General features: G+C 41.5%; 2 protein-coding genes across 2 annotated transcripts; one reads left to right on the top strand and one right to left on the bottom strand.

Annotated features, from left to right (window-relative positions):
- The first annotated feature begins 19435 nt into the window (after positions 1-19435).
- LRRC31 (leucine rich repeat containing 31) lies at positions 19436-50641 on the top strand. The gene is given in 12 exon segments (XM_007197534.2): positions 19436-19531; positions 19533-19619; positions 25099-25105; positions 25299-25442; positions 27188-27355; positions 30001-30165; positions 30385-30502; positions 30808-30875; positions 31670-31834; positions 34501-34668; positions 45133-45300; positions 50310-50641. Coding segments are annotated over 12 exon segments (1686 nt in total).
- Positions 50642-53071: 2430 nt separating this feature from the next.
- Positions 53072-70061, bottom strand: LRRIQ4 (leucine rich repeats and IQ motif containing 4). The gene is given in 9 exon segments (XM_007197558.2): positions 53072-53264; positions 58250-58446; positions 59478-59616; positions 61057-61230; positions 66673-66825; positions 66827-67069; positions 67071-67166; positions 67168-67723; positions 69994-70061. Coding segments are annotated over 8 exon segments (1680 nt in total). The 5' UTR covers positions 67693-67723; positions 69994-70061; the 3' UTR covers positions 53072-53111.
- Positions 70062-72089: the final 2028 nt, after the last annotated feature.

The raw sequence follows: 72089 nt of genomic DNA, 5'->3' as shown, positions 1-72089 counted from the left end.
CTGGACTAACTGCCCAGACTCCACTGAGTGACCCCAAGTCCCCACCGAGGGATAACAAGCCAAGGAAACTAGGACCTAATCAGTGCCCGTGTGCCACGTGTAAACAAGAGGGACACGAAGGAGAATGCACTTGCCACTCCCAAAGGGAGACAGAAATGGCAGATCCTGGCCACTACCCTTGAAGGCAGATGGTCCAAACAGATGAAGAATGATGGGGCCATGGGGCTCCTAAGCTGGGGCTCCACCTGGCCCCCGAGGAGCCCTGGCTAACATTGGACATAAGGGGAAAGCCTGTCAAATTCTTAGTCGACACCAGTGCCACTTACTTGGTTCTGAAGACCAGATCAGGCAAACTCGATTGCCAAGAGTTGTAAACTTCTAAGTGAAATAAGTCAAACGGAGATAGACAAATATCATATGATATCACTTATATATGGAATCTTAAAAAATGATACAAATGAACTTATTTACAAAACAGAAAGAGACTCACTGACAAAGCAGACTCACTGACAGAAAACAAACTCACTGACTCACTACCAAAGGGGAAGGGGAAAGGATAAATTAGGGCTTTGGGATTAATATATACACACTGCTATATATAAAACAGACAAACAACAAGGACCTACTATATGGCCTTGTATATAATATATATACTTGAATATATACTATATTCAATATCTTGTAATAACCTATAATGGAAACGAATCTGAACGAGAATACGTATACATATGCATAACTGAATAACTTTTCTGTACACCTGAAACATTGTAAATCAACTATACTTTAAAAAAAATTGTTCCTCTGGATGTAGAATTCTAGGCCAACAGTTATTTTCCCTCAAAATTAATAAAATATAATAAAATTAGTTTTAAAAAGAGTTGTAAAATTATGGGGGTAACAGGGAAGGCCCAAGACCAGGCATTCATAGAGCCATTAGACAACCCAGTGGTTACTATAAAAACCTGTCACACACTAAATCCTGCCACTTTACTACCTACAGAAACAGGGTCCTTGGAACGTGATTGTGTAGAAACAATAGATACAGTCTATACCAGTTCCCCCAACCTACGAAGCGAGCCTCCCCAAACCCTAAAGAGGAATGGTTCATGGACAGGAGTCGTTTTATGAGGGAGGGAAAAAGGCTGGCAGGCTACACAGTAACCTCTCAGACTCCAGTAACAAAAAGGATTACAGAAGATGGACAAGCGTCCCTGAAAAATGACGGGCAGGACAAAAGACAGAGGAGGGATTTGTCACTGCCAAAGCCCGTTAACAATTCCCAGAAAATAAAAACAGCATCTGGGTAATAAAATAAAGTCTCACCTTTTTCTTTTCCTTTGTGTTTAGTCTAGTTCCACTTGTTCATAGGGAGCCGCGAGCAGAGACCTCGCACCCAGCACTTCAGACCAGAGTTCCCATCGCAAAACGGCAGCACCCGACACCGCAGCCCCAGCCGTGTACAGAGACGCTGCGCACGACACCTTAATCCAAGATGGCGGTGGTGGGCTGTGCGCAGAGGGGCTGCACCTGGCACAGATACGAGTGAATGCCAGAGCAGCACATCTGCGCCTGCCCAGTGAGAACTCCGCCCCCCCACCCCGCCCCGCCCCACCCCGCCCCCTCCACGAGATCCCTATAAAGCAGCCATGCCCAAGGCCTATCGGCCTGTTGGGGAGAGTAAGTGCTGCAGGGCCGAGCTCACATCTCTCCATTCTCTAATCAAAGAATAAAGCTTCCCTTTGCTTCTAAACCGAACTCGGTCTCCTACTGGCACTGGCGACACTGGGCAGGAGGGCCCTTGTTGGGGCTTGACTGGGGAGGGTTGGTAACACAAGGACTTGTACACAAGTGGACATAGCAGCTTTGTTTTCAATTGCTAAAACCTGGAAACAACCCAGTGTCCATCAATGAGTGAGTAGAATAAACAGGTTTTGGTGAATCTATACAGTAGAATACTACTCAGCAATAAAAATGGACAAACTAATGATTAATGCAACGTGATTAAGTCTCAAAATAATGTTGCAAAAGAGTATATACTGCAATGAGTTCATTTATAGAAAATGCTAGAAAATGCAAACTAATCTATACTAAACAGAAAACAGATTAGTGTTTGATGAGTGGAGGAGTGGGGGTGAATTATAAAAGGAGACTGGGGGGGATGATGAATATGTTTATTAACTTGTGATGATAGTTTCACAGGTATGTACATGGGTCAGAACCCATCAAATTATGTGCTCTAAATATGTGCAGTTTATTGTGATAAAATATACCTCAGTAAAATTGGGGAAGGAAAAAGAAAAACTTGTATATATTCAAAACAAAAGGGTTAGAGCACCCATAATAAGCTAATAGAAAAACTAAAATTTTTTAAATATCCAAATACAGTTCATTTGAGTATGCATACAAAAATAGCATAATACCAAATAACCCCCAAATCACTTGCATTTAGTTCTGTTTCATGCTTTCCCTTCCTTGCTCCCATACCCAAACTGAGCATGTTCGTAGGAGAGGAAAAATCTTTCCTTCTACCCTTCTGTGGTCTCAGCTGGGTCTCTACAAAGACAGATTAATAGCAGAAAAACAAACAGAAGTTTGTTAACATCTCACATATGCATGGGAAAAACTTGGGGAAAGAGAAGAGTAACTAGAAAAGGTGGCTTAGAACTCCTGCTTTTATAGCATTTTCAACAAAAAGCAATAAATCTGTAGAGAAATGACAAGACAAAGGAAAGCAGTTTTAGGTTTCCAAGGGTGGCAAACGGTGGGAAGGTAAACAGGAGGAAATAGGAGGAAAATAATGGAGTAAGGTTTGTTTGCAGATTCCTTGGGTTGTCTCTGGGCTCATAAGAGTCCAGAATCATCTCTAGTAAAGGAGAATTTATATCCTGCCTTTAGGCAGAAAAGGTGGACAGTACAGACAGTTCTTCCTCTGTTTGCTTCTTCTTAATTGCCTTCAGCTCAAAATAAATTTATGTCAAAGAGGGGTATTTGGGGGTGACATATTCTGTTTTCCTCTACCTTCTTTACTCAGTTGGGGAATTTTTTTCTTTTAATTGCTTTGTTGAGTCACTTAATATTTACTTATTGAATTAAACTGTTTTTTTTTTTTCCTTCAGTAGGCGATGGGAAAGAGCTTGATTGGGATGTGTGTGTGTGTGCGTGCGTGCTCTTCGAGGTGGGATGTGTGGAGAGGTGGCTAGTAAGTGGCAGGGCTATCTCTATTCAAAGCTGTTTCCCTTACACCAGTGATTCTCAAATTTTTTTGGCCTCAGGATCAATTTTGCTCTTAAAATGTATTGGGTGCCTTAAAAAACTTTTGTTCAAATGTAATGTATGTCAATATTTACTGTGTTAGAAATTAAAGCAGAATTTCAAAAACATTTATCAATTCATTTAAAAATAACAATGAACCCACTGCATGTTAATATAAGTAAAATATTTTTATAAAAAAGATATTTTCAAAAAAAGTTAGTGAGAAGAATGGCACTGTTTTGCATTTTTGCCAATCTCTGTAATGTCTGGCTTAGAAAAAGACAGCTGGATTCTCTTCCTTCTTCATTCAATCTATTGTGACATCACATATCATGTAGCCTCTGGAAAACTCCACATGTCATGTACAGTCATGAGAGCATAGGAGTGAACAAGGCAAATAACATCTTAGCATTGTTAAAGTGAGAATTGTTTTCACTCTAAGGACCTCAGTGAGAGGGTTTGGTTTTTTAAAAATTTATTTTATTTATTTATTTTTGGCTGTGTTGGGTCTTCGTTGCTGCGTGCTGTCTTTCTGTAGTTGCGGCAAGTGGGCTTCTTATTGCGGTGGCTTCTCTTGTTGCAGATCATGTGCTCTAGGCGCGTGGGCTTCAGTAGTTGTGGCACGTGGGCTCAGTAGTTGTGGCTCGCGGGCTCTAGAGCGCAGGCTCAGTACTTGTGGCACACAGGCTTAGTTGCTCCACTGCATGTGGGATCTTCCCGGACCAGGGCTCAAACCCATGTCCCCTGCATTGGCAGGTGGATTCTTAACTACTGTGCTACCAGGGAAGCCCAGTGAGAGGGTTTTTACCAGCCCCAAAGCTCTTCTCTGGGAGAGACCTTGAGCCCATGTCATTAGGACCACCCTTGTCACAGCATCCAGCTGACACTCTACCCTGTTTTACAAGAGTTACCACTGAAAGAGGGTCAACCACGTTCCCAGTTTTACAAAATATTTACCAGATAAAACAGCTGGAGCCTCAGTAATGTCGGGGAAAGTGGATATGAGGCCAAAAATGACAAGGAATGTTTATGTATCTGATTAATATTTGTCCTCAAAGCCTTAAAGATGTATCTAAAACTGGATTTTAAAAAATCTTTGTTATGGCCAAATTACTCTGAAAACTGGCCCACTAAATGAAACACCTGGAGTTGCATAAGGCATCAAGGGAACAGTCCCCTGACCATATTTTTCTTGAATGGCACAGAGTGTCACTGTTTTCGTAGACAACAATAGTCATTAAGGGCTCTTTTAGTACAGATCATGGTCTTCCAGTCAGTCATGCCTGAACCAGTGGGTTAATTTCATGTGATGTGCAGAAACCCAGTATTGTGTGTTAATGATACTGTTCCTTACCACAGAATTTGAGAACGGTAATTGCGCCTCCAGGAAAGGTCTAACTTCATTTAATGTATAAATTACATAAAACCTGTTTAAGGAACAAAAAAGTCAGTAGGTTTTTGTTGTGCAATGGTTCTTGAGGTTAATTGCTTACTTTCTCAGCGAGAAAAAAAAAAACATTAAAAACCAGAGTAAAATTCCAATGGCAAAATCCCTCCTTTCGTACACTCAGATTGCTTCTTTTTGCATTCAATCATGTTTACTTTCATCTTTTCAGTGTAGGGCAGAAGATACGTGATAAATAGGTATAGAACACTACTCTTGAGGGCTTTACTGGAACTCGTGGTACAGTACTTTGTAACTAAAGAATGAGGACGGGAGGGTAAAGGAGCTTGTTTTTTAAATATAGAACAAATAAATATATGCAAAAGAACCTGCAAAAATATAAATTGTTTTATTGTCAACAAATGTTTATTGAACCCCCAGTATGTGCTCTGTCATCAGTATCATCAAAGGGTGCTGTGCTGGGCAATGTGCAGTGTATGCACAGGTATGAGGTGTCCTCCTACTCTGGAGTAGAGATAACACTTTGGTTGTAGAGATAAGCACTCAAGGTAATATTAGATCAGAACAGAGATGCAACATTGTATTATTATTATAATATTGCATTATTATTATCATATTAGATCAGAGCAGAGGTGTGGCAAAACAGTCAAAAGGCTGAGAGATCCCTTCTGCTATAGATTGCATGTTTGTGTCCTCCCAGAATTCATGTGTTGAACCTAATCTCCAATGTCATGGTGTTTGGAGGTAGGAACTTTGGGAGGTGATTAGGTCGTGAGGGTGGAACTCTCGTGAGTAAGATTCGTGTCCTAAGAGAGACCCCAGAGAGCTCCCTAGCCCCTTTTGCCATGTACCAACACAGATCAAGATGGCTGTCTATGAACCAGGAAGCAGGTCCTCACCAGGCACTGAATCTGCTGTTACCTTGATCTCGGACTTCCCAGCCCCTAGAACTGTGAGAAATAAATTTGTGTTTATAAGCCACACAGTCTGTTAAAGCAGCCCAAAGGGACTAAGAAAACTCCTGTCTGGGAGAAGGCATTGTGGATCTGGTGTGATTTGAGCACTCAAGTTCTAGAAGAATAGAGTCATGTGGTATCACTAACACCAGCACTATTCTTCATGATTTCCTGGCCTGAAACTAAGTTTGCGGTTATGTTGAATGTTTGAAATACCTGCTAGTATAAACCTCTTTGTTTCCCACAACCCCACTCCCGAAGATTTAAGGAAGGAGAGAACCAAAGAATTTCCATTGTGAAATTTGTTAATGAGTTAAGTGTAAATGATTCAGAAACATAAGGATTTTATTTCCCTTAAAATAAACAGAGATCCCAGCCCAAGGGGAAAATATGTGGCCAGTGCAGCTCGCTGTTTGCCATGTTCGGGCAGGGTGTGAGGTTGGGAGGACCATTTGACCAGGGCTTCTTTGCGACATGTTGAGCTGACTGCTGTCAAGGACACTTTTTGCTATTGAGCAAACTGATGGTCATTCCCATTTTGCTTGACTAAATAACTTTCTTGGGAAAAAAAAATTAGACATTGTTAATTAGATATTTCCCTAGAAAAATCTAATGGAGTCAATTCTGTTTTGGTGTTGTGTAGTAAAGAGTCTATCTTTTACTGCAAAAAGAGGTCTGGCCTTTGTCCTCAGTTGCTGCTTTTTTTTTAATTTATTTTATATTGGAGTATAATTGATTAACAATGTTGTATTAATTTCAGGTGTACAGCCAAGTGATTCAGTTATACATACATATGTAACTATTCTTTTTCAAATTCTTTTGTCATTTAGGTTGTTACATAATATTGAGCAGAGTTCCCTGTGCTATACAGTAGGTCCTTGCTGGTTATCCATTTTAAATATAGCAGTGTATACCTGTCAATCCCAAACTCCCTGACTAACCCCCCGTCCCCCCTGGTAACCGTAAGTTCATTCTCAAAGTCTCTGAGGCTGTTTCTGTTTTGTAAATAAGTTCATTTGTATCTTTTTTTTTTTTTTAGATTCCACATATAAGCATTATCTACGATATTTCTCTGAATTATTCACTCAGTATGACAATCTCTAGGTCCATCCATGTTGCTGCAAATGGCATTATTTTATTCTTTTGAATGGCTGAGTAATATTCCATTGTGTATATATATATATACACCACATCTTCTTTATCCATTCCTCTGTCGATGGAAATTTAGGTTGCTTCCATTTCTTGGCTATAGTAAACAGTGCTCCAATGAACATTGGGGTGCATGTATCCTTTTAGACCATGTTTTTCTCCAGATACTTGCCCAGGAGTGGGATTGTAGGATCATATGGTAGCTCTATTTTGAGTTTCTTAAGGAACCTCCATACTGTTTTCCATAGTGGTTGCACCAATTTACATTCCCACCAACACTGTAGGAGGGTTCGAAAGAAGGCATACAGATGGCCAAGAGGCACATGAAAAGATGTTCAACATCGCTATTAGAGAAATGCAAATCAAAACTGTAATGAGATATCACCTCACACCAGTCAGAATGGCTGTCACAAAAAATCCACAAACAATAAATGCTGGAGAGGGTGTGGAGAGAAGGGAATCCACCTACACTGTCCTCAGCTTCTTGACTGGAGAGTCTTTGTTAGCCTGGGGGCCAGGCAATTAGTCACAAAGTGAGGTAGGGTGGGTGTTTTGAGGTGGTATCAGTGGACCTCTTGAGGGGCTGGAACTTGAGGTTACCCACTGGATAAAGACTGGACACCGAGGCTGGGGTAAACTTTCTTAGTTTATGATATTCCATGCGTATTGTCACACATCAATGTCAAGAAAGTGACAGTGTCATGACTCCACGGGAAGAGGAAACAGAAACAGCATTTCGTACTCTCTTGGACTCTGTCCTGTGTACTTCTTCCCTTGCCTGATTCTAATCTGTAGTGTTTAGCTGTATTAAAGCGTGACCATAACAGCTTTCAGTGAGTTCTGTGAATTCTTCCAGCAAATTATCAAACCTAAGGGTGGTCTTGGGAACCCCTGAACTTGCAACTTGTGTCAGAAGTGAGGTTGGTGTCCTCTGTGGACTGTTTTCTTCTCACTTCTCAGTTGGCTAAACTCTCGCAAGTTTAAAGGTACATCTGTATGGCCTGCAAAAATCCCTACCAGCTCGGCTTTGCTGCCTGGAACCCATCAATCCTGACCTATCCTAATAAAGCGCAGGCCAGGATATTTCTCCCAATATTTTGGTCAGGAGAAATGATATTAAAATAAAGATAAAGGGCAGTTTGGGAAAAGAGGACATATACCCAGATAAAGCTGTCCATCAAAGTACTTATCGGAAGAGTGAACTGATTATATAAATTATGATATTCCCTAGAGTGAATATTATTTTAAAAATCAGATAGGTATTTTTATCCTAACATGAAAAGATCTCCAAAATAGTTTATTAAAGTATAAGAGCAAGATGCAAAGAATTAACCTTTTATAATTTTAATTTTTTAATTAATAACTCTGAAGCAAAGGGGTAAATGCTTTACTGAAGAAGTAAAGAAGTTTAAACAGTTTTCTCTGGGCCGGCGGTGGGGGGGGTGTCCTAACTTGGGCATAGGATTTGCTTATTGGGGGACCTGGAATTGTGAAACAGAAGGAAGAAAAGTCAGTACAGTGTATGTTAAAGAGGAGGTTACTCTTAACAGTCTACTCCCCTCTGGGGAACCCCTGAGAAAATGTGTAAAACGCCTTCACAGTTGTCAGCTCAAGGGACAGAAGAGGGGAGCATGTACCTCCTGCATGGCCCCCAAGTTCCCCTTGGCCAAGGTTTGTCCAAGGGGGGTGTGAACTTCCTGGCACTTCCAGGCTTGCACCTGCAGTAGAACTCTGGGCAGCTCCCCCCAGCCTCCCTCAAGGTGGCGGCAGAGGAGCTCCAGGGCCAAGAAGCAGAGCTCCTGGGTTCAGCCAAAGCAGTGCTGTCCTGTGAGGCCTGCACACACCTGGCTGTCCCAGCAACGCCTGCAGCAAGCCATGGGCTCGGAGGATGTCAGTGGGGACACAAAGATCTCTGACGTGGAGTAGGATTCTCATATTAATCCAGATGCTGGACTCCCAGAAGATGTAGAATTTCTGGAATCCCAGGTGCAGTCATGACCTGGGAAGACTCAAAGTCAGAACCGAGACGACTGGACCAAGGGGAGGCCACCACTGGCCCTGTTTTCAGGATTTCTCCCCGCCGCTTCAGCAGCATGCCGTCCACACCCGTTGACAGCGGGGGCTCTCTCCTCCACAACTGTTGCTGATCTTCTTCCTCCCTTTCCCCCCTCTTTCTCCTGCCTCTGAAATTCTTTGATTGCCCGACAACCCATTCTGTATTTAAACATACATAGCCATGAACTTAGGTAGTATTGGGGGGATTTACATCTTGTTTCCTCAGTTGGAGGGTTAGCTCCTTGAGGTCCAGAGTCATGAACTGTGTTTCTCTGCACCTATCAACACCTGGTAAAGGAAATATGGGTAACAGATGGTCAGTCCATACGTGGTTGATTGTGGATGCTGGCCCCATGCTGCCAAGCTCCGAGAGCAGCTAATTTCAAGGCAAATGAATGAGAACAGCAGCACGGCCAGGGGTCATGTGTAACAAAGGGACTAAATGTGCTTGTCCTCATCGAGGCAATGAATAGATGAAGAGCCAGCTTGGGTAAGCACATTCTGCTATTGGCCTAAAGTTCATTTTCACAGGGACATTTCTGGTAAAGCCCTGAGCTTAGGACTGCCTAGATAAGAATGCACATTAGCCAGTAGAGAACATGACAATAAAAGTGAAATGGGGAAAATATGCCTCAGAACAAAGAATACGATGTGCTTGCTTTAGGAAGTAAGACTCAAGTCACGAGTTATAGAATAATCAATACTTTCTGCCTTCTAACCTTAACGTTTAGGTCAGCTTCTAGGGTAGGGGGCTGCGGCAGACCAGTATTCATAGTTCTTCTCCCCTTCCTGGATTGCCCTTTTGAAGCTAGGTGGCCTTGTGACTTGCTCTGGCCAACGAAGTATTCATGGAGGTGATGCATGTCATTCCCTCGCAGAAGGATTTAGGAACCGGTGGCCAAGTCTCCAAGCTATCTTCCTTTGCTGCAGCAATCATGGGAGCAGGTATTCAGATAGAGTTGCAACAAAACCGGGGCAGGAAGATGGAGTGCGTACACTTAACCTATACTTACTGAGCCCCAGGTGCGTGCAAATCACTTTTAGATACCGAGGATATGGCAGCCTCTACTCTCATGGACTTTCCTGTCTGCAGGGCAGACATCTATTAATATTTTTGACTTATATAAATCAGCATTTAACTCTGGCTGTGACTCATGAAGGGAGGTAGAACGTGTCAAGAGAGCACATCACATGGACATCCTGAGGTCTAATGAGAGAGTCCACTTAACAACAAGTAAGAGTTACCAGTTAAAGAATAGCCGCAGCTGGGGTTCTGAGGCAGAGAAGGGAGGAGTGAATCTGAAGAAGAAAAGGCCAGCATGGCTGGACAAGAGAAAGTGAGGACACGGTCCACCAGGCTCATGAAACACGTAGAAATCACATTGTACAGACTTGTGGGCTTTGTTAAAGATTTCAATCTCTTTTTCTAAAACTTATTTGGACATTCCTGAAACAATTAATGGTCATGTATCACCCTCCTATCACACTTTTCTCCACCCCGGAAGCCCTTGTGGAATGGCACGGAGTTCCTTCTTGCTGAGAGAGATTTAAGCATCTTGAGAGATTGCGCACATACTCCTGTCCTATGAGGTTCCTGACTGGTGTCTCCCACCCCTCCGTAGCTCCCACCATCCCACCCGCCCAGTATCGAGCAGGGTTCTTCAGAAGAGACCAGGATCTGCTCTGGTTAGATTGGCAAAAAGGGATTTGTTATAGGTACTATATCAGTTATGGAATCATGGGAAAATGGATTCTGAGTTGTGTTTCCAGGAAGACCCTAAAGCCACCCCATATTACTGGGTCACCAAGAAAACTGCTGCCCTGTCACAATGAGGCCACTGCCTGTTGAAACTGGAAGCCGCTGCTACAGCTGCTGACCCAAAACCACACACATCAGGAAACTGGACATCACGTAACCCGCCCCTCTCCCCATGTACCTCAGCTGCAAATTCAAGGCTTGCACAAATGCACCGGATCAGCAGAACCTAAATCACATCCAGAGCCTAGCTCTGGGGGAGGCTGGGAAAAGGCGTTTTAAGTCTGTAGTCTCTGCAGTAGGGAAAACCTGCTGGACGGGGTTGAAAGAGATTTTGAGCGTGTAATTCATGGTGTTCATCACACCACATATCGAAAGAATCAAAGTGAGATCCCTGCTTTTGAAAATCTTCCAATTCTCACATTAGCTCTTTAAAATCCTATACTTATCTAGTGCCACTCCCTTGTCTTTCTATTGTCTTTTCCCCTATCAAGAATAAAGCCACTGTAAAAGTGTGTATTACTCCACTTCTTTTGCATTTGGCTAAAGCGTGTGCCTTTCTCTCCATCTGTTCCTTGCTTTAGGAACATTAGAAGCTGTAAGAGGGCAAGTTCCTTATCACAGATGAGCTTTGTCAGAACCCAGCACTGCGTAATGTACATATACATGCTTGTTATACAAATGTTATTTGTCTCATTAAGTTCCTCTGTCAGGAAGCTGCTCCTGTTTTGAGAACATTTAAAAGGGAGCATAAGTAATGCAATTGGGATGAGCTGCATTGAGCCTCCAGCTTAAGGACCAGAGGAGGGTAGATACTTCAAACCTCTCCAGGCCTATATTATTTTCTGTGACTAACTGGATAGTGCTTTTAAAACTCTCTAATTTTCTTTGCATTTCCTTTATCTTGGGCTGCTTTCATGATCAGGATATGTCTAGGTAGAACTTTGATTCTCAGAATTCTGTGAGTCTTGATGTTCTCCTGGTGCTGGGCACAGGGGAGGTGATATCTAGGTAAGGAGAATGTTGGGAGCATCTAAACCCATCTGGTGACTTTTTGAGCTCAGATGGATACGTTCCTTATGCTACAACAGCGGTCCCCAACCTTTTTGACATCAGGGACTGGTTTCCTGGAAGACAATTTTTCCACGGACGTTGGCGGGGGATGGGGGAGGAGATAGTTCAGGCAGTAGTGCGAGGGCTGGGGAGCGGTAGATGAAGCTTCACTCACTGACACGCCGCTCACCTCCTGCCGTGCGGCCCAGTTCCTAAAAGGCCGTGGACCGGTACTGGGGGTACCGGGGACTGGGGGTTGGGGGACCTCTGTGTCACAATTTGCCAATAAGGAGACGGGTTCACTGCAGGAAACAACTAATGACCAACAGCCCTAAAACGGGAGAGAAGATCCCATGGGCAGGCTTGTCACTACATCCTTCATGATAACTCACTGCATAATAAGGGATGCATGGGTGGCTGATGATATAAGGAACTAAGTATTAGGGGCTGTGGAGAGGCCAGGAAGGTATTGGCTGCACCTAAGATCCTACACTCAAGACTGGTCTCTGTCCTCTGTTACCTTGGGACCCCAGAGGGGCCTTGGGTACAAGTGGAGGGCCTCACAGCAAAGAGAAACCATCATTCCTACTCCCTGGCGGTTATTTCTAGATCTTCGCATGAGCATCCGATTAGCCCTAATGGTTGGAATAAATGCCACCTACCTCATAGTCCTGGTGGTGATAATGATTATGATCATGATGACATCAGAATCTAACATTTATTGAGTTCTGGCTATGTCACAGGCACTATAATAAGCATCTGACATGCATCATCTCATCTAATCATCACAAAATACTCTGTATTATATGTTATTATTATAACTTCTATTTTACAGAAGACAGTATTGAGTCTTAGAGGTTACAGATGTCCGGGATCACACAAAAAAGAAGTAGCTGAGAAAAACCTAAATGTAATAAGATTTTATTCAGGCAACCTATTCCAACTCTTTTATTCTTTTGTCTACTATTTACATCTGTATTTCTAAATAATACACTTATACTGTCATTTCAACTTAGGTACTATCTATTGTCTTCCTGGTAGGGCAGATGAGAATTTATTTCTGTAAACCTCTATAAATTTCCCCTTTCCACAGCCCTTCAATATGGTTATTCCAGAGTTTTGTAATATAACATTTACTGTTATATTATGACAGCTATGTAAAAACTGTTCACATCTTAACCATAAAGTATGTCAGAAATGTATGTACATTTTTTCCTGTAGTTAATAATAGCTTCATTTTTTAGTAACAGCTTTATTGAGATAAAATTCACAAAATATAATTCACTCATTTAATGTGTACAATTCATTGGTTTTTAGTAGATCCACAGAGTTGTGCAACCTTCACTACAAACAATTTTAGGACATTTTAATCTCATCGAAAAGAAACCACTTACCCTTTAACTGTCACCTTCCCCTTCCCCCGCTTTCCCTTACACCTCTCAGCTTTAAGCAATCATTAGTCTACTTTCTGTCTCTCTATATTTGCTTATTCTGGATATTTACTATAAATGGAATCTTATATGTGGTCTTTTGTGTCTGGCTTCTTTCACCTAACATAATGTTTTCAAGGTTCATCCATATTCTAGCATATATCAGTACTTCATTACTTTTTTTAGGACCAAATAATATTCCATTGTATGAAATCACATTTTATTTATCCATTCATCCGTTGATGGACACTTGGATTGTGTTTACCTTTTGCCAGTCTGGCAGTTCCTCAAAACTGTTGACAAACAAATGTTGGTTTGTCTTTGCCTATCTTCTATTCACAGCTCTCGCTTTCTCTTGAGTCCTTCTGTATCTTAGAGCAGTTTTTATTTTTTTATTTTTTTTGAGTTTATGAATTTATTTTATAACTTTACACGTTTAAATTTTTAAAAATTCCAAAAGGGGAGGAGAGTTCATCACAAGCTTTATAATACATAAGCTCTGAGAGCACACTTTAATTATTTTTTAAAGTAACTGATAATTCTGAAGATTTTAACAAATACACAGTTGAATTTAAATTCCATGTGTTGTTGAAGATAGCCAAGTGTTCTATTCCAAGGTACAGTCCCAAACCAACCAATGTTTGGAGGAGAATTTCTACAAATCAAAAAGACTTATTTTCTTTAACATGCACTAATACGTATAACAAACATTCATAACTGTTAGAGTTTTTAAATGCCCATAATTCTTTGATACTCCCTCCTTCAAAGAGTGGGGCTCTTTCTTCACCTTGAGTATGGGCTGGACTTAGGGACTCCCTTCTAACGAATGGAATACGGTGGGAGGGATGGTGTGTGACCAGCTCATCGCAGGCATAACTGCTTCCTCCTTGCTTTCACCCGCGAATCATGTGCTCTGGCATGTCAGGTGCCAGTCTGTGAGAATATATCAGGCAGCCCTATGAAGAGGCCCACATGGTGTACCTTAGGAGAGGAGGGTACACCAGGACTGCTTTCCTAGCTCGATGGCTTTGCTGTTGTTATGCTAAAGAGTCAGACAATATTGCCTTATGCTTTTTGAAACTACCTTTTCTGCCCCTTCTCCCACTTCATCTGGATCTTCTCTTGCCTTTGCTCATAGTATCTCTGTGCTGCTCAATTTAGATTCTACTGCCAGCAGATCCTTCTCCGTGAGGGACTTTGTCCTGGAAAGGAGGGTCAATTGGTTAGTTCTGAGATTTAGTAGGGCCCAGACTGTCCCACACCATCTAATCTTTCCTTTGCCTTCACCCTTAGAACCTAGCTCTGGCACTGTTCCCCAAAAACCCAATTAGCTTTCTATGCTGAGTGGGCACATTTAGATTTTAGGGTAAGTACCTTTGGCAGTTTGATTACAAGTCGGATGCTGTTCAGTGCCACCAGAGACCCTTTGCCTGCTTTCGACTTCCTGCTGCCCACTTGCTGATACCCTGTGGGTCTTTCTGCTATCAGTTAATCCGCCCTTTCCTTGTATTCGAAGTTCACAGGATACCTTACTACTTTTATAGTAGATAATTGTTGTGCGTTTGTTGTGGTGGTGGTTACTGTTAGAGGAATAGGTAGATTCAAAACTACACGATTGCCACTTTAATCTTGCACAGAAATGATCACATTTTTAATTTCTAGAAGTTCCTTTATTCCCTAGATTTCCCCCTTTTTACATCTTCTGATTCTTGGTTTATGGGCCCAAGAACTCTCAAAGTATAATAGTGATTTAAAAACTTTTTTTCTTCTCCTTACTTTGTCCTTATTTTCTCCAAGTTCCCTTTTTCTTACGGTTTCTGCATCTCATTTTCATATCAGAGTCTTTCCTCAACTATCTTGAGGTCTTTGGCCCTCCGAGCGCTCGTAGAATGAGGGGCTCTGTGTATATAGGTAGGACTTGTCAATCAGTGGGCTTCTCTGTAATTGCTTGGGCAGCAACAGATTCCTTTAGTTGAGGGGCTCTACACAGTCAATATCTGCAGGTTTTTTCTCTTGGGCTGGTCAGTTTCCCAGGTAGGTATCCCCGCACCTACCTCTATTGGGTGCAGGAAGACGGTGATTAAGCTTGGTTGCCAGTGTGTTCTTAGAGGAACTAAAGGGGTCGTAGGGAGAGATCTCATGCTTCCGTACACAGACTTTACTTCACCCCCTATCCAATAAGGTACTCGAAACATGACCAGTGTCTCTGAATCCAGATCCTCTGTGTTTCAACAGTTTCTGAAAATAAACTTTCTATCTTTTCCAGGTGGGGGGATGAGGGCGGTCTCCTGTCTGCCCTGGGGAGAGAAATGGAATTTAATAGTTTAACTTCTTATACTTTTAAACTAATCATCCTGTTTTCAGCCCTACCCATTCCTACCTCTTCCTTCAGAGTTACCTGGTATAATCACTGGTTCACTTACTGAACCTTTGGGGATTCTGAAATTTGAAAAATCTGTTACCCCAAACTTTGCAGGGAATTAACTGTAAAGTCAGGCAAATGTAACCTCCTCATGCTCTCTAGATTCCAAAATTCTGTTGGCATCTGTCCAGTTCTCTTTATCCTTACAGATTCATGAAGTGATTGTGTTTTTTTAATTCCTTAATTGTTTAAATGGGGTTCAAAAGGAGTGGAGGTAAACACATGTTTACCTTTCTCATCTTTTTAATAGTTTTGTCATTCTTTTAATACATCCCTTTTCTGCTTAAATTAACTGAGAATAGTAATATTAACTAATGCAAGAAATATATCTACAATAATATGTTTTCAAGGCAAGAGGTCTAAATAGGGCTGAAGTAAGCCCATCAGACATGTAACTCAAGACACTGCATGCTGCCAGAATGCTTTAGAACCGAGTGACTGAAGTAAGTTTTAAAAAATTACCTAGGATTTTGGGCTTCCCTGGTGGTGCAGTGGTTGAGAATCTGCCTGCCAACAGGGAACACGGGTTCAGCCCTTGGTCTGGGAAGATCCCACATGCCGCGGAGCAACTAGGCCCGTGAGCTACAATTATTGAGCCTGAGCGTCTGGAGCCTGTGCTCCGGAACAAGAGAGGCCACGATAGTGAGAGGCCCGCGCACGGCGATGAAGAGCGGCCCCCACTTGCCGCGACTAGAGAAAGCCCTCGCACAGAAACGAAGACCCAACACAGCCATACATACATACCTAGGATTTTTACTTTATACTTATTAAAACTTACTTAGACATTTAGTTATGGATTTGTAAAAATCATGTTGTACTTCTACATACATAAGAAGAAAAATAAAAGCAGAAATTGATTAAGGTACTCTTAAAACTTCTTTACATTTAGAGTCTTAGCCTTGTGAATCATGTTTTTTTAATATATTAAAAAAAATTTTTTAATTGTAGTAAAAAAACCCCCACATAACATAAAAGTTACCATCTTAACCATTTTTAAGTGTGCAGTTCAGTAGTGTTAAATATATTCATATTGCTGTGCAACAGATCGCCAGAACTTTTTCATCTTACAAAAGTGAAACTCTGTACAGATTAGACAACAACTCCCCATTTCCCCCTCCCCCAAGCCCCTGGCAACCACCATTCTACTATCTGTTTCTATGAATTTGACTGCTTTATATACCTCATGTAAGTGGAATCATACAGTATTTGCCTTTTTTATGACTGGCTTTCTTCTCTTATGTCCTCAAGTGTCATTCATGTTGTAGCATGTGTTATGCTTTTTAATAAAGTAAGTTTTGTGGAGAAAGAAAATGCATTTCCCTTTAAGAAGCAACATTGAAAATATGATTCACTCTGAAAACACTGGATCAAAAATTTTAAGGCCTTTGAAAGCATTCCTCAAAAATGCTTTAAAATATACGTTAAGCCTAAACCTCAGGATGGAAAAGAAAAAAAAGTATGCCTCACTTTTACAAAAACAAAAATCGCTTCAGTGCAAGAGAAATTACATGCCAAATATGTATTATCCTTGGGGTTTCATGGCAAGTAACCTTACCTATGATAATACAGTAAATATAATACAGTAACTACTCTATTAAATGCCAGCCATTAGTTTCCCCAGAGGGCTCTTAAATGAACGCCTCTGATCCTGGGAGGAGAGGCAAAACCCTGGTTTTTAGCTGCTGTATTCTGGTTATGTTGTGATCTGAAAATTTCCCCAAATCCAGTTTCCAGGATTTACCTTCACAGAGTAAAACCCAGTGCAGAGACAAGGGGGAAGCCATTCTTAAAGCTCGAGTTGGTGTGGGAAGCCTGAGTACTTGCACAAGTTTGTATATAAAGAGAAATTTCCCAAATACATTTTGAAAAAATTTCTTTTCTAAGCGTGAGCATGGTAACCTACTGCTTAACCCACTGTATATTAAGAAATATGCAGGTGCTTTCCCTCTTGTTCTCACAAGTCTGCCTTTCTTGCACTTGTTCCTTTTCTGATTCCCTGTTAGCTCTCAGTTGCTTCCTTCTCTTGCCTTCCTCTTCTTTCTGCCTTCCTTGTTCCCTACGGTATTTTGTTTCCTCCTCCGATCACTCGAGTCCTGTGTACTTTCTGACCTTCCCTGGCTCCCTGGTCTTTCCCATCCTGCTCTGTGGTGTACTCATCTGCACATAGAACCAGCGGGGCCTCACCAGCTGGGTGGGGTTTCACTTGGGGAAATTACCACATCCTGGAGCACCATCCAGCAGTGTTTTCTTAAGACGTGGGAGTTGGAGTCACAGCAACTGGGGGGGGAAGTAAAAGCATTTACTGTGATGGCTCTCCAAAGAATGGCAGTGTACAAACCTCCCAAAGGTGAAATTGAGTGAAAATGACCATAGAGGTAAGTCTTGGGTGGGAGCCAGGGGACCAGTGAAAGGAAAAGCGCCCCCGGGGTGATGGTGGAATCAGGATGGGACAGTCAGGGCAGCAGGTTGTGGCTGGATTCACAAGCTGAAGGTCTGTCTTTCCCACCCAACCTACTGAGGCTCGGTCAGCTATGGGGCTGTGGCTGGAACACTTGTCTGGTTTCCTTGCTGTCTGTTCCTGCATAAACCTGGTGGGCCGGATCCTGCTTCTAGTTTGGAGAAAAAAAAAGGATGCCCAGTTGTGACTTCTAAAATAGTACTCCGTGTGTATGGAAATTTCCATCCCCCAAGCATGGAGGTGGGCTCTACAAAGTCATTTTGAGGATCCCCTGTGTGCAAAATGTTTCTTGAACCATTCTGGAACATTGTAAGACCTATTTTTATAGGGAGGAAGCCATGAACATTGTAACTTTAAGAATACCTATTAGGCCCTAGCCTAAGGACAGAATCTAAATTTTATTAACAGAATCTAAAATTTCATTTATAGTTTTATCCCTTTAGTTTAAGTCTTGAACCCTCTCTTAAAATGTAAGCAAATCCCCGGAGGGATTCATAGATTTACCCATGTAAATCTTGAGCCTCAAATCATACCAGAACTACCCCTAACCTCCATCCTCCATTCTTGCTCCAGGCAGACCAGAATTCACTCCTAGAGGTAACCCCAGGCTCCTTTAGATCTTCATACCTGGAAGTTTCTGAGCCTGATTTTTCTGCCTGGGACACTTCCTTCTCTCTCCTCTTTTTAGCTATCTCAGTTCTTCAAAACCCAGGCAATGCCACTCATTGTTCAAAGGCTGTGCTCCAAGACAGGCTTGGTCCAACTGTGGGTTCCCTGACTACGTGGGTCTCTCCTCCCTGACAGCCCTTGCTCCAGTGTAACCATCTTTCCACCAGGTTAAGACTTCAGTGATATGAGCTGTGTCTTGTTTATCATTGAATCTCTTAGCATCGAGAACAGTGAGTTCTGTTTATGGAGTGAATTAATTATTTACTGCCAATGTGTTCAATTCTTTACTGTGTTTCTATGGGGTGTGGGTCAAGGGCTGCAGTAGAGAAGGTGAGAATGCCAAGAGAAAAAGAAACGGTAAGCCAAGAGATGCAACTGGGGTCCCTGGAAGCAAACTCCTCTGGGCGACAGTTTTGCAAAGGGCCAGACAGCTTAGAGGCATGCCAAGTGCTCTGACGCTCTCTCTCCCGGAAGTTAACTTTAATTGACTGTTGAAATTTTAAAAGTATTGACACATTTAATGCACTTGCCAAAGTGGTATTTAATGAACTGTATCTCACAATAAAATAAGGCAAAGTTTAAAACTCAAATTTGCTTTGGATTTGTATCTGCTACCATCTGTTAGTTCCAGGATCCTGGGTTGCATCCTTCTTATTTTTATGTTAAACACTACCAGCAATAAAAACAGAAAGTAAGGGGGAAATAAAGACAGGTGTAAGGAAGTTAGGATTTCACACAGGCTTGACAGACTCTTGTTTTCTTCTGAAATCCTAGAAAACAGAAAACCACAGGAAGATGGCTTATTGAGAAAGACACCCTTCAACTTGTCCATGAGTCAAACAGGGAAAAAGAGTTCCTCAGATGGAGAAACTAAATCCCAGACTTCATTTGTCAACAAATGCATCAGGGGGGTCAAAATTCAGGTCCCCCAAAGCTGAAAACAGAAAAGAGAGCCATGACCTTAAAACAACTGATTTTCGACCCAGCGACGAGACACCAAAACCTAATGAGTCTGTTCTAAGCATTTATTTTGTTAAATGCTTTAAATATATTGCTCATTTTCCTTTTTTGTTTTGGCCATGCCACACGGCTTGCGGGACGCCAACCAGGGACTGAACCCGGGCCCCCAGCAGTGGCAGCATGGAGTCCTAACCACTGGACCGCCAGGGAATTCCCCTCACTTTCCTTTTAAAGTATCAAAAGTAATACGTTGCAGAAAGGTTTAGAGAAAAATACCCTATTTCCTTTCATTCTAACACAAATGGTCATTTCTTCAAGATTCTTTTCAGCCTTTCATTCATATACATGCATTTATGGTCAACCAACCAGTCAAACACTGAGTATCAGCTATGTGCCAGTCACTGTTATTAGAAGTACAGCCATGAAAAAGAGAACATTTACGTACATAAAGAACCAAAAGCAGATATAATTTCTGTGTGATAAGTCATATGTAGACAAAGCAGGCTGAGGATACAGAGAATGATGGGCTGGGGGTGCTATTTTAGATGTGGTTGGAAGGAAGGAGTCTCTGATTTGGTGGCATTTCAGTTGAGATATGAAAGTCAGCCACGTAGAATGAATGAAGCCAGCTACACAGGTATTTGTGGGAGTAGTTTTCTGGGCAAAGGGATGTGTAAATGCAAAGGCCCAAGATGGGAATGAGCCTGGAGTGCTTGAGAGCAAGCCAGGAGGTTAGGCATGCTGAAGCAGGATGAGAGATGGAGAGAGGATGAGAGTAGTGGGAGACAAGTCAGAGAGGTAGCTGGGGCCAAACGGACGTACTTTGTACAGTTGTAAGAGCTTATAAAGCCCGCTTGATCTTACACGGAGCTGTGATCCTACTGAGACATATTATACTGCTCAGTTCTCATATTGTTACATGATGTTCATATGCCTTATTTTGACAGTGGTGTAATATTCCATTACATGCCTATGCCATAATTACTAAAGTTCCTTTTCTGCCCTTTAGTGAATATCTTTGGCTTTCCCTCTCCCCTATTTTCTGCTTTACTCTGTTTCAGCTAATTAGCATAAATTCCCAGAACACAGATTACAAATACAAGGGTTATGAAAATATTGCCAAATCTCTCTCTAAATTTATGTGTCATATACAATGCCATCACTATATTATTAGATTAAATGTATTTTTAAAACACTTTAAACTTTTTATGCAAACATATACAAAAGAAGAGAGAACAGTATGAGTCCCCATGACCACCTCCCTCTAACAATTACCAATCCATGGCCAATCTTGTTTCATTTATACTTACCCTCGTGTCCGTCAGATTATTTGCACCAAATGCCAAAAATATCATTTTACCTGTAAGCAGATTGAATGCATTTTTGGAAGTAGAAAATTAAGACGTCTACCTTTAAAAGAAGGCAATCAGAAAGTTGTTGATATTTGTTCTAAAGTATGATTTGGAGCTTCAGGAACATGGTTAATGGATACCCATGACCATGATTCAATTAACCGTGCAAGGCCAGTCAGCTGGTTATCCCAGAGGGCAACACCATGCGTGGCTTCTCCATTTCCATTTCTCCCCAAATCCAGTGGCCCCTGGAGTCACGTGAATTCTGTCCTCCAAACAGCTCTGGGACCTCATTCCTCCTCTCCACTGCTGTCCTGGCTTTCATCGTCTCTTGCCTGCACCACTGCCGCAGCTTTCTCCCTGGTTTCTCTACTCCTGGTCTTGCTCTATGGCCAACCTGTCCTCCACACTGCTACCAGGTGCTCTTTCCAAACCACAGATACTGTGGTGTCTCTCACTGGTTTAAAATCCTTCACTGAGTCTTTCTTGCCTTGAAGAGAAAGTCTATACTCTCCAGCATGGTCTTCAAGGTGTTTGTGATCAGTTGCATATCTCTTCACAACCTCTGCCTTCCCCCCAATCTTATGTTCATCCTCTACTCCTGACATTCTGACTGACTGTTTCCTGAACTGGCCACATTCCCCCGAAGTGGGTCCCTGTGCCTGGAAAGACCTTCCCTTGTGGCATCCTCCCTCTGCATCCCTCCCCCATTTTTCCCTCCCTCATGTCCACCCACCTGGCTGACTTTCACTCACCCTTTAAGGTGCAATTTATCTACCACGTTCACCTGGAAGCTTCCCAAGACCCACCCACTGGACTTTGGACCCTCTGTGGCTTTCTTGTCTGTCTGCTCCATTAGACAGGTAGCTCCTTGGCAACAGGAACTTGTTACCTCGGTTCGCTGTACAGCATCACCCATGTTACAAGCATGTAAAAATGTTTCATGAAAGCATTGGGATTCTTGGTTGTAAACAACGGAAACAAACCCCTACAGGTTTAGCTTGGAAAAGAACCTAATGAGAAGATACTGCTTGGCTCACAGAATCACCTGGAGAAGCAAGAGCTCGGTTCAGCAGTAAAGCAGCCAGAAAAGGCCCCGAATCACTCCATGGAGCTGCTTATGTGTGGTCACTTTGCACCCTCCACGGCGTGCCAGCCAACCTGCATCAGCTTTGACTCATCTGTTTTATATATTGAGGTGTGACATAAGATATTTTTTGAAGGAAGGGTTTTATAGATTAAAAAAAAAAGAAATATATGGTCTGTAAGGAGATGCCCGGGGGCCTCATAAATTGGTACTCATATTTATACTTAGGTGGTTTGATAAAGATTTGTCATCTTGATTTATTTTGGTAATTGAGGAACTGTAAAACTAATATTCATTCGTTCATTCAGTTATTTGTTCATTCAACAAATGTTTACAAAGTACCTCTGATGTAAAAGGCATTGCAGAGTCCCATCTTCCTGGGAGGCCTCAGTAACTTTAAGTCACTATGCTCCTGAGAAATGAACCAGGCAGGAATTATAATTTCCATTTTATAGATGAGTAAACCAAGGCTCAGAGAAGTTAAGTGACTTGCTTACCTGATGGACCCATGAGTTGAACCAGGTTTTCCAGCTGTGCTGCCTTGGACTTGCCAATCATATAAATATTACAGAGCTTCCAAGTAGGATGTGGTCTGAGAAGAGATTTCTGAATCTGTCAACTGGTTGGTTGGTGGACCGCACCCCACCAGCCTGCAAATCTTGTAGCTGCTCAGCCTTGAGACCAAAGAAAAAGCCTCGAGACAACAGAGACATCAGAGTTCATTGGTTAAGGGCCATCTTACACAAAGGTCCTGGAGCAACACTCCTTCCATGGATGGCCGGCAGCAGACAGGACATGGCAACAGCCTTCACTACTTGGTGGAGAAGGAGGCTACCATTTATAGGGGAACTGATGTCAGGTGGGCTCCTCAGTTACCACGGAAACCAGCAGCAGGGGCAGGGGGCAAGCACGCACACAGTTACTGATTAAGCCCAGTAATTAAGAGGATTGGATAGTCATGTGAGTGAAGCAGGGCCTGGTGGAACAGGGGATGGACAGAGAGCAAGAGAACAGCCATCTTGAATGGCCTGACCATATATAGGCCATTGGTGGTGACCTCTGAGAAACAATTTATTTGGCTAGGCGAGTGTGGCAACCAGAATGTAGAGGGTTAACTGGTAACTGTGGTGAAGAAATGGGGTCAGCAAGTACAAACCATTCTTTCCAAACATTTGACAGTAAAGGAAATGATTGACACAACAGTGGCTTGAGGAGAAAACAAAGAAGAAGAAGGTTTGGTGAGGCTGGAACTTGAGCACGATTGTAGGTTGAGCCTATGGAGATAAAAAGCTAAAAACCAAAAGAGAGAGCAATAAGATACAATGCAGAGAAAAAAAAATTTTTTTTTTAATTTATTTTTGGCTGTGTTGGGTCTTCGTTTCTGTGCGAGGGCTTTCTCTAGTTGCGGCAAGCGGGGGCCACTCTTCATCGCGGTGCGCAGGCCTCTCACTGTCGCGGCCTCTCTTGTTGCGGAGCACAGGCTCCAGACGTGCAGGCTCAGTAATTGTGGCTCACGGGCCCAGTTGCTCCGCGGCATGTGGGATCTTCCCAGACCAGGGCTCGAACCCGTGTCCCCTGCATTGGCAGGCAGATTCTCAACCACTGCGCCACCAGGGAAGCCCGAGAAAATTTTTTTAAGAACAAAAACTTTAAAAAGCACCTGCACATAATGGGCTTTGGAGCCGATTGCTCTGGGTTCAAATTCTGACTCTGCTGCTTACTACTTAACAGTCTCTCTGAGTCTCAGTTTCCAAAGCTATGAAATAGTGTAATTGTGACTCTGCATTAAGTTTACACAAAATGCCCTGTACTCACATCCTCTATCCACAACTCTCCTCACCCAAAATTAGGGTTGCCAGAAAAAATACACACAATATTTGGGACATACTTTTACTAAACAATGATTCCTTGTTTACCTGAAGTTTAAGTTTAATCGGACGTGCTATTTTTATTTTTCCTAAATCTGGCAACCCTACCCAAAACAAAACATCTTGTATCCAATGTACCATAATAAAAATTGAAGGCCAAAATGAAGAGGTAAACGGTAGGTGGATGATGCTGCCCCCTACTGGTAGAATGTGGCAACACCAACCGTCCCCGCAAAGATGTACAGCCTGTAGGTGGTTTTCTTAAAAATAGCAAGCCACCAAGAAAACAAAACAAAACAAAACAAAGCAACAAAACAAAACAAAACGAAAATAGCAAGGCACCAGACACTGTGGAGGAGAGGGGGAGTTTTTATTATCCTGCTAATATTTTAGTCTAAATTTACTACTACTGTAATGCCACTATCTTTTCATTTCCAATGGTACTAATATATTTCTTTTTTGCTATGTGGTTGTATACGTTTTGTCAGGGGTAGTAGAGTATTACTGCACATTCAGAACTTATGTTTTCCTATTGGATTCCAGTATACTCTTTGCATGTGTTTTAAACTGTACATTTTCACTTACAAAACCTCTTTAAAGTCACTGTCAGTACATGCCTATTCATTTTTCCTTACAAAAGTACGATGTGTTTCACATGTGTCTTAAATGTTGACACATGCAGTAGGTAAAGCCCTGGTACATAGTAGGCACTCAATAAAATTATAGCTTTTTATTTTTATTTATTTAACTTTTAAAAATTGTAGTGATATCATGTAGTGTGGTATTATTACAGTGCAACTTGGTAAGGGTGCCACATAAGAAGTCCCTAATGACGAGGACACATGAGGCTTTCTGAATGTATTCTCTGGCAGGAGTTGAGAAAATACAAAAGCTCTCCCAGGGGCTACTCTCTCCGGATGTGTCAATTGAAGGGTCTAGGAAATGAGCGGCGAGTGCTTCACTCGCTCCCTTTAGCCATCTGAAGCTCATCAGTGGTGAATGCAGTGCTTCCCCTTCCTCACCTGTCTGGTTAGGAGGCCAGGACCTGGGCATACCCCCAGCATTGCATTCACGAAAGATGTTTGTGCGTCCTTCCAGCAGCGCTGTCTTAAACGCTGTGCTAACAAGTTTACCTCTTTGTCCAGAAGCAAAGCTCCATCTACATGCAAGAAGCCCAGGTCAGGCCACGAAAGAAAAGCCACGGAGTTCCTCAGCCTCCTTTGTAGGAAACGGGTCACTGGAGCGGCCAGTGTTGAGCACCGACCGCAGGAACAGAGGTCAGGTTTTGTCCCCTTCTGAGATGAGGTTTCACAAGGGACCAGTTCAGCGTTGTTGTCCGTCTTCTCACTTGTCTTATGGCGATCATTATGCATCTTTAATACACTCTGTCATTCACAGCAAATTCTTCTTTATTTTTATAATACAGCTAAGACTATCACTTCAGAAATGGAATTAAGATCCAGGATGGAGGAAAATGAGCCGTTCCTGCAGAAGCTGGGCAAAAACCCTGTCGACAAGTGTCTAGATTTGAACAACTGTAGACTAACGACAGCGGATGTGAGGGAGCCAGGTCTGTATGGAGTTGACCTTGCCCAGAGGCACAGAGGGCCTTTGGGCTGGGGTGACCAGGGAAAGTGCTCGGTCCTCACTTGGTAACCCGAGGTCTGCAGGGTGGCCCAGACAACTCAGGAAGCGCAGATGCAACGCTATTTTTTTTTTTTAACAAGTTAATTGATTCTTCCTCAAGCTTCAAAGATTTGAGCGGAGTTTAAGAGGGAGGTTTGTTTGTTTTTCCTGAGCAATTTTACTTCTCTACTGATTACCTCTAGCTCCCTGAAACACATCTGTTCCTGCACAGGATATAAACTCATCCATAAAACTGAGCCCTGCTGGGAATTTAAAGAGGCATCTTGTTGTTACCTGTGGAGTGAAAACTATCACTACCAGCAATTATTGCTCACACCTTTTTACACAAAAGTGCAACTACTGTTTGTGACAATCTAGCAGGAGTTTGGTTGCGAAGAACCATCTCCCCAACACCCTGTCACCACCTTTTTAAAAAACCCTCTTTTTTCAGATACCTTAAATCAAGTCTTTAATCAAATTAGGTGTGTCTACCAACAGAGGTATCAAAAGAACTGCGTTTTGAGTGAGGGGTCCTTGAGTATTTTAATTAAAATCCATGCCATTATATTTGAGACAGATCTCTTACCAGGGAGCTCTAACCATGCCTGTGATTCTCAAATGCCCATGTACATGTCAGAATCTCTTGCAGAACTTGTGGAAATGCAGGCACTTGAGTCCAACCCAAACCGACAGAATTGAAATCTTTGAGGGTGGGCCCCAGGAATCCTGTTTTTTTCCTTCTTAATGTGTTCAATAGGCTTTCATACTTTATAAAGTTAGGATCATGGTAAACAAGATGAAGTTGCTAAAGTGCTTTGAATGCTAGTAAAAAGAAAACATATTTTTTGCCCCCTAAGCATGTTTTTAGAATTTCTTCGGAATTGTGGAAGGTCAGGAATTGCTATGCCTGTAACTCTAGAAGCTCACCATGCAGCGTCTGACTGCTGCCACTATTTTAACATTCAAGATAGATGTTTAAAAGCAAGCAAGCAAAGACACTTTCGCCCCTTGACTTTGGCATTTCCACTCTTAAGTCTTGTTGCTGCAGGAGATAAATATGACCTCTGAGAATCTTGTTCACAGAGAGTAACTTCAATTTTCGTGAGCAATGGAGGAGACTCAGAGAAGGTTCTGGTCAGGGTTTGTGCCAGTCTAAACCTGCACATGTTGGCCCATGTAGGTATAACAGGAACTTTGTAAGGTGGTGACTCCCAGGTGATCAAGATAAGAAAGAAAAGGTAACGGGCACCCTCAGTCTCAGCGGTCCTGCCAATGGAGTATTCCCCAGACCTTCAGCCTGAGGGTCCAATAGGACGACAGGGTGACGGGTGTCAGGGGGTTTTGCAAAATAAAAGGACCAATATACACAGTACAGTGACAGTGGTAGTAACAGTCCTAGCAGTAGAATTACAATTTCCACTACAATAAAGGAGTACTTATGAAATCTTATGGAAACACCACTGCATTTTCAGAGTGCAGTTATTTGGCGGAAATAGAAAACGTCCCAAGAAACAGGTAAAGTAAATGTCACAGTGTCTCCAGTTGTGCGGCTGAGAGATCCCTGCTTTGTGGAAAGTCAGCAAGTCCACCCTCCTTCTATCCTCTTACAGAGCAACAGGCAGTGGATCCTATTTACTACAAATCACAAATTACACACGCAAATCTGTTTTTTCTTGTGTTCACTTCTAGTTGCTTTGCTGCCTTCTCTCCCAGACTTGGAAAAACTGGATATTTCCTGGAATGATTTCATAGGCAGAACCCTCCATTTACTCATGCAGCAAATGCATCTTGTCAGCAAGTTAAAAATTCTGAGGCTGGGTAGCTGCAGACTTACTGCTGATGATATTCGAGCACTGCGTATGATGAATGCTTCCCTTAAGAGATGGCTCTTAAGGATCTTTGCAACCCAAACCCTCAGGGGGGAATTATCTGGGTCACCACCCCCTCAGGTGCCCATGGACGAGGATGAGAGCGCTGCCTGTATATGATGTGATACTGTCTTGAGCACTTGTATACCTTCTAAGGAGCTGTGTAACCTGCACCTAGCATCGTGCTAAGCCCTGGGATAGAGAAGGGAACAGGCTGACCAAGCCTCTCTTCTCATGGAGTTTAAGTGGAGATAGTAACTGTAAAATGTGCTCACTTTGGGTCTGTTACCTCATCTGTAAATTAGAGGAGCTGGGATAGATAATAATTAAGTTCCTTTCCATTCCAAAAGAGTACTTCTCTCTTCTCTTTTCCCATTCCCATTTTTTAAAAAATGATCAGAACAAGATTTTTCAATTAAAAGCAATGATTTAAATAGGACTAGAACCTCAATTAAGTTAGTTTATAGTATATCAAACGTTGGATAACATAGAACATAAGATAAAATTTGTCATGCTACTAACCCAGCTGCTTTACTGGGTTATGAATGCTGGGTTGTTTAGAATGCTTGCTGGTTTTAGATGTAATTAATACTTTTTCTGTCTTCTTTTTGTCTGAAGTTTCTTATTTCGATCATGTATTTTGATCATTTATATCTCTGCAAAGATTTCTGTAAAAGCAACAAAATTTATGCCAATGTCTTCTCTCTAATCCTTCCCTGGAAAATGGGGGCCAGCTGATGTTTCCTGGTTCACCCTTCCTATAGCTAAGGGAAAACGTTATACATCTCAGAGCTGGCCTGATCCTTTCAAATCCTAGTCCCACTTCTAATTCTCTTTGTGACCATGGACAAAATACTTAAACTTTCTGAGCCTCAGTTTTATTATCTCTGAAAAGGGGTGATATCCACCTCAAAAAAAATTATTGTGAGCATTAAATAATTTCTGTAAAGTACCAACTACATGCTTGACACATAGCAGGCGCTCAATAATCGATAATTCTTTCTTTCCCTATTCCTTCATCCAAAATTACCTTTCTGTGGTTTTTCATGATCAGTTTAGCCCCACTGGTTAGCAGCTGGTTATCGTGTACCAGGTTCTCAAATTTAACATACTGTTACTCAGGCATGAAAAGAAGTATAGATTATTTTCTATGACTAATCTAATCTTTTTCATGATCCACCATCCTTAAGAAACCAGGAAGTGGAATTTCTGCCCTGGGACCCACTCTAAACTCATCTGGTCCAGGAGAGAGTCTGCACCCTTGTCACTAATGTTTTGTGTCCTTTCCCCTCTCCCCGAGATTTTATCCTCTCTGGAAGGACTTCTGCATCCTCTCCACCAGGAGGGGCTTTCTTATCATCCATAGTCTGCTTAGCCTTAATGGCAGATGGACTATAAGGCGAATAAATGGTTTACTGATAAGAAAACATAAATCAGGAGGCATTTCAACATTATTACACCTGTTACAATTGCTTAGTGCAGGATTGCAAATGCCTAGGCCCTCCAGTGCCATATGCACTGCAGACAATCATGTACTCTTTCTCCCTGATCCTGGGGATGCCTCAGGGCGATATATACCCATGCCCCTTTGACTGGCAATGGCATACAAAATGACACCTGTTTATCCCTGGCTTATGATATTATAACTCCTGGAGAATTTGCATTTTAACCTGGGGCTCCTGGACTCCAAAAACCTTAAACCATGGAATAAATAACCAGTGGCAGAAGTTCCAGCCCAATAGTGGATGGTGGAAGAGAGGCTTCTGGACACAGTGGACCTTCCAACACTCTTAACTGGTGCTAAAATTGACTCCAGACATTGAGAAAGTACTTTTGTCATGTGTGCGGCTCACCATTCTGTTCTGCCCCCAAAGCAGTGAAAATTATTCCTAGGGGCTGATCTCCCCACAATTCCCCTGTTCTCTCCCAGCTTCCGCTCTGTAGCCCTCAGATGTTTCCTGTGTGAAATGGTATCAGAAATGTCAAGTGTCACCCCCCCCTCACTGCCTCCTCCTCCACCCCAAGGTTGCATCACTGTTATGAGCTGCTGGTGCCTGATGCTCTCTTACTGGTTCCTCCCTGCAGTGGTTGGATCAGTTGTGTGTGATATTCTTGATGTCAAAATGAGCTTTTCCTCTGTGGTGGCCAGTGCCCGGCTTTGCTTCTACCTCTGGCCAATCTTCCTCTGGCCAAAATATAAACAGTGCTTATGCTGGGGAATAGTATTATGGGTGATTTAAATCTTCTTCATGTTTTATTTATTTTCTAAGTCTTTTACACTTCTACCTCTGGCCAAGCTTCTCAGCAATGCTGATCCCCGGAGAAGGTGGTTGAGAGAAAGTAGACAGACTGGTAGAAATATTTACTACCATAAAAACAATTCGGTAAAACCACCCCTACTAACAGGTGGTCAGAACTCTGGAGGGACTAGACTTGCTGTGCCTGTGCATGTAGAAGCTCACCCTGCTGGGAGTGGGCAAGAACTGGGTCCTTTTCTCCTCCCTGTTCCCTGGCATCTAACCAGTAGCTGGCCCGGCTTCAATACTCCGTAAACAATGGCTGTATTGATTTTGAAATGAATTCCCTGCTTTGCGGATTAGCGATCAACCTGATCTTTGGGCCATTTTGTAACAGGAGAAGCACTTAAAGCGCTGCCTGAACTTGAGTTGAATTTGTCCTGGAACCGTAAAGTGGGAGGAAACTTGCCTCTGATCCTCCAGACATTCCGAGAAGGGAGCAAGAAACAAATGCTTGAGCTTGTGGACTCTGCCCTCACATCAGAAGATGGGGCATCTGTGGGTAAGTGGAATTTGGAAGAGTCCTTCCCAGGAAAAAATGTGAAGGCACCCATGATTGGATAGCTTGGAAATCAACGTTGGCTGTGTTTTCTCTCACCCTGAATTGAAAGAGTGGTTCACTATATCCCAGGTCACGTGAAGATGTACCTCCCTCCTGCCTGCCCCAACTTTCACACCCTGCATCTTTAGTGAGTTGTCCTTTGGATTTCCTTCCTTCCAGGTCAGTTGCTCCTTAGGCTGCAAAACCTTGAAGTACTTGATCTTTCTATTAACAGAAACATCGATGGCAGTCTCAACAGTATTGCTCAGGGATTAAAAAGTACCTTAGGGCTTCCCTGGTGGCGCAGTGGTTGGGAGTCTGCCTGCTAATGCAGGGGACACGGGTTCGAGCCCTGGTCTGGGAGGATCCCACATGCCGCGGGGCAGCTGGGCCCGTGAGCCACAACTGCTGAGCCTGTGCGTCTGGAGCCTCTGCTCCGCAACGGGAGAGGCCGCGATGGTGAGAGGCCCGCGCACCGCGATGAAGAGTGGCCCCCGCTCGCCGCAGCTAGAGAAGGCCCTCGCACAGAAACGAAGACCCAACACAGCCAAAAATAAATAAAAATAAAAATAAAAGAAGACACTGATTAAAAAAAAAAAAAAGTACCTTAAATCTGAAAGCCTTGAAGTTACATTCATGTGGATTACCACAAAAGAATGTCAAACTACTGGGTGAGTTAGCAATGGCTAAAGTTTCTATATAACTTTATAGTATATGGAATTTTTAAGCTGTTAGGAAATACAACAAAATATAAACAGTGGTTATGTTGGGGGATAAGATTATGGGTGATTTAAATCTTCTTCATGTTTTATTGATTTTCTAAGTCTTTTACAGTGAGCATACACTTTCATGATTACAAAAATAATCTTTTAAAACGGCTGACTCTGAAAAGGCCAGGATATTTTAGGTCGGAGAGAGACACTGTGCAAAATAACTGTGCTACTAAAGCTGTCCATTTTTCTCTTACTTTTGAAAATGCCAGCATTATTTTATGCTTAGTAGTAGGAAGGAATTGGTACTGATAAAAAGAACAGCTTCAGTGACATCTGTAGTTAAAATTTACTCTGCTATAGAGTAACCACATTAAAGAATAGGAAATGAAATGTGTTTTTAATCCCTTCAACTTCTAGAGCCTGTAAAATCCTTCTCCCTGGCAGTTTGAATAATTCTAGAATGCTATGACAGCACCAGTGCTCAAGGATAGTAAGGGAAGATTTATTAGTTGAAAGATTTTGATCAAAACCATTGACGATCAATGCAGATCACAGGGAGTGTGTATTTGAAGCCACTGTCAGGTCCGAAGGGGTAGATGGTACAAAGTGGACAGTTATCCCACTTTCTGGGCTTTTGTCAACATAGTGTACATATTGTCTCAGTCTCCCTTCTCCACACCTGCCCCTCTCCTGCTCCACTCCTGCCGACCGCCTTGTAATATGTCAGAATGGGGTTCTGACCTTCTTTGTAGATGCTGCTTTTAGATACTTGTGTGAGCAGAGGACACTAGACCTGTCCTGCAACAAGGAGATGAGTGGAGGGTTTGAAGACTCCCCGGGGCTGGCCACGCTCAAGCACGTGGAGGGGCTGGATTTTCACCAGTGCTCGCTGACGGCCGACGACACGGTGTCGCTGAGTAGGTACCGCAGAGCCGAGGGAGGACTCTTGGAGCCTTGGCATGTGTTTGCAAACCTGGCAAATTTGAGATGTGCTGTTTATGAAGTTACCGGAAGGATCACATCATAAAAGTTTTGTGAATGCCCCAATATAGTATTTGGCAAATATTAAGTGCCCAGCAATTGTTAGTGAATCTAAACTCCTCCTATACACATCTGTAAAGGATAGATGTGGCGCTTGAGGGAGAAAATTTTGAATTTATGTGGCTGTTTAGAAATGAATCTGCTACTGTCACAAAGTGTATTACAAATAGGGATGTAGAAGGAAAGCCAAAACGAAGGGTGTTGAGTCTTTCTCGCTAATCAAGTGAAGCCGAGGCACTTAGATACAAATGAAGTTACAGAAAGTCAGTGGGACGGTGCATAACGGGTGTACATTACAACTTTAGGTCACTACGCTTACTTTCCTACCACAGACATAGTCCTGTAACCTGTAATGTATACGTGCAGTTTCCCCTAAGAAGCAGCAAGCATACTCTTGAGATTAAAGGTTTTATTCCGCCTGCAGCCACAATAAACCTTCAGAATGCATCCAGACTCTGACCATGGCTTACCATCGAGACCTCTACTACCCTGGTCCAGCCCACTGTCACCTCATGCCTAGATTATTGCAGGAGTCCAGATGGTTTTCCTGCTCCTCTGTCGCTCTGACTGCATTCTCTGTTCCTTCCCCCCATTGACTACTCCCGCCACAGCATGTGTGCAGATGCTCACGCAGACCAGCCATGCTCTGCTCTCCCTCTGTACTACCAGCTCCTCCTGAGCAGGGATGGGGTTTTTTTTTCAGTATCTCTCTGTTGCTCATGCACAGGGTCTGGCCCATAGTTGGCAGCCAGTAAATGCTTGTTGAGAATGTGATGGATTGAATGAATCAATCAATAAAGAACGAGAAAAAGAATCTTTTGTTGTTGTTTTTAGTACAATTGGGGGAGAAAAACAGTAAAATAGGTCTTTAGGTCTAATATTGAGTTTTAGCCCTGCTAAGTTATTTCTTAGACCCTTATCCCTCAATTGGGGAAAATGAGAAGAGTTCAAGGCTTTCATGAAGATTTTAAAGTAGTAAACAATCCCTTTCTGAGCTCCAGGTGGAGACCGTGAGGTGTCACCATCCCCTTTTCTTATGAATGTCGTACCTGTGGAGACACTCCTGAATTACCAATGCACCAGATTCCAAATAATGAATTTCCCCTGCTACAACTGAATAACACGAGCGTCCTGTCTCATCTTATTGCTCAGAGGAAGATTAAAGTGCTAGAGGATCTGAATTGTTAATGCTAGTACAACAGAGGGATTAACCTCTCTTATCTAGATCTGCCACCAACACGGGTAAATGGCCCCAGAAAGGTAATGGTTATTTAATAACTGTAGTGAATTGCATTGTTCTCCTGCTTAATTTTGAAAAGATGGAATCGAAAATACATCCTGTTTATACCTTATGATGTTAAAGAATTGAACATTCTTTTATCTGATCATTCCCGATAGCTCCAAAGAAATGGAATTACAGGTCATTTAGCCAACAATGTTTGATTGGTCATCTAATTGTTTGAGGCACTGTGCTGTAGGCTGAGGGAATTCACAGGCAGGAGCTTCAGTCTGGTGGGGGCAGGAATAAACCAAATATGTGGTGAAATACAAGGTGCTGGGGGCGTTAGAAGAGGGAGACACCACAGCAAGTACCTGCCCTTTTTTCCTTCCCTTCCCCTTCCTTTCTCCTGTCCTTCCCTCCTTCCACTAACATTTGTGCCTCTGATTTCCAGGCTCTGAGGCACACTCTGGGCACGAAGCAGTCCCTACACACAGAGCTCACCTTTGGGGAGGGAGGGCAGAAGACAAACACATACACAAACAAATCACATAATGGGCAGTGCTGGGAGGAAAAGAAAAGAGGGAGATGTAATAGTGACCAAAGGGTTACTGTGGCTTTGGTGGCCCTGGAAGACTCTGAGGAGGTGAGCCAGCCCCACAGAGATCCCAGGATACTGCATTTCCCACATTGGAAAGAACTAGGGCAAAGGTCTGGAAGCAGGAAAAGCAGCAGAAAGATAGCGAAGCAGGGATAACTCCTGGCATAGCAAGGGCCTTCAGGACCCCACTCCGGTGCTGTTAGCCACAGATATCTGTTCTGATTTCTTGATTTCATTGCCTTTCTAGTACTTCTGACTTATATTCTGAGAAAAGAATGATCATATCAAACATTAATTGAGCAGTTAGTGTGTGCCAGGCACTGTACCAGGCACTTTACATATACCAAGTCGTTTTATCTTCCCATTGCCTCTGTGAAGTAGTATTGTTATTCTTCTTGAGAAAACTGAGGTTCAGAGAAGTTAAGTAACTTGTCCGAAACTACACAGTTCTTTAGTAGCAAATCCAGAATTAGAACCACCAGTTCTGTCTCCAAAGTCTTTGCTCTTAACTTCTAGCCTTGAGAGAGGCTTGGAGAAGAGCCCAAGCTGCATACTGGGAAGAATGGCTGGTGTGTATGTTGTGTGTAATTGTGTGTAAGGCAGGGCAGGGGTCAGAGAAGGAAGAGCTCTGCTTGCTGATCAAGAAGACTGTGGGACCCAAACACCCAGAAGACGCTTCGTGAGATGCTGCCTAAAACATGTCACTGTTGATGTTTTAATAGCCCAGGTTATCCCTTTTCTCTCGAGTTTTCAAGAATTGGATTTATCTGCCAACAGAAAGATGGGCAGCTCTTCTGAAAACCTACTCAGCAGGCTCCAATTTTTACCAGCATTGAAGTCATTTTTAATCAACAGCTGTGCTTTGGAAAGTGAGACTTTTACTGCCCTGGGTAAGAGCATTCCCCAAATCCCTGCAGGCACTGGTACCATAACTTCTGAGAGGGGAGGCCTCTCTTTGCCTACAAATGAATTTCATTCCAAGGCTTAGCTGTACACAAAGTAAAGTATTAATTTGTCTTTCTTTCAGGAAATATGCTCTCTTAAAAGTGACTTTCAAAGCCACATGAATGATTTCTGGCATTGTAAATTTTTTTTTTTTTTTTTTTTAATATATATATATTTTTCTATCTGGTCATTATCACTCACTTCCATAGTTCCAGCGGCTATATAAGGATGATTCTTTTTTTTTTTTTTTTTTTTTTTTTTGACCACAATAAAAGCAACAATGATTGCAATTACCAAACATGAAACACACTTATACTATGTCATAACATTGACATTCAGTCCAGTAATCCTCCACTGTAACAGCTCCTTTACTTTGCAGTGAAAATTGATTTGTATATTCTTTTCCTCTGAGTCCTTGTGGGATTTTTTTTTTTTTTAATTCAGACAGAAAGTCACAAAAATTATACTCATCCTCATCAGTTCACTCAGTCCCATGTAATTAATTTCTTTTTTTTCATCTTGATCTTTTGTTAGCACTTTTATGAGTTCATCAGTTTTTCATTAGAGTTCTGAAAATGCTTATTCATTCAGTTCAGCAGTACAGTCAGTTACCAGAAACCTGTACTTGTCAGAGTCTTTTCCATGAATTTCTTGAAGATGAAACTCTTTTATAGGAACATACTTGCAAAATCATCAGAGTACACCCAGAACTGTCTGTAAATGACAAAAGACTTAAAAATGACCATGGTTAAAGATTTGATGAAAGTTCATAATAATGCAGTTGACAAGAAAATTAGTTATTTCTGAGATATACATTTTAAAGTAATAACTAGGATTATTACTTATAACATTATACCAGAACATATAAGATTTTTAGACGTTTCCTGTAATGTCTGAAACATTTATATTAACATATTTCCATACATATTTCCATACAAATACAAATATAAGATTTTTAGAAATTTCATGTAATGTCTGAAACATTTATATTAACATATTTCCATACATATTTCCATACAAATACAAATATAAGATTTTTAGAAATTTCATGTAATGTCTGAAACATTTATATTAACATATTTCCATACATATTTCCATACAAATACAAATATAAGATTTTTAGAAATTTCATGTACTGTCTGAAACATTTATATTAACATATTTCCATACATATTTCCATACAAATACAAATATAAGATTTTTAGAAATTTCATGTAATGTCTGAAACATTTATATTAACATATTTCCATACAAATAACCCAATGAAAGTTTAGTATTAGTTGTTTTGTTTGTTTTTTTATACTGCAGGTTCTTATTAGGCATCAGTTTTATACACATCAGTGTATACATGTCAATCCCAATCGCCCAATTCAGCACATCACCATCCCCACCTCATCGCAGTTTTCCCCCCTTGGTGTCCATATGTCCATTCTCTACATCTGTGTCTCAACTTCTGCCCTGCAAACTGGCTCATCTGTACCATTTTTCTACGTTCCACATACATGCATTAACATACGATATTTGTTTTTCTCTTTCTGACTTACTTCACTCTGTATGACAGTCTCTAGATCCATCCACTTCTCAACAAATGACTCAATTTCGTTCCTTTTTATGGCTGAATAATATTCCATCGTATATATGTACCACAACTTCTTTATCCATTCGTCTGTTGATGGGCATTTAGGTTGCTTCCATGACCTGGCTATTGTAAATAGTGCTGCAATGAACATTCGGGTGCACGTGTCTTTTTGAATTACGGTTTTCTCTGGGTATATGCCCAGTAGTGGGATTGCTGGGTCATATGGTAATTCTATTTTTAGTTTTTTAAGGAACCTCCATATTGTTCTCCATAGTGGCTGTATCAATTTACATTCCCACCAACAGTGCAAGAGGGTTCCCTTTTCTCCACACCCTCTCCAGCATTTGTTGTTTGTAGATTTTCTGATGATGCCCATTCTAACAGGAGTGAGGTGATACCTCATTGTAGTTTTGATTTGCATTTCTCTAATAATTAGTGATGTTGAGCATCTTTTCATGTGCTTCGTGGCCGTCTGTATGTCTTCTTTGGAGAAATGTCTATTTAGGTCTTCTGCCCATTTTTGGATTGGGGTGTTTGTTTCTTTGATATTGAGCTGAATGAGCTGTTTATATATTTTGGAGATTAATCCTTTGTCCGTTGATTCATTTGCAAATATTTTCTCCCATTCTGAGGGTTGTCTTTTCGTCTTGTTTATGGTTTCCTTTGCTGTGCAAAAGCTTTGAAGTTTCATTAGGTCCCACTTGTTTATTTTTGTTTTTATTTCCATTACTCTAGGAGGTGGATCGAAAAAGATCTTGCTGTGATTTATGTCAAAGAGTGTTCTTCCTATGTTTTCCTCTAAGAGTTTTATAGTGTCCAGTCTTATATTTAGGTCTCTAATCCATTTTGAGTTTATTTTTGTGTATGGTGTTAGGGAGTATTCTAATTTCATTCTTTTACATGTGGCTGTCCAGTTTTCCCAGCACCACTTATTGAAGAGACTGTCTTTTCTCCATTGTATATCTTTGCCTCCTTTGTCATAGATTAGTTGACCATAGGTGCGTGGGTTAATCTCTGGGCTTTCTATCTTGTTCCATTGATCTATGTTTCTGTTTTTGTGCCAGTACCATATTGTCTTGATTACTGTAGCTTTGTAGTATAGTCTGAAGTCAGGGAGTCTGATTCCTCCAGCTCCATTTTTTTGCCTCAAGACTGCTTTGGCTATTCGGGGTCTTTTGTGTCTCCATACAAATTTTAAGATGATTTGTTCTAGCTCCGTAAAAAATGCCATTGGTAATTTGATAGGGATTGCATTGAATCTGTAGATTGCTTTGGGTAGTATACTCATTTTCACAATGTTGATTCTTCCAATCCAAGAACATGGTATATCTCTCCATCTGTTGGTATCATCTTTAATTTCTTTCATCAGTGTCTTATAGTTTTCTGCATACAGGTCTTTTGTCTCCCTAGGTAGGTTTATTCCTAGGTATTTTATTCTTTTTGTTGCAATGGTAAATGGGAGTGTTTCCATAATTTCTCTTTCAGATTTTTCATCATTAGTGTATAGGAATGCAAGAGATTTCTGTGCATTAATTTTGTAACCTGCAACTTTACCATATTCATTAATTAGCTCTAGCAGTTTTCTGGTGGCAGTTTTAGGATTCTCTATGTATAGTATCATGTCATCCACAAACAGTGACAGTTTTACTTCTTCTTTTCCAATTTGTATTCCTTTTATTTCTTTTTCTTCTCTGATTGCCGTGGCTAGGACTTCCAGAACTATGTTGAATAATAGTGGTGAGAGTGGACATCCTTGTCTCGTTCCTGATCTTAGAGGAAATGCTTTCAGTTTTTCACCATTGAGAATGATGTTTGCTGTGGGTTTGTCATATATGGCCTTTATTATGTTGAGGTAGGTTCCCTCTATGCCCACTTTCTGGAGAGTTTTTATCATAAATGGGTGTTGAATTTTGTCAAAAGCTTTTTCTGCATCTATTGAGATGATCATATGGTTTTTCTTCTTCAATTTGTTAATATGGTGTATCACATTGATTGATTTGCGTATATTGAAGAATCCTTGCATCCCTGGGATAAATCCCACTTGATCGTGGTGTATGATCCTTTTAATGTGTTGTTGGATTCTGTTTGCTAGTATTTTGTTGAGGATTTTTGCATCTATATTCATCAGTGATATTGGTCTGTAATTTTCTTTTTTTGTAGTGTCTTTGTCTGGTTTTGGTATCAGGGTGATGGTGGCCTCATAGAATGAGTTTGGGAGAGTTCCTTCCTCTGCAATTTTTTGGAAGAGTTTGAGAAGGATGGGTGTTAGCTCTTCTCTAAATGTTTGATAGAATTCACCTGTGAAGCCATCTGGTCCTGGACTTTTGTTTGTTGGAAGATTTTTAATCACAGTTTCAATTTCATTACTTGTGATTGGTCTGTTGATATTTTCTGTTTCTTCCTGGTTCAGTCTTGGAAGGTTATACCTTTCTAAGAATTTGTCCATTTCTTCCAGGTTGTCCATTTTATTGGCATAAAGTTGCTTGTAGTAGTCTCTTAGGATGTTTTGTATTTCTGCGGTGTCTGTTGTAACTTCTCCTTTTTCATTTCTGATTTTATTGATTTGAGTCCTCTCCCTCTTTTTCTTGATGAGTCTGGCTAATGGCTTATCAATTTTGTTTATCTTCTCAAAGAACCAACTTTTAGTTTTATTGATCTTTGCTATTGTTTTCTTTGTTTCTATTTCATTTATTTCTGCTCTGATCTTTATGATTTCTTTCCTTCTGCTAACTTTGGGTTTTGTTTGTTCTTCTTTCTCTAGTTTCTTTAGGTGTAATGTTAGATTGTTTACTTGAGATTTTTCTTGTTTCTTTAGGTAGGCTTGTATAGCTATAAACTTCCCTCTTAGAACCGCTTTTGCTGCATCCCATAGGTTTTGGGTCGTCGTGTTTTCATTGTCATTTGTCTCTAGGTATTTTTTTATTTCCTGTTTGATTTCTTCAGTGATCTCTTGGTTATTTAGTAACGTATTGTTTAGCCTCCATGTGTTTGTCTTTTTTACGTTTTTTTCCCTGTAATTCATTTCTAATCTCATAGCGTTGTGGTCAGAAAAGATGCTTGATATGATTTCAATTTTCTTAAATTTACTGAGGCTTGATTTGTGACCCAAGATGTGATCTATCCTGGAGAATGTTCCGTGTGCACTTGAGAAGAACGTGTAATCTGCCGTTTTTGGATGGAATGTCCTATATATATCAATTAAATCTATCTGGTCTATTGTGTCATTTAAAGCTTCTGTTTCCTTATTTATTTTCATTTTGGATGATCTGTCCATTGGTGTAAGTGAGGTGTTAAAGTCCCCCACTATTATTGTGTTACTGTCGATTTCCTCTTTTATAGCTGTTAGCAGTTGCCTTATGTATTGAGGTGCTCCTATGTTGGGTGCATATATATTTATAATTGTTATATCTTCTTCTTGGATTGATCCCTGGATCATTATGTAGTGTCCTTCCTTGTCTCTTGTAACATTCTTTATTTTAAAGTCTATTTTATCTGATATGAGTATAGCTACTCCAGCTTTCTTTTGATTTCCATTTGCATGGAATATCTTTTTCCATCCCCTCACTTTCAGTCTGTATGTGTCCCTAGGTCTGAAGTGGGTCTCTTGTAGACAGCATATATATGGGTCTTGTTTTTGTATCCATTCAGCCAGTCTATGTCTTTTGGTTGGGGCATTTAATCCATTCACGTTTAAGGTAATTATCGATATGTATGTTCCTATGACCATTTTCTTAATTGTTTTGGGTTTGTTTTTGTAGGTCCTTTTCTTCTCTTGTGTTTCCCACTTAGAGAAGTTCCTTTAGCATTTGTTGTAGAGCTGGTTTGGTGGTGCTGAATTCTCTTAGCTTTTGCTTGTCTGTAAAGCTTTTGATTTCTCCATCAAATCTAAATGAGATCCTTGCTGGGTAGAGTAATCTTGGTTGTAGGTTCTTCCCTTTCATCACTTTAAGTATTTCATGCCACTCCCTTCTGGCTTGCAGAGTTTCTGCTGAGAAATCAGCTGTTAACCTTATGGGGGTTCCCTTGTATGTTATTTGTCGTTTTTCCCTTGCTGCTTTCAATAATTTTTCTTTGTCTTTAATTTTTGCCCCTTTGATTACTATGTGTCTCGGCGTGTTTCTCCTTGGGTTTATTCTGTATGGGACTCTCTGCGCTTCCTGGACTTGGGTGGCTATTTCCTTTCCCATGTTAGGGAAGTTTTCGATTATAATCTCTTCAAATATTTTCTCTGGTCCTTTCTCTCTCTCTTCTCCTTCTGGGACCCCTATAATGCGAATGTTGTTGCGTTTAATGTTGTCCCAGAGGTCTCTTAGGCTGTCTTCATTTCTTTTTATTCTTTTTTCTTTAGTCTGTTCCGCAGCAGTGAATTCCACCATTCTGTCTTCCAGGTCACTTATCCGTTCTTCTGCCTCAGTTATTCTGCTATTGATTCCTTCTAGTGTAGTTTTCATTTCAGTTATTGTATTGGTCATCTCTGTTTGTTTGTTCTTTAATTCTTCTAGGTCTTTGTTAATCATTTCTTGCATCTTCTCAATCTTTGCCTCCATTCTTATTCCGAGGTCCTGGATCATCTTCACTATCATTATTCTGAATTCTTTTTCTGGAAGGTTGCCTATCTCCACTTCATTTAGTTGTTTTTCTGGGGTTTTTTCTTGTTCCTTCATCTGGTACATAGCCCTCTGCCTTTTCATCTTCTCTGTCTTTCTGTAACTGTGGTTTTTGGTCCACAGGCTGCAGGATTGTAGTTTTTCTTGCTTCTGTTGTCTGCCCTCTGGTGGTTGAGGCTATCTAAGAGGCTTGATGGGAGGCTCTGGTGGTGGGTAGAGCTGACTGTTGCTGTGGCGGTCAGAGCTCAGTAAAACCTTAATCCACTTGACTGTTGATGGGTGGGGCTGGGTTCCCTCCCTGTTGCTGTGGCGATCAGAGCCCAGTAAAACCTTAATCCACTTGACTGTTGATGGGTGGGGCTGGGTTCCCTCCCTGTTGGTTGTTTTGCCTGAGGCAACCCAACACTGGAGCCTACCCGTGCTCTTTGGTGGGGTTAATGGCAGACTCTGGGAGGGCTCACGCCAAGGAGAACTTCCCAGGACCTCTGCTGCCAGTGTCCTTATCCCCACGGTGAAATAGAGCCACCACTCGCCTCTGCAGGAGACCCCCCAACACCAGCAGGTACGTCTGGTTCAGTCTCCCCCAGGGTCACTGCTCCTTCCCCTGGGTCCCGATGCACACATTACTTTGTGTGTGCCCTCCAAGAGTGGGGTCTCTGTTTCCCCCAGTCCTGTCACAGTCCTGCAATCAATTCCCACTAGACTTCAAAGTCTGATTCTCTAGGAATTCCTCCTCCCTTTGCCGGACCCCCAGGTTGGGAAGCCTGAGGTGGGGCTCAGAACCTTCACTCCAGTGGGTGGACTTCTGTGGTATAAGTGTTCGCCAGTCTGTGAGTCACCCACCCAGCAGTTATGGGATTTGATTTTACTCTGATTGCGCCCCTCCTACCGTCTCACTGTGGCTTCTCCTCTGTCCTTGGACGTGGGGTGTCCTCCTTGGTGAAGTCCAGGGTCTTCCTGTCAATGATTGTCCAGCAGCCAGTTGTGATTCTGGTGCTCTCGCAAGAGGGAGTGAGAGCACGTACTTCTACTCCGCCATCTTGGCATTGTAAATTTAACATTTAAAATTTAAAGTGTACACAGTTGGCCCTTTGTAACCATGGGTTCCAAATCCGTGGATTCAACTGACAGCAAATCGAAAATATTTGGAAAACAATTTCCGGAAAGTTCCAAAAAGCAAAACTTGAATTTGTCTCATTCAGGCAACAATTTACACAGATAGCATTTACATTGTAATAGGTATTATAGGTAATCTAGAGTTGATTTAAAGTATATGGGAGGATGTGCATAGGTTATACACAAATACTATGCCATTTTTTAAAAAAGATTTTTAAAAATTGATTTATTTATTTTTGGCTGTGTTGGGTCTTCGTTTCTGTGCGAGGGCTTTCTCTAGTTGCGGCGAGCGGGGGCCACTCTTCATCGCGGTGCGCGGGCCTCTCACTGTCGCGGCCTCTCTTGTTGCGGAGCACAGGCTCCAGACGCGCAGGCTCAGCAGTTGTGGCTCACGGATCCAGTTGCTCCGCGGCATGTGGGATCCTCCCAGACCAGGGCTCGAACCCGTGTCCCCTGCATTGGCAGGCAGAGTCTCAACCACTGCGCCACCAGGGAAGCCCCCTGTGCCATTTTATATAAGGGACCTGAGCTTCCATGGATTTTGGTGTCTGCAGGGTGTCCTGGAAACAATGCCCCTGTGGATACGGAGGGACGGCTGTATAACCAGCTCTGAAGGCTCACATTCCTGGTAACTTGTACAGTATAATTTGGAATTGCTGGAAAGGGAGGCAATTACTAGCGTGTGAGCCCAGCTGGCTGCTAGCACCTAGTCCCAGCAGGGTTTGTCGTCTCTCTCAGGAATCTTGGTGTGCCTGAAGACCATGGATAACAGCCCGGACTACATCAGGGATTTACTAAACCTGACATTTCTGCCTATGCCGGGGCAAGGGCACTGTCTGCGAGTAGAGGGAGACGTTGTGAGGCAAAGGGACTTTGCTCAATTTTCCCAAATATACCACCCAGGCATCCAGCACTTTGAGCACACAGTGCCAGGGCTCCTCAACCACCTCCAGCTTCAGTGATTCCCTGGAGGGACTCACAGATCTCACTGCTGAGATTTATTACAACAGAGGGATACAAAGCAAAATCAGCCAAGGGAAACATGCATGGGGCCGAGTCCAAAGGAAACCAGGCCCAAGCTTCCAAGATTCCTTTCCCGGCAGAGTCACAAGGACGCGCTCCGTTCCTGCAGCACGTTGTGACGACATGGTCTGAAATGTTTCCCGGGGAGGCTCGCCTGAACCTGCAAGTCCAGGGTTTTTAGTGGGGCTTGGTCATGCAGGCACCCTCTACGAAGCACATACCAAAATTCCAGGCTCACAGAAGGAAAGCTAGTGTTCAACATAAATCATCTTATTTGTACACAAACATTGTAGGCACAGCGAACCACCCTTGTAAGTTAGGGAATGGTGACAACACTTCCAAATTCCAAGTTCCCAGACGTCAGCCAAGGGCCGACCTTGCCAGCAGGACTTTGTAAGGATAGTGGTCTCAGGCCTGCTAGGTTAACTCTGTTTTGTACACATGCACAGTACTAGTGTGGTTGGATTCTGGTGCTTCCGGGGTAACAGTGAAAACAGAGCCCTTCTCTCTGACCTTCCCTCAAGGGTTATGTCTGTTGACACTCCCTTAAAAATGAATTGTCCTATGGACCCGACAGGGCTATTATTAATGAAATGAATGCATTCTATTAATAAAAAATAACAAGTAGTTATTTATTAATATCTGTCAATAAAAATAAGTACATATAATTTATCCCAAATTCTAAGAACTCTCTATTTAGGGTACTCTTGCTCTCCTTTTCAGCCCAAGTTCTGTTCGACACACAGGGTCTTGGTCCTTGCCATGTACTGCTCCCAGCCCTCCCCCAGCACTGCTCATCTCATTGGCCACGTGTCTGCTAGGCAAAGTTATGATGATCAGAAGTTTAAGTATATTAAATTCATTTTTTACTTCTTTAGATATTTTCAACTTATCGGGATGTAACCCCACCATAAGTCAAGGGAGACCTGTTTAATTCAATTTGAATTAAGAAGTAAATCAACAATAAAAAAAAAGAAGTAAATCAAGTAAATACATATTTCTCTACATCATTTTGAGAAAAGAAAGTTCAATTTCTTATTGCTAGGTCTCTGTACCATAGGAGTGGGAGGGTGCTCTTGTTAGATATTATAAAAAGAATATATATCTACCCCTCAAACATATATTATTTTTTAGAAAGAAGGCAGAATAGTTTAAAATGTAATTAATGGCTATACCTCGTGGATAAGTTGCTCTGGTTAATTTTAATGTTAGGGGAAACCGAGAACTAAGCAGAAAATCTTTGAATTTCCTTTAAAAATCTTTCCAATATACACTATTTCCCTTCTTTGTCTCTGTTAACTGCAGTTAAGTAAACACAAATACATTTTGGTGTTTCAGAGTTCTAGGGAGGTTTGGCCTTGTCTCTGAATTTCAACAGCGACCAGGACATGTAAAACCAGGACACACTCTGGAAATTGTGACTAGCTGTGAAAACTGTTCGTCTCTTTCTCCCTCTTAAATGTGAAGTGAAGGAAAGAAATCTCAGTCAATAGTGAATTCCATTTAATCAAGTTTTAAAATTTTTTATTTATTTATTTATTGGCTGCGTTGGGTCTTCGTTGCTGCATGCGGGCTTTCTCTAGTTGCGGTGAGCTGGGGCTACTCTTTGTTGCGATGCGCGGGCTTCTCATCGCGGTGGCTTGTCGTTGCGGAGCACGGGCTCTAGGCGCACAGGCTTCAGTAGTTGTGGCACGGGGGCTCAGTGGTTATGGCTCCCGGGCTCTAGAGCGCAGGCTCAGTAGTTGTGGCGCACGGGCTTAGTTGCTCCGCGGCATATAGGATCTTCCTGGACCAGGGCTTGAACCCATGTCCCCTGCATTGGCAGACAGATTCTTAACCCCTGCGCCACCAGGGAAGTCCCCATTTAATCAAGTTTTACTTTTCTAAAGTTTCCAACATTTCTCCCAAATAAAAATAGACAACATAAACTGAGGCCATGAATTTCAGGCAGGAGAAACGCTCTCTACAACTGTCTTAACCTCACTGATAGTAATATGTTGCCCTAGCCTAGGTTCCTCAAATTCAAGGCTTATGACCTCTAAGAAAACCTAAATTATTGCTATTCTTATCGCTGTCAATTTCAGCTGAAGCCTCCATTCACCTCCCTGCTCTGGAAATAGTCAACCTTTCTTGGAATAAGTGTGTTGGCAGCAACCTAAAGCTGCTCCTGGAAACGCTAAAGCTTTCAAAGTCCCTTCAGGTGCTGAGGCTGAGCAGCTGTTCCCTGGTGACAGAGGACGTGGCTCTTCTGGGTTTTACCTACTGGTTCCATCCAAAGCAGTCCTGGCACTCAGGGCCCAGCGTGCCTGCCCTGCCAGTCCAGAGGAAGGGAGGCGGAGAAGGCAGAGAGGCCTGGAGCTAAGCCCTCTGTGCAGCTTTCCTGCTCCCTGACATCTGCTTCGGAGAGAGCTGGTTGAAACAGATAAGGGCAATTCTAAAACCAAAAAGACAGTGGAGAGTGTTTCATAAAAGGAGATGGAGGAATTTCCCTGGCGGTTCAGTGGTTAGGGCTCCATGCTTTCACTCCCGGGGGCGAGGGTTCGACCCCTGGTTGGGGAACTAAGATCCCACAAGCCACAAGGTGCGGCCAAAGATTAAAAAAAAAAGAAGAAGAAGAAAAAAAAGGAGATAGACATAGATATGGTGGTTGAAGGAGGATTACCTGATGTAGAATAGAAAGTTGGAACACTGGATGTGGATGGGTGAGGCTCCTTGTCCTTGAGAGGTGTGTGCATGTGTGGATTGTGTTTACGCCTGTACCCACCTTGGCTCAGCTGGGTGCAGTTTTCTGTGTTCACCTACTGTTTCCTGTGGATAAATTATGCATAAGCAAACAAGAAATTTGTGTTATGCTCACACTGTTCTCTGATATTTCAATCTAGTTGGAACAGATAAGTGTTTTCAAAACAAGTGTTATGGCCAAACACTGTAATTAGAAGATGTGGACAAATCATTGTGATTTTATTTTGCATTTCCCTAATGACTAATGATGGTGAGCATATTTTTATGTGTTTATGTGTTTATCTGTAAACTGTATATATTCCTTGGTGAAGTGTCTGTTCTAATCTTTTGCCTAATTTAAAAAACTGGATAGTTTGTTTTCTTCTTAATGAGAGTTCTTTAGATTTTTCTGGATACAAGTCTTTTATCAGATCTATAACTTGCAAATATTTTCTCTCAGTCTGTAATTTGTCTTCTCATCCCCTTAACAGTATCTTTTGCGTAGCATGACTTTCAGTTTGGTTTTTTTTTTTTAATATTTATTTATTTGGCTGTGCCGGGTTTTAGTTGCGGCATGCGGGATCTTCGTTGCAGGGGGAGGGAGCTTTTAGTGTGGCATGCGGGATCTAGTTCCCTGACCAGGGATCAAACCTGGCCCACTGCATTGGGAGTGCGGAGTCTTAACCGCTGGACCACCAGGGAAGTCCCAAGACTTTCAGTTTTGATAAAGATCTATTTATCTATTTGCTAATTTGATGGATAGAGCTTTCTGTGTTGCGTCTTAGAACTTTCTGCAAAACCCAAGTTCTCAAGGATTTTTCCTAGATTTTCTTCTAAAAGGTTTACATTTACATTTTACATTTAGACTTATAATCCATTTTGAGTATTTTTGTACAAGGCGTGAGATATGGGCTGAAAATCTTTTTGCATATGACAGCTCAATTATTCAAGCACCATTAGTTGAAAAGGCTCATTGAATTGCCTTTGCATTTTTGTCAGAAATCAACTGGCCAGTTTGTGAGGGTCTATTTTCGGTCTGTTCTGTTCCATTGGTCTATGCATCTATTCTTTTACTGATACCATACTGTCTTGATTACTAAAGCTTTATAGTAAGCCTTGAAATCAGGTAGCATGGGCATTCTGACTTTGTTCTTCTTTTTCAAAATCATTTTGGTTATTCTAGTTCCTTGACATTTCCATATAAATTTTAGCATCAGCGAGTCAATAGCTACAAAAAATCCCGCTGGAATTTTGATTGGGATTGCATTGAATCTACAGGTAGATTCAGGAATTCAGGAAAATTCAGGAAATGACATCTTAACTATATTGAGCACTCCCATCCATGAACACAGTATATCTCTCTTTTTATTTAGGTCCTCTTTGATTTATTTCATTGGTGTTTTGTAGTTTCTACCATGCAGATCCTGCATATATTTTGTTAAATTTATATCTAAGTATTTAATTTTTTGGTGCTATTATAAACAGTACTGGTTTCTAAATTTTGATTCCCACTTGGTCATTGCTAGTATGTAGAAATACAATTGATTTTCATATATTGACATTTTATACTGAGACCTTGCTAAACTCATCTATTAGTTCTATGAGATTTTTGGTAGATGCTGTAGGATTTTCTACATAGGCAATCATGTCATCTATAATTAGAGTCAGCTTTATTTCATCCTGTCCAGTCTCTATACCTTTTATTTCTTTTTCTTGGTTATTTAACTGGCTAGGCTTTCCAGTAGATGTTGAATGAGGTGAGAGCAGACATCCCTGCCTTGTTCTCAATACTGGGGGGAAAGCACTCAGTCTTTCCCGTTAAGTATAATGTTAGCTATAGGTTTTTGTTTGTGTTTTGTAGATGTGCCCTTTATCAGGTAAAGGGATCCTAATCTGGCTAGATTTCTTATAATGAATTGAAGATATTTTGTTGAGGATATTTGTGGCTATGTTCATGAGAGAGATAATTGCCTAATAGTTTTTTTGTAATATCTTTGTCTGGCTTTGGTATCAGGATAATAATGACCTCAGAAAATGAGTTGGCAAGTGTTCCTGCCTCTTCTATTTCCTGGAAAGATTTTGTAGACTTGGTATTATTTTCTCATTAACTTGAAACTCCATAGAATTGACCACTGAACCTGTCTAAACTTGGAGTTTTCTTTGTGAGAAGTTTTCAACTACAAATTCAGTTTAAAAAATAGATATAGCACCATTCAGGTTATCTCTTTCTTCTTGAGTTTTGGTACCTTGTGTCTTCCAAGGAATTGGCCCATTTTACTTAGGTCGAATTTATGGAAATAAAGTTGTTTTCTTATAATCCTGTTAAGGTCTGCTAATCACTCTGACTACTTCTTCTGTGATCTCTTTCCTCTTCAACCACCTGCTGGAGAAAATTCTCTGCTTTTAAAGGGTTCCTGTGAGTAGGTTAACCCCGCTTGGATCTGCGTTTCTTAAACTCAGGTGTACCATGTAATATAACCCAATCATGGGAACCCATCATATACACAGTCCTAGGAATTAGGGTTGAAATCTTGGGGTCACCTTAGAATTCTGATTACCACAAGAGGTTTATCAATATTATCAATCTTCTCAAAGAATAAGCCTTTGGTTTGTTTTGTTTTCCTGAACTGGACACCATTAAACATATTTAAATTATTTCATTTAAAGTTATTAAAATTTGCTTCTTCAATTTTTTATTTTTTTGGTCTGCATCATATTTTATTAATCATAGCTCCAGCCATTATATATTGTTTCTTAATTTTTACTACCAGGTCTTCTTCCTCAGGTCAAATTTATACTTTTACATTTTGTCAAGGGTATTTTTTCCTTCTTTCCATTTTTAGTCAATAACAAGTATTGTTGTGTGTGGCTTTAAGCATTGCCACTTAACTGTTTTGATTATTTCTAATAGAAACTTTAAGAATGTTTTAATCACTAGTAGTTTGTGTTTTATTCTTTTGTAAAGAACAGCATTGGTTTTTTCATATAGTAAGCTACAAAAATAGTATTTTCATGACCTATGATACTATTACCCAGATTTTAAAAAATATAACGCACATAAAATACTAAAATATAATAAATAGAGTACTCACATCATTGGAAAATTCAAATAGTATAGGAAAGGTAAAACAATGTCTGAGATTTGCTTTAAAATACTAAAAAACAAACAAACAAAAAGTAGGGGAAGGGGACTGGATGAGCCAAGATCAGTGTAATGAAAATAGCATTGAAGCTGACTGATGGGAAGATGGGAGTTCTCACTCCTATTCCATCTACTTTTTATATGTTTGAAAATGTCTGTAACAGAAAACCTTCTAAAGGGAAAAAGCATGCTCATTATCTTTAACACTTAGCTAGGTCCTGAGAACATGGTGAGTAATGTTCCGAGACAGAAAGATAGGAAGGGACACGATCAACATGAACACCTAGGGACCAAATGCAGCTGTTGAGTGTCCTGACTGGGATGATGAAAATGATGGGGACGGAGCATCCCACTTGGTGTGGAAGCCATGATGTGTGAGGAATGATTGAAGGACCAGGGTGTGTTTAGGCCTACAGGGGGGACATTTGAGGGGACCTGACTGTTGTCCAACACTGCATGGTTGGCACGAGGAAGGTTCCCAGCAGGAACCAGCAGGCTGAGGTGGGCAGTGGGGAAAGTCAGATAGGGCCTAGAGGCATGCTTTCCTCCCGCTGAGAGTTGCTTCCCTCTGTTGGGTCAACCTGAAGAGGGACTTCTGGCAGAGTTGGGCTGGTCCCCAGTAGAGAAGCTGTGAGAGGGATTTCTCTCTGATCATCGATCAGGTTGAATGAGGAGCCTTCCAAGGTCCCTTCCAACTCTGAGATTCTACACATCTCATCTCTGTAATCCATTCCTGTTTTTGGCTGAAAAGGGAAGCATGTCCTGTCTGCTTTGGCTGTCTCTCCTAGCTCCTTTTCTTAGCTCCATCATTAACTGTTATTTATTGAGAGCCATTTTGGGTAGTACTGTGATATGTGCTATTCAAAGGAAAACTTGATCCATGTATTAAAGTCTCTAATTGACCCATGAATTAGAAATTATCCAAGCCTATTTTGCCCATGGAAAGTGCTCGATTAAATAACTGTTGAATGAAGAATGAATAAGCAATGAATAATTAAACAGCATTAAACAGCAAGAAAACTATTCAGAAATGGTCCTGAGTTAAAGCCAGTGAGCCATGACTCTTCACCTTTAATTAGAGAAAGTCTGCAGTAAGAGTTGGGACTCCAGTGGAGCAGAGAGCAGGAACTTGACAAAAAAGACACTCTTTGGTATGGGATTTGGAAAGAGAAAGAAAAATCCATTTTCAAGCTGTACATGAAATGCAGAGAGGAAATTTGTTACTAGAGTAATTTCAGATGCCCTGAATAAAACTGCTAGCTAATAACATTTCATTACTAAGTATCACTCTTGTCATTACGAATCCTGGAGCTACTGTGTTGTGTTATTGGAAGTGGGAAATAGTCACACTAGAAAGTATCCTTGGCTTTTAGCATTTAGAGTGATTTTGTTTTTCAGCATCGGTAATCCGGACAGGTCACCTGGCCAGGCTGCAGAAGCTGGACCTGAGCTATAATGACAGCATCTGTGATGCCGAATGGACCATCTTCTGCCAAAACCTGTGGCTCCTCAAAGAGTCAACCGAGCTGGATATTAGCCTTCAGCCATCAGTTTTTCGGGAGTGTGGACAATGGTTTAGACACTTGTTATGTGCCGTGACCAAACTTCCTGAGATCACCGAGATAGGAATGAAGAGGTGGGTCCTCCCAGCCTCACAGGAGGAAGAACTAGAAAGCTTTGACCAAGATCACAGAAGCAGCATTCACTTTGACCATGGTGGGTTTCAGTAAGCTGACTTCTCAAGGCTCAACTAAGCTACACACCATCCTAAGGGGGAAGAAAAGAACAAGAGTGAATCCCGGTGAAATCAAGGAGTACCAGCTTCTGGGCTGTTTGGTGGGATTTACAGTACAAGAGCTTTGTAAATATATATTGTCTATAATAATCTAATGTGAGCATGTCTTTATCCTCTATTTTATAAAACAAGAATGACATTTTTCAATGGATTTTCATTTGTTTTGATATATAGTTAGTTCACTTACTGTTTAGAAGCCCTGACAAAAATGCTTAGATTCTGGTGCTGCATCTCCTTTTGTCTTGCCCTGGAATTTTCTTCCTCTCTTTTCCTAAATATTTTAAATATAAGGGTGTGTGTTTATGTGTATGTGCGTGTGTGTGTGAAATTCTAAGGTGAAAGGCACTAACTGTGGAACATTTTCATGTTATCTTTACCATATATGTATCTTAATGTGGTCCACTCACATTTTTATCAGAAAGTATTCCTTTCAGTGGTTTATTATTTTATGTTCTCTTGGTTTTATCTCAGATACAAACCATGAACACTAATAATGGCCACTGACATACAAATCTTCATTAAAAGTGGTCGAAAATTCAAAACCCAGTATCAAAAAATACCTTGTGAAAATAAAGTAAAATACTTTGTTGCTAAAATAAACAAATTAACATATTACCTCTGAGCATTTCCTTGACATGGAATTTGCCACATAAAACCTACTTAACTCATTAAAGTTTCTGTGCTGCTCTAAGTGATTTTTTAGTTTTCTCTTACTAGAGCATGAAATTCACTGCATGGCAGAAGGGTCTGTTCACACACTTCTATTCTGATATGCTCCAGTCAAGTTAGGTTTTGCTTTCTTCTTGCTACACTAATAATTCATATTGCAATCGTTGCTTGAAAGACACATAGAATTTGAAATCAATACCACTCTAAAAGAAAAAGTCATCATGGGAATTCCCTGGCAGTCCAGTGGTTACGACTTGCTGCTTTCACTGCTGTTGGCCTGGGTCCAATCCCTGGTCAGGAAACTAAGATCCCACAAGCCATACAGTGTGGCCAAAAAAAAAGAAAAAAAAAAGGAAAAGGCATCAGGGTGAGGAGATCTTGAGTGGTATAAATGGAGATGTTTTAGGTAATGATTCTTCACTTCTTTGGGCATTCCCATGAATTCCATGAACACCTGTTCTCATGCAAAAACCTATGAACAAATGTTCACAGCAGCTTTATTCATACTAGCCAAAAACTGGAAACACAGCAACACACTTCAAAGGGTGAATGGTGAAATAAACTATGCACTACTACTCAGCAACCAGAAAGGAATAAACTATTGATACATGCACTACTTGGATGGACTGGAAGTGAATTATACAGAATAAAAAGGCCAGTCCCCGGGCTTCCCTGGTGGTGCAGTGGTTGAGAATCTGCCTGCCAATGCAGGGGACACGGGTTCGAGCCCTGGTCTGGGAAGATCCCACATGCCGCGGAGCAACTAGGCCCGTGAGCCACAATTACTGAGTCTGCACGTCTGGAGCCTGTGCTCCGCAACAAGAGAGGCCGCGATAGTGAGAGGCCTGCGCACCGCGATGAAGAGTGGCCCCCACTTGCCACAACTACAGAAAGCCCTCGCACAGAAACAAAGACCCAACACAGCCATTAATTAATTAATTAATTAATTTAAAAAAATAGTAAGGTTATGATGCTGGTATATAGTATTAAAAAAAAAAAAGGCCAGTCCCCAAATGTTACATACTATGTGATTCCATTTACATGATCTTCTTGAAATAACAAAATTATAGGTTAAGGATTGGAAGAGGGGTAGGTGGTAGGTGTGACTAAAAGCAATAGCACAAGCTCCCTTGGTGGTGATAGAACAATGCTGTATCTTGATTGTGTTGGTGGCTTCACAAAAGCTACATGTAAGAAAATTGCATTGGACTACACACACTCACACACACACACACACATGCACACACACAAAAGTGCATGTATAAGTGATGGAATCTGAATAAGCTCTGTGGCTGGTAGTGATGTCCATTTTCCGGTTTTGTTACTGTACTATAGTTATGTAGGATGTCAACATTGAGGGAGGGTGAAGGGTGCATGGACTTCCCTGTACATTTCTTTGGAACCTCCTGTGAATTATTTCATAATTAAAAGTTTTAAAAGTAGACATGATAGTACAGTGAACCTCCATGTACCTGTCACATGCTTCTACAATTACCAACTTTTGGCAAATCTTGTTTCATTTGGATCCTCCACGCTTACCTCTTCCTGATATTATTCTGAAGCAATTCCCAGGCATCATAGCATTTGTATCCACCAACATTTCAGTAAAAGAACCTTTATTTTTATAAATAACCACAACTCTGTGAATAATTTTTGTGTGGTAGGCATCTAATTCCTAGAGATTTTGCCCTCTTAATCCATCAGGGTTCATTACCTCAATTCATACATTTATAGAATTATTTCTTATTTTTCTTTACAGATTTTCCTTTTACATCCTTCTTTCCTTTCTTATCTTTTGGAGAATTCCTTCCCTTCTTTTGCAATTTCAGCAGGTCTTCAAATTTCCCAAATCCTTTGCGTACCATTATTCCACGCCACCATGCCTGAATCTGAAAACAAGAACAGTATCAGCTGGTATCACAATGGACTGGGGATGGTTACAGCTCTTTGTTCTGGTATGTAGTTTTCAAGATGTGGAGAATGGAATGTCACTAGAACTCTGAACCTTATTTTCTCTCTTTCTCAATTGGCCAGTCATCCGGGCAAAGCATTTTTCAAGTATTTGGTGCTTTATGTGCCAGGCACTGTTCTAGACATTTGGGAAACAGCAGTTAAATACCAAAGTCACTGGCTCTGTGGAGCTCACATCCCAGAGAGGCGAATAGACAATAAACAATAAACACATGACTGTATAATCTGACAGATGGCGGAGGTGACAGTGCACAGCAAGGGGAATGGGTATGCCTGTGCCCTGCCTTCCTCTTGTTCCTGGACTACCTGCACTCCTACCTACGGGCAGCCCTTACTTGTTCTTGGGATCCTATTCCTTCGCACCTACTCAGGAAATCTCTTCTCTAGTAGACTCTTCGAACCTGCCAGTGGCTCCCCGTTTCTCTCAGAATAAAAACTCAAGTCCTGGCCTCTCACCTTCTGAGATGGCCCACACTCTGTCTGTGGAGTGTGATTCTCCCAAGGTCATTTTCACCTTTTGAGATGGACGGCATTCTGTCTATGGAATGTGTATCTCTCTAAATAAATCCACGTCTTAAACAAAAACAAACAAACAACCCCCCCCCCCAAAACTCAGGGCCTTGCAATGGCTTACAAAGCCCTATCCGATCTGCCCCTCCCTCCTGATCTCTTAACTCTCTCCCCCTTGCTCACTTGCTCCAGCAATGCAGGCCTCTTCACTGCTCAGACACACGCAGGCACTGCTCCAGCTCAGGGCCTTTGCCTTTACTGCTTGCTCTGCCTGGAACACTCTTCCTAATATTCAGATGGTTCACCCCTCCACTTCTTCAAGAATTTGCTCAATTGTCATTGCTATGGACTGAATTGTGTCCCCTGCTCCCGCAATTCATATGTTGAAAAGCCTTAATTCCCAATGTGGTGGTATTTGGAGATTGGGCCTTAGAAGGTAATGAGGTGAGATAAGGTCATGAGGGTGAGGCTCTCATGACGGAATCAGTGCTCTTATAAGAAGAGACATCAGAAAGCTTGCTCTTTCTCTGTCACGTGAGGACACGGTGAGAAGGCAGCCGTCTGCAAGGCAGGAAGGGAGCCCTCACCAGACACTGACCATGCTGGCACAATGGACCATCCCGGACTTCTAGCCTCCAGAACTGTGAGAAAATAAGTTTCTGTTGTTCAAGCCACCCAAGCTATGATATATTGTAATGGTTGCCTGAGCTAAGACAGTCATTTTCCCAATGAGGCCTACCCTGACCATCTCATTAAATTGAAACCCCTATAAATCTGAAAAAAAAAAAAAGATACAATTGAACTTATTTACAAAACAGAAAGAGACTCACAGACTTAGAAAACAAATTTATGGTTACCAGGGGGAAGGGTGGCAGGGGAGGGATAGATTGGGAGCTTGGGATTGACATGTACACACTACTATGTTTAAAATGGATAACCAACAAGGACCTACTGTATAGCACAGGGAACTCTGCTCAATATTCTGTAATAACCTAAATGGGAAAAGAATTTGAAAAAGAACAGATACATGTATATGTATAACTGAATCACTTTGCTGTAGACCTGAAACTAACACAACATTGTTAATCAACTATGCTCCAATATAAAATAAAAATTAAAAAAAAAAAAGCTAACTGAAGTAAGATCAGATGAAAGAACAGAGATTAAATATAGTAAGTGGCTACTTTAGTAGTCCAGTAGGATGGAACAGCAGTCTGAACTCTGCCAGTTTTTCCTGCCTAAATAAATGTTTGGACCAAAAACAAAATTTGAAACCCCTATAACACACACTCACGCACACACTACTTCTGGCAATCTCAGTTCTCCTTAGCTTGAGCTTTTTTGCAATACCAATTAATCACTTTCTAACATAGTATACAATTTTATGTTTTATATTTCATGTTCTTATTCCTGTCACACTAGGCTTTAAGCAATATGAGGACAGAAATATTTGTCCATTTTTTTCAGTGAATGTATTTCCAGTGCCTGGTACATAGTAGCAGCTCAGTAAATAGTTGTTGAACGAATGAATGAATGAGGTGGGTGGAGGTATGCTGTTTTATATAAGGTGGATGAAGGGCAGATATGTGGATATTTGAGCAGAGGCTGAATTAAGTGAGGGCCGGTCTTGTCCACATCTGGGGGAAGCACCTCTGGGCAGAGGCAGGAGCCAGTGTTAAGGCTCTGAAGCAGGAGCACGCATGGGCCTTGAAAAAACACCAAGAACCCCATTTGTGACTGAAGTAAAGTGAAAATGGGAAGGATGAGATGCAGAGTGGAAGCAGCAGATCAGTTAAGGTGGTGATTTTCCAGGGGAACAGTATTGCCCAGAGGGGGATTCTGGAAATTTACGAGGCTTTTTGTGTGTTAAGATTTAACAGACCTCTATTTTGTGACATGCACCCTGGTCCACAAAGACTTTCCAAGAGTGTGCAGGCTTAGATAGGTTGGAAGCAACTCATTTCCAGAGCTTCAGCTTCCATCCGTACCCCTTGCTGAAATGTATCTGCCAAGGAACACAACTGCTGATCCTCTAGTTGTAGCTGCCCCTTCACAACTGCCCCTCTGGCAGCCTCTCATCTACTTGAATCTGACCAGGGGGGTTGCCCTGGACTCCAAAAACCTCTGGGACACCAAAAAAAGAGATAATTTAAAATAGTAGGACTTCCCTGGTGGTGCAGTGGTTAAGAATCTGCCTGCCAATGCAGGGGACACAGGTTCGAGCCCTGGTCTGAGAAGATCCCACATGTGGCGGAGCAACTAAGCCCGTGAGCCACAACTACTGAACCTGTGCTCTAAGCCCGCGAGCCACAACAACTGAGCCCCTGTGCTGCAACTACTGAAGCCTCTGCGCCTAGAGCCTGTGCTCCGCAACAAGAGAAGTCACCGCAATGAGAAGCCAGCGCACCTGTGACGAAGAGTAGCCCCTGCTTGCCGCAACTAGAGAAAGCCCGCGCGCAGCAACGAAGACCCAATGCAGCCAAAAATAAATAAATGTATTAAAAAAATAATAATATTGATGTTGGCTCTACAGACTGGGTAACCAATCCTTTTGTAAGTCAGGTGGTTTCCGGCTCTTTGCCTTCAAGAAAATTGAAGTTAATTTGTCAGCTTAGAGCCTGCTATCTATTTTTTTGCGATATATCTGGAAGAAGTTCAGAGATATGTGAGGCCCTGTCACTTAAAACAAAACGATATAGGCAAAAAAAAAAAACTTTTTCCATTCTTGTCAACTTAAGAATTTAAACGAGGTTTCTCATCTGTAAACTAAAATATAGGAATGGAACTGATGCCAAACTTTATCTCATTCTAGCAATAATTAATATTTATGCAAGGATATATAAACTATGTGAAAAAGTCTTTCCAAAAATCCTGTAAGTCAAATAATTAAATATAAAAATTTATAATAGATTTTATATTATTTTGGTCAATTTTATACTACTACTAATTGCACTGACTCAATCCAGAACATTACAACACTGTGATCATAGAAAAAATTTTTAGTTTAAAATTTTAATTTATATAAACATTTTTGTAGCCTAGAAGTATGAGGTGATCTGTAAATGACATACACACACACACTAAGGTTAATTCTGAGGGGAAAGTGGAATGGAAATACACGTTCAAGAAGAAAAAGAAATGACATAAAATTTTGGCATGTAAGATAAGAACTTGTTTAAGTATTTGTAAATTGATGTTTACTGACATATCAAATCATAATGGTACTTAGATTCCATTGGATACATTTAAAATACTGATCTAACAACTCTATTTTAAGATGTCAGTATGTAAAATTCACTGGAAAGTAAATCCTTTGCAATGATTTAAACTTAGTGGCAAAAAAGGTTAAATATCAATTTTAAAATGTGCAAGAGGGTGCATGGCTTTTCAAAATGCTTTTAGGAAGTATCCCCCAAATATTATTTTCATTCTTCCAGTGTAGTCATTCCTGAGTATATACATATTAAAATTAATATTTTAATATAAACTTTTTTCCTTTATGTTGCAGCTCGGGCATTATTTTGATTTATTAAAATTATGTTTGTGGTAGCTTATATTATCTATGAGTTTAATTTCAGAAGCGTAAAGGAGGTATCACACAATATTTACCAGGAAAGGGAGGATGTTAGGTCTGATATGATTGAGGGCCATTGATAAAGGGTCTTACAGACCAAAGACTAACTCTTATTTCAGGTAAAATGGAGAGTTGCCCACTTCAGCAGAGGCGTGGCAAGATCTGACCTAGGTTTTAACAGCGTAGGTCTGACTGCTGGGTGGAGGATATATCACAGGGGAAGCAGGTGAGGAAGTAGGGACACTAGTTGGAGGGCTAATGCAGTCATCTGGGTGTGAGATGATGGGGGTTTGGACCAGTTGAATGAAGAATACTGAATACTGACTGAAGTGGACACGTTCCTGGGCTGTCTGGGATATCCTTATGTTTCCATGGGCTTGGTGGGCAAGGAGAGTGAGAAGGATCTTAGCCCTTTGATGCTAAGTTAGGGGCAGAGCAGAACTCTGGTCTCTAGACCTCTGATCCATAAATGCTTTCCTTTCTAATTTTTCAGCCTCATCTTACTGACTTTGTTAACATAAGCTTTTCACTCCAGTGAATAGTCCAACAGTTTTAGATAGTTTGGGAATTTGAAGTTTTGGTTTCTTTTGCCTATTTGTCGGCTTCTCATCTGACAAAGAGAAAAGGAATAGAAAAGACAAAAAATGCTAGGATGATGTTAAAAACTCTCTCGCTTAGCCCCGGGGATATAAAAGTAAATAAGAATCTCTAGTCTCAAGGTATTGATGTGTACAGAGCAGCCTCATAAATCTGTAGTTTAACACTAATCCCACTCCAAGCAACTGTGAATATGTTATACAAAATTTTTGCTGATTTTACCTTCGTTGCCATTGTCTTCATATTTCTTCTTTCTTTAAGGTACGCCCATACAGCCTCAGCGCCTTCGGCACACACTATCATTGGGGGTTCTTCCATGGGATTGCCCATCAGTGTCAGAACTTTTAGATTCACTAGACTATCCAGATTCTCTGGAAGATGGGTGATCAAGTTGTCCTCGAGCCGTAATTCTTTCAAAGCTGAAATGATTTTTTTAAAATAATGAATTTGTCTTAAAAACAAGCAAAATTAAAGCATGCATTCTTTAGTCCAATCACTTTTAAGTGTTAGTTTCCTCCTATGCCATGTAACAAAAGACGGCACATTTAATGAGGCAAACCAAGTTCTCTTTTTTATAACAACTCAAACTTGTTGGAGCCAGTGTAAATCAGTGTTAGAGACAGGAATCTAGTAAATACTAAAAAATGTTGAGAACGTTCCATTCCTCCAGGGATCAAAGAGAGGATAAAAATGCATAGTCAGGAGTATGACTAAGGAGTACCTCATACCCACCCCTGCAGCTACTCTTTGAATTATGTCCTACGGGTATGGGCAGGCAACAGCTTCCACTCATATTCCTTCATCCTCCTTTCATTAAAGAATAAGTCATAGCTTGAAAACACATCTATAAACCTGAAGATTCAGCACATTATGGCAAAAAAAAAGTTTTTATTTGGTTCCAGTAGGATCTCAGCAAAAGCCTGTTCAGTGAATGGATGGATTTACAAATAGTGGTTTAGCCTAGTGGAAAATGTTTGCATGTTCAAATATGAATCATGTATGATTTTTCATGTCAATCATGTAGCTCCAAAAGTCTCCTCTTGCTAATTTCATTACTCTGGGTCAATCCTTTTCCTTTTATTCAAGTGACGTATTGACCTAATGCAAATTTAATACAGGACCCCCAACTCCAAATTCTGGCAGATAGTAGGTATTCAGTAAATTCTTGTTCATGGCATAATGACTATATGGATGAATGCTAACTTTCTTAGCAGTTGCTATTTTCTTTTCAATTCTTAATAAACAATCTAATTGCCTTTGTGAGGCTCTTAGCTGTATTAATCTGGCACCTGGCCTTCCCCACACCACTAGGAAGCTCTGCAAGGAGATGATGGGGTAGGTCTAAGCTCTCATCACTAAGATTGATCTTTAGTAGGGCAAGGAAGCCTTCAATCATGGGAAATGCTGGCCTCAAACTCCACTGGGCTGTGGATCTACAAAGATTCCTCACCTTGTGCTTGGCAAATGGCATCTGGAAGTTGCTTAATCAGATTGCAGCGGCAATCAAGAATTTCCAAGTTGGGCATTGATCCCAAGGATACAGGCAGGTACTTGAGATAATTGTTCTCTACATACAGCTCTTTAAGACTCTGAAATAACATGAGAGTATACCATAATGATCCTTACATTGATAAAAGAATTATGGTAACCAGAATGACCTGTGAGTTCCCATGTTCTTTCTTTCTTTTTTTTCTTTTAATATTTATTTACTTAGGCTGTTCCGGGTCTTAGTTGCTGCATGCGGACTCCTAGTTTCAGCATGCATGCAGGAGCTAGTTCCCCGACCAGGGATCGAACCTGGGCTCCCTGCATTGGGAGTGCAGAGTCTTACCCACTGGACCACCAGGGAAGTCCCTCCATGTTCTTTCAATGGGGATATTATGCATTGGGATAAAGGGAAAAACACATTTAAAGAATCATCATCAAAAACTACAATTATTTTTGAGTTAAGCCATCAGTTGTGGTTCCCATGTATGCAGGGAAAAGAGAACATGGGAATCTAGTGTTTATTTGTTTCACAAGAACTTTATGGAAAAACAGTTTGGATCATTTAACTACAAATATCATTTGCTCCCTTTCAACAGCTAATTCTCTGTGGCAGTTGCTACAGAACTGCAATTGTCACAAACATCAATCCAACATTGTCCAAGTGGATGTAGCCAAAATGTACAGAGAATAGGTTAACTATTTTCAGATTCACTGGGCAAGATTTTAATGTTTGCATTTCACCCTAAGATTTTGGAGAGTGTGGCATGACATGTACAAGGAGCAAGTTGATGAAAGGAGTTCTATGAACACAGGGCAAAGAAATAGAGAATTAGGAACAGGTGAAAAGTACCTGTTCTGTACATGCCATTGCTCAGTTCCATGACTGGGAGTTATGTAGTGGCTTACACCTCCTTTATCATTGTTAAAGTGTGGCACCAGGAACATGAAAAAAAATTCTTTAAACTACGCATACATAAAGACACACTGGTATGGCTACTTTGAATGATGTCATCTTGTTGCTTTGCTAGGATTTAGCATAGTGCTGTGGACCCATCTTCAGCATGAACCTGGTGCAATAGTTAAGTACACCATGATATGCCTTCCACCATGCAGGGAGGGAAATCAGACTGTCCCATCCAAAATGCAGACTCCCAGCCATGTCATCTGTATGATACCTTAACTTCAAAATAGTATAATTTTCAGGGAATATTTTTAAAAAGTGGAAATGACTCAGTGGTATGGAAAGTGGTATGACTCAGTTTCTGCAAATAAAACATGCCAAACCACACAGTAGAAACAAGTGTGGCTTGACATATCCAAGAGCAATTACAATAAAATGTTCATGGAGTATGGATCCCGGGGCTGTTCAGGAAGACAGTGGAAGTCTCAAAGTGTAACGGTGACTGCTTGCTGGGAGCTAGGGATCTTGTATGGATGATTCCACATGCAACCTGTGAGAACAACACCATGTCTTCTCAATATCAGCCAATTTAAGGAATCAGGGCATGTAATTCTTTGCCTGCTCGTTTAGGGAGGCTTACCTGTAGTTTCCTAATGCTTTCTGGCATATGGGTAAGCTTGGCTCCCTGATCTTGGCCAATGTATAATTTCTCTAAAGACTCTAAAGAAAGGATTTCTTCTGGAAAGGAAGAAAACTGATTTCCAGTTAGTCCAAGAATCTTCAGTTTTGAAAGTAAACCAAAGTCTGAAGGTAACTGGAAGTATTCCAAAAAGATAAGTTTCAGGTCAAGATTATTTTTAACAGTAAGAAAATAAATTGGGCTTTTAGTTTTGAGGCAGAATGTTTAAAAAATAAGTAGAGCAATTTAGCATCTCCTACTGATGAAAAGTTAGCCCATATGTTTGCATATATAGTATTTATACTCATAGATCTAAAGTCTGGAGTTCTACCTTTCCCCCAGCCTCTCTGCTCTTTACTTTTATGCACTGGATAAAATTAGATCAATTTTTAACCGACTTTATTGCAAATTTTTAAGCTGTAGTGTATCAAATGCTTGACACTACTGAAAGAAAAAGTACTAAGCTTATTAGTGTAATATTGCAACTATAATATTCATAATTAATTCTGTTATTGGAACTGATCAATTAGTGGCATGACCTCTCTCTCACCCTTAAAGGCTTTAGCTCAGCAATTCTGAAACTTTAGTTAAAATCTCAGGTGGAAGGAAACAATGAATTACAATTGTATCTTCTGCCCTCCAGTGAATCCCAAGGCTATCCGTCCTGGTATTAGGCAGGCATTTCACAGACTCCCACTCCCAGACTTTCAGAGTTGGAAGGCCTTAAAAAGGTCTCTCTATTCTAACCCTCTAATATGGTGGTTGAATATGTTCCATAGCTAGCCATCCAGCCCATATTTAAACACCACCTCCTGGGATGAAAAGCTCATCGGATGAAGACCACTACTTATCAAATTTCCTTCTCCTGTCAAGCCAAAATCTGTGTCACTAATACATCCACCTATTGGCCTCTTTCTGGCCCTCTGGAACCACATGGAAAAATCTCATTCTTAAAATATGTGACACAATCACCCTATTGATTATGTTACAGAAATGCCTATTTTCTTGTAGGAAAAAAGGCCCAACTCTGTGTCTTAATAGCTTCTTAACTCATTTTGAAATATAGTTCCCTTATCTGGTTTTATTCCTCACTGGGAAATCCTTCCTCACAGGTCCCTGCTTCAGCCTTTGGGCTTTCCTCCCACCCATTCCCTAATCTGCCACTCTACTTTTCATGAGAATGGTTAATAGAGTTTGGCTCAGCCCAATCTCTCTCTAGATGGGTGGAATAGGTAAATAATTAGTGAATAGATTATCTCTATAGTGGGCTTTCTTTTGACCTACAGGCAAAAGTCTCATACACTTGGAATCTGCCATAAGACATTTTTCTCTTTATTGTGTAGTGTGAGGGTTCATTTTCTTAAAAAGTTATAAACTGGGCTTCCCTGGTGGCGCAGTGGTTAAGAATCTGCCTGCCAATGCAGGGGACACGGGTTCGAGCCCTAGTCTGGGAAGAGCCCACATGCCGCGGAGCAACTAAGCCCCGTGAGCCACAACTACTGAGCCTGCGCATCTGGAGCCTGTGCTCCGCAACGGGAGAGGCCGCGACAGTGAGAGGCCCGCACACCGCGATGAAGAGTGGCCCCCACTCGCCGCAACTGGAGAAAGCCCTCGCACAGAAACGAAGACCCAACACAGCCAAAAATAAATAAATAATTAAAACAAAACAAACAAACAAAAAGTTATAAACTGTTTACAGTTTTACTTATTTATTAACATTAAAAAAAGAAAACTTGGGCTTCCTTGGTGGTGCAGTGGTTAAGAATCCGTCTGCCAATGCAGGGGACACGGGTTCGAGCCCTGGTCCAGGAAGATCCCACATACCGCAGAGCAACTAAGCTCCTGCGCCACAACTACTAAGCCTGCGCTCTAGAGCCCGTGAGCCACAACTACTGAGCCCACGTGCGACAACTACTGAAGTCCGCACGCCTAGAGCCCGTGCTCTGCAACAAGAGAAGCCACAGCAATGAGAAGCCCACGCACTGCAACAGAGTAGCCCTCGCTTGCCGCAACTAGAGAAAGCCCACGCGCAGCAACGAAGACCCAACGCAGCCAAAATTAAATAAATAAATTTAATTTAAAAAAAAAAGAATAAACGTAGTTATATTAAAAAAAAAGAAAAGAAAAGAAAAGAAAACTCAGAACAAGTCAACCTCCAGAGAAACTGATGTTTAAGCTTTCCTTCTTGGCTATTTCAAAATTCTTCATTAGGCCCTTAGATCCCTTCAATGGGAAGCATCTGCATTCAATGCAGTCCAACATAACGGGGAAAGAGTTTTCAATCTAACCACTTCATTATAACCTAGTCATTTCACTCTTATTGCTGTTTACTTAGTTCATAGGTTTAGCTTTTCTTTTTCAAAAGCCCACTGAATTTTAAAGATTTTTTTCCCCGGGATATTTAAGATCTAATAATTAATCCCATCGTAGTCATATTAAAGTATAGTGTAAGTAAATTTGGATGTACAGAAAACCTGCAGAGCGTCAAATGAGAACAATTATTGCTGACACTATAATTGAGCTGTAGCCATTCTGAGGTTGAATTTTCCCCCTTAATAGTGTGAATGAAAAATGTTAGCAGCCAAATCAGTAAACAAAAGATGTTGCAGCCACCTGACAGTGAGCCCTGAGGGAACTCAGGATGGAGACAAATGGGCTGCCCACTCCCAAGCCCTCAGCCACTGCAGTCAACCTCCCCGGTGCACCCTGAGGAGACTCAGGATGGGAAAGCACAGGATACTGGCCCTAGATAGCTGAGGCGCATATCAAAGGAATGATTTCAGTGAGCCCAGACTCTTGCATCTTCCCATACACAGAAAAGCGCTAAATTCCTTAACTTGAGAATTTGGTTTTCTTTAATTAACAGTAATCTTTTGAAGTTCCGACTACCTAGACTTTGTTGCAAAAAGTCCTGTATATCTCCGCTCCTCCCTTCCGTCTGTGGAGCAGTCCCTCTGAGCTGAGAGGCTGCGTCCCCTGCTTAAGTCCTCAGTTTTGTCCACAAAATAAAACATACTTCTCAACTTTTAGGTTGTCTGTCTTTTTTCAGTCAACAATAGAAATGTACCATACAAATAAAATCCATCTAGATACACACTGAGAATTAGCTACTTTTGCCTCCATCTAGGCAAGAAAAAGCTACTGGCCAGGCTTCCAGCGTCAGAAGCCCATGAGGTAAATTTTGGGGTGTGAGAGATAAGGAGTTGGCTTAAAGGCAACATGTCATTATGGAGAGAGGTGCATTGGGAGGTTGCTGGAGGCATAATAGGAAATAGAAAAAGGAGGACAAAAGCCGCGGAAATACCATCATAAGAACTGAAGAATAATAAGCACTGGTACATGGAGATTTTCACGTTCAACATAATAACATTGAACGTGTTCACATTTCGGTGCAGTTTGACTTGCAGTAAAACTTGGTATTGGGTGAGGCTAATCTTTGTTAAGGAGCCATCTGTATGTGATTCCCTCCTCCACCCTGATTTCTTAAAATGTCTCACAGGAAAGGATTAGGTATCACTCATGACTCAATAGGATTTAAGTGAACTTCCCAAGGGCGCCTTATATTTTGAGCCTTTCACTCCAACTGTGGAATGACAGATTTTGTTCACTATAAAAGGAATTTCTTACATGAGCTGCAGAAGAATTGGGAGACGGGCAGAGGGCTTCTCATAGAACCTCTAAAATCCTCCAAGGTGGGCTGCTACCTAAGTAGAGATTAAGTCCTAGATTCTCTTCCTAAATCTTAAAGTCATCATCAAAATATTTACTTCCTGAAAGGCAGTTTTGAAACTCTCTAGCAATGAGGAAAACCAAAAAATAAAAAACCCCAAAGTTCTAGAAATTGAAAGTCGAGTAAAAGATAAAAAAAGAACAAAAAACAACTTTAAGGCTAGGACTTTTATAATGTACGAAGTACATGAGAGTGGTGTTCATGGCTAGGAAAAACAGACCTAATATTTGGTTACTGTTGTTGATTTCCAAACCTCCCTTTCTCTCTCTCTACAGTTGTCTTTTGCTTTTAACAAAACTCTGTTCTTTTAAATTTTCAAATATGAAAAAAAATAATAAAGATATATTCAATATCTTGTAATAACCTATAATGGAAAAGCATCTGAAAAAGAAACATATATATACACAACTGAATCACTTTGCTGTACACCTGAAACTAACACAACATTGTAAATCAACTATACTTCAATAAAAACATAAAATAAAAAAAAAGCATCTGTACCCGCCATCCAAACCTTTTGTTAATGAACAAAATGAAATACTGCAATTAAAATTGAGCTCTTATGATCCCATCCTCATCTCCTTGACTTCCTCCCTCTTCCAAGAGGCAGTCATTATTAGGAATTTTGTGAGGTTTTTTTCCAGTACATATTTTTTATACTTTTATTACATATAAAAAATCCATAAAATGTGTTGTGTGTTGTGTGTATGTAGTTTTGTGTGATTAAAGATTTATATGTGATATAATATTCTGCAGTTAGGTGTTTTACTTTTTAATAAACATCACAATTTTGAGATCTATCTACGTTGGCACGTATAACTCCAGTTCACTTAAATTATTGTGTAGTATTCCATTTTACAAATATACTACAATTTACTTGCGAATTCCTCTACCAACTGACATTTAGATTATCTCCCATACGTCATGATTATCAACAATGTTATGATGAACGTTTTTTTTTTAAAATTATTTATTTATTTATTTATTTATTTATTCATTTTATGGCTGTGTTGGGTCTTCGTTTCTGTGCAAGGGCTTTCTCTAGTTGCGGCAAGTGGGGAACACTCTTCATCTCGGTGCGTGGGCCTCTCGTTATTGTTGCCTCTCTTGTTGCGGAGCGCAGGCTCAGTAATTGTGGCTCACGGGCCTAGTTGCTCCGCGGCATGTGGGATCTTCCCAGACCAGGGCTCGAACCCGTGTCCCCTGCGTTGGCAGGCAGACTCTCAACCACTGCGCCACCAGGGAAGCCCTATGATGAACGTTTTTGAACACACCACCCTGCATACATGTGGGAGAGTTTCTCTGGGGACAAACTGATTTTGCAGTTTCCCATGAATGGAACGTTAAGGCCTAAGGTTGTATGTGTCAGAGAACTCTGCTGTTTCAGGAAACCCCGTTAGGAGGTGGTCTTGTTAAGAACATGAACCCTGCAACCCAACGCTGTGGGCTGGCATCCTGACTCTCTCATGTACAGGTGTGTGGCCTTGACAAGTTACTTAAGCTCCCCATACCTCATTTTCCTCATAGATCATTGAGGATAATATCACCCACACTGAAAAGTTATTGTGAGGATTAAATGGGATAATATCAATACATGTAAAACATTTAGCCCAGTGACTGGCACATACATATTGTAAGTAAACATCAGCTACCATTTATGATCACTATTGCTATTCAGGGGGGAAAAGTAACATAAATGGTGACCTGTTGGATACATCCGTTAACCCCGGATTTTCACTCATAAGCTCAGTTCGAATTTCCTGATGTTTAGACACAGAACTACACCAATTTAGGGCCGGAAGGGCCCTTGGTGGGAGCATAGCGACAGCCAGGAAGGGAATCGGTACCTGGCATATTTTATTATCATCCAGCGCCAGGATTTCCAGGTTCTGCAGCTCACAGATCTGCAACGGACAGCGTTCCAGATAGTTCTGGCTGAGATCGAGGAAGCGCAGGTTAACCAGGCGTCGGAAGGGGCGGCGCAGCACCCGCAGGCCGGTGTTGTGCAGGTAGAGCAGGTGCAGCGAGGTCCACCTGCAAAGGAGGTGCGGCACCTTCTCCAGGCGGTTCCCGCTCAGCCCAATCTCCGTCACCTGCGAGAGCTCGGCCAGGGTGTGAGGGATGGAGTGGAGGCGATTGTGGGATAAATCCAGCACCGACAGCTTGGAACACTGGCACAGCGACTCCGGGAGGACAGGCAGGCTGTTGTACGCCACGTAGAACTTCTGCAGCTTCGTCAGGTTCCCAATCTCTTCTGGGATGACACTTAGCTTGTTCTCATCCAGGTCGATGACCTCCAGGTTGTAGAGACCACACAGCTCCAGAGGGAAAACTTCAAGTTGGTTTCGCTTCAGGTGGATCTCCCTCAGTTTGGTCTGGTTCACCATTTCCTTGGGCAGAGATTTCAGGTGGTTTCCCGCCAGTCCGAGCAGCTCGAGGAGGTGAAGGTGTTTACACACGAGGATGGGGATCTCCGCCAGGTCCGTGCGGTAGAGGCGGAGCTCACGCAACTTGCGGATGCCGCTGACGACCCGAAGGGACGAGGCCGGGAGCGGGTTGTCGCTCAGGTCCAGGCCCTCCAGGTTGCTCAGCTTCCCCAGCTCGGGGCACAGATTCTTCAGCTTGTTCTTGTTCAGGTAGAGGATCCTGACGTTCCTTAAATGCTGAATATCCTTGGGGATTTCTGCAATCTGGTTGTTTTCCAGATGCACTTCCTCTAATTCTCGTAAGCCTAAAATCTCCGCTGGAATGGTAAGCAAGCTCTGATTAGAAGCGTCAATGAAAAATGTTCTATCAGAGACCTGTTGTGGATCATTTTTCTGATGAATTATAGATGAATGTCCTGATTTTGTGCTGTCATTTGACATTATTCTGATGTAAAGTTCAAATATTCAAAATCTGAAATATTGTGAAAAGAAAGAAAAAAATATCAGTTTACCTGCCACCAGATTTGGTATCCTTAAGAGAAATAAACTTTAGTTGATTAAACTTAGTGCTCACTACGACACAACATAAAATGTAGGTTTTTGTGTTTCACGTTGGGAGAAGACTCCTCTTTCTCCTAACAGGTTGACTCATATTTTAAAAAAAGGATTGTCTAATTTCAATTTTTTAGAAATGCCTCTTTTGATTCTATTTTCAGGTTGGATGTGGAAGGTTGCAAAAGATCATTGCTCGTACCATAAACACCGAGAAAACATTAGGAAAAAAATAGTATTTTAAAATATTGCATTTGGGGGAGTTCCTTGGTGGCTTAGTGGTTAGGATTCCGGGCTTTCACTGTCGTGACCTGGGTTCAGTCCCTGGTCAGGGAACTGAGATCCCGCAAGCTGCGTGGCCAAAAAACAAAACAAAAATTGCATGTTTCCTTAAATCCCCCAGAGGGCTGTGGATGTAAAGAAGGCCAGTAGAATTAAATTCTAGAGATGGACTAGCCATTCCTAAATAAGGAGAGACCAGTGGGCACTTTCATGCCCGGTGGCATTTTCAAGTTTGGGGACTGGCGTGTGGAGAAGCAAGCCTGCCATAGGCACAGGCAAAGGAACTTCTGGGACAAGGAAAAACCAGCCAAACTTTTAACAGCCATGTGTGAGCGGGCACGGTGGATTAGAATCTGTCAAACCGAGGGTAGTCATCAGTCAGATCCATTAAACTATAACTTGCTTAATAAATAGTACACTGTAACCTGCCTTCACTGATCAAGCTCGCTTTAATTGTTTTTACAAAAACTTGCGTATCCTCCAAGCATCGAGTAGCCTAAACAATGCGTTACAAGACCCATTCACCACCCCTATAGATAGTATCTCTGACGTAGGCATCGTAAGGTGTTTGCCCGATTTGTTTTTCAGGAACTTGGAGTCAGCTATGGTCCAGGTGGCTCTCCAGCCAGTTAAGACTGGTTGGGACTACTGACCCTGCAACGGGGCATGTACGAGTGTCTGATTGGTGACCGTTTGCCGTCAAAGGGTCAAAAACTCCACCCTCAGAGGATGCTAATGTCACGGTATTCTGAACATGCGTCCCATGAAGAATCATGTAGCTTAGTTGTGCCTGCGCAGAACGACGATTACCTCACTTTTTTCTTATCTTTCCCCATGCTCCCCACACCTCAGGCCACCCTGCTTCTTTATCTCATAAATATCCTAAGCCCCTTGTCTTTGGGGAAGGTGGATTTGTGACTTGTTCTTTTGTCTCCTCGCTTGGCTACTTTGTGAATCAACCCTTTCTCTGCTGCAAACTTCCACATCTCAGTGTTTGGCTTGCTGTGTTCTCAGGCAAATGAACCTGGTTGGTAGCATCAGGAGCTGAATGCAGAGCCAATTCTCCCCACCAGCTAGTTCACCCCTAATGGACTGGGGCTGACTCCGTGGCCTTAGGGAAAGTTGCAGGTGGGATGAAAAAGTAGAGAGAGATCCTCTTGTCTCATGGTCTTAGATCTCTAAGGCTCGCTGGGGGGAAGCATTTCAATCCCTAAGTAAGACATTTGAAATTGCAGTGAACGGAAATGAATTAAAGTTGCAACCCAGAAAGAAATTAAAGGGACAGATAGATCATGTCCATGGGTTAGAACTCTCAATGGTAAGATGTCAGTAGTCCCCAAACCAATCTGTTGTTTCAGTGCAATCCCAATCAAAATCTCAGCAAGTTTTCTTTTTTCTTTTTGGTAGAAGTTCATATGCTGATTTTAAAATTTATATGAAAACATAAAAGACTTAGAATTGCAAAAGACAATCTTGAATAATAAAAGTGGCAGACTTACACTACTAGATTGACAAATCTTACAAATCTAAGATGTTAATTTTGTATTGCAGAAGACTAAGCCCTTGGTTGTTAATACACACACACACACAGACACACGTGCACATGCACAGCCTAAGGGGGAAGGCAGGGAAGACTATGACATGATGGTGGCCAGGTTGATTGTGGCATCTCTGCACTTGCCTTTTAGGGTGGCGGCTTTCCTGCTGGAGGACTAGGCCTCCCATCCAGCACAGAGGCCCAGGCAAGATGGAGGGGGGTGAGTTTCCAGCCCCACACTTAATATTATTGCTTCTTGCAACATAGCAGCATGGGGTTCAGATCCTCGTTGCTATATGCCTAGCCTCAAAAAGAGCTCTGGGATGGTGTTGTCCACTGTTATTTAAAGAAAGGAGAAGATGGGGAATTACCTGGTGGTCCAGTGGTTAGGCCTAAGTGCTTTCACTGCCATGGGCCCGGGTTCGATCCCTGGTCGGGGAATCCTGCACGCTGTGTGGCCAAAAAAAAAAAAAAAAAAAAAAAACCGGAGAAGATGTATCATGGATTAAATTATGTCTAGAATTAGTTGTCTCCAACATCTTTGTCCTTATCTAATACTGTTCAGTCCTGTAGGATAAGATCTCATTTCCTAAATACAGATGACTGACAATGCTGACAGCTCCTAGGCAATCAACAGTATCCAGACTGAGGTGATAATATAAATAAAACAGAAATAGAGGACACCAAGGACACTTAGTTATGTGCTCTAGGTTTTACTTAACCAATTTAATCCTCACAAGAACTCTAAGGAGGCACCATTACAATCCCTGTTTCACAGGTAAAGAAAGTAAATAACTAAAAGGGCTCTTCTCAGGACATAGTAGGAAGCAGGAGCAGAGCTTTTGACCTAACCTCACCTCCTCACCTAGGTTTTTAACATCATTTGTTCACGAGAAGCCTGGTTTTTTTTTCTTTTTTTTAATTGTGGTATATTTCTTTTTAATTAATTAATTAATTAATTTATTTATTTATTTATGGCTGTGTTGGGTCTTCGTTTCTGCACGAGGGCTTTCTCTAGTTGCGGCAAGCGGGGGCCACTCTTCATCGCGGTGCGCGGGCCTCTCACTGTCGCGGCCTCTCTTGTTGCGGAGCACAGGCTCCAGACGCGCAGGCTCAGTAGCTGTGGCTCACGGGCCTAGTTGCTCTGCGGCACGTGGGATCTTCCCAGACCAGGGCTCGAACCCGTGTCCCCTGCATTAGGCAGGCGGATTCTCAACCACTGCGCCACCAGGGAAGCCCGAGAAGCCTGGTTTTAATTAAAATCTTTCTTCTTGGGTGTGAAGTTTCAGGCTTGATTTTTCTCTTCCAGTCTTCCTACACAGTCATCTGGGGGAAATTTGTGTGCACTGGCCACTCTAATTAAGGTTCGCACAAGTACATCTGGGCTTCCAGACACATCAAAGAACTTATTTCTCTTAACATTCATCCTGCTCTGTGATGAGACCTTCCTAGAAGGTCTTGAATGTGTGTGTATATTATCTCACATTAATCATATCCCATATGTGTTTGGAATCAAGTTGCTAGCTCTCTGAAAGCTATTTATATTGTATATGCTTAGTGGACTTAATAAAAGGAGGTTCTAAAGCCAGGATTTGCAACAGCTGCCAGTAAATAAGAATGGGGAAGACTGATTCTTTATTGGCTATTTTTTGCTAGGGATTACTTTCTGAAAATGGTCAAATTAACTTATTACAACCCAGTATTACTGAGAAGTTTCAGAGTGGAATTACTGTTGCATCGTCATTTCAAGGAGTGAGGGTTTGGAGAGTTTAATAAATAGCCCTTCTTTGTGTAAATTTAATGCCCAAGAAAACCGTTTAAGAAAATAACTCTCTCAAGTTTACATCAAGTGTTGATACTTCTGTCTCCAAGTCTAATTACACACAAACTGGATAGGTAAGATTAGGGTCCTGAGGTTAATATGATGTGTGACTCTCTCTGATAGCAAAAATAACCATTTCTAGTTAAAATAATTTCAAGATTTTACTTAAAACTTCACCTGGGAGATCTTCTCCCTCTAACACAGACAAGCTAAAAGTAACCTAATTAACCTAGGACTGGAGAATCATGTAATGGTAACACCACCCCTTGCTTTGATAAAAATTTCTGGGAAACTATAATATCCCTTGAAAAAATTTTAAGTCTCCTCTCAAGTAATACTGAGATGAAGTTCCATATAAACTTCCGACTTGAAGTTCCATATAAACTATAGAAAGTTGAGTGGACAACTTTCTATAAGCAAGTAATTTTAGATTTTAGGCAGGGGCAAGGGAGAATCTACATGGCTCAGCTAATAATAAAGGCAGATTCTCTGGGTGTGATATTGTGATATAATAATAAATATATGGTCTTGGTCTTTTCCCCCAAGTTCTTGACACAAGAACTTCTAAAACCCTTGGGATTTTCTGAGTAATAGGAGTGAGAGAGGAATGGAGCATCTCTTGCTATTCATAATAAGCCCCTTTCA

This window comes from Balaenoptera acutorostrata, chromosome 4 (genome assembly GCF_949987535.1).
Source record: "Balaenoptera acutorostrata chromosome 4, mBalAcu1.1, whole genome shotgun sequence".
Lineage (NCBI taxonomy): Eukaryota > Metazoa > Chordata > Mammalia > Artiodactyla > Balaenopteridae > Balaenoptera > Balaenoptera acutorostrata.
Note: the sequence above shows the minus strand (reverse complement) of the source record. Positions and strands in the feature narration are given on the sequence as shown.